The 72089-nt window shown below is 40.8% G+C and overlaps 1 protein-coding gene across 1 annotated transcript; it reads left to right on the forward strand.

Annotated features, from left to right (window-relative positions):
- The first annotated feature begins 19948 nt into the window (after positions 1–19948).
- si:dkey-7k24.5 (somatomedin-B and thrombospondin type-1 domain-containing protein) lies at positions 19949–50594 on the forward strand. The gene is made up of 5 exons (XM_060836042.1): positions 19949–20565; positions 28974–29168; positions 31987–32065; positions 44361–44537; positions 49576–50594. Exons 1-5 carry the CDS (start codon positions 20343–20345, stop codon positions 49691–49693), a joined length of 792 nt encoding a protein of 263 aa, XP_060692025.1. The 5' UTR covers positions 19949–20342; the 3' UTR covers positions 49694–50594.
- Positions 50595–72089: the final 21495 nt, after the last annotated feature.

Consider the following 72089-nt stretch of genomic DNA (forward strand, 5'->3'; position numbering starts at 1 on the left):
TTATATCGCCACCCTTTGGCTGCGGTCATCACTAACGAGGTGAAATCTGGGAATTTTAGAATTGGTAGGGGTAGTCAATTTGGCTACCCCCTCTCACCATTATTGTTTATGTTGGTGATAGAGCCGCTGGCAGAGGCCATTCATCAGAATGTCCACATAACCGCTCTGGAAGTAGGATAGAGGGCACACAAGATTACACTGTACATGGATGATGTTCTTCTTGTATTTATCGAACCCGATGACCTCCGTACCCCATTTGATACAATGTATCAATTCATTTGGCGCTATCTCAGGTTATAAGATTAACTTTGCAAAATCGGAGACTATGCCTTTGGGAAACCTCATGGATATGCCAGAAGTTGAAGGTGGCCTAGGTTCCATTTTAAGTGGTCATGGGCAGGGTTCCGATACCTTGGCATTTTTATTACCCTCAAGTTTGATCTGTTATTTCCACTAACTTTGCTCACTTGCTCCACAATATCAGGCGGCATCTCCAGAGATGGGAAGCTCTTCCAATTTCATGGTTGGGCCGAATTTCTCTCATTAAGATGAATGTTCTTCCTCGTTTGATTTATCCCATGCGTATGCTCCATGTAATGTTTCCTAGGTCAATGCTGCAGAAACTTATGGGATGGTTTGTTTCCTTTGTCTAGCATCGTGGGCAGTCCTTCATCAAACTTACTAAATTGCAGTTGCCTCAAGGAGAGGGAGGAGTTGATTTCCCAGACATCAGGAGGTATCACCTGCTGACCTTGTCTGCGATTGGGTAGGTAACGATCCAAACTCAATATGGTTGGATATTGACCCCTCCAAGGTAAAGTGCCCTCTTGTAAACCTGTTGTTCATGGATAAGATGAGGCCATTATGGACTACTGCCAGAACCCCATTGTCATTAGTACAGTCAAGGCATGGAGGGCAATGTGTCAGAGTGAGGGTTGCTTATTCAAGACTTCACCACTTAAGCATATAGTTGGCATGCCAGGGTTCCTACCAGTGATGATGGACTCAGGGTTCAAACTATGAACAGTGTTTGAAGGGGAGGTTATGATGTCTTTTGAGCAACTGAACTACAAATACGGGTTGCCCAGCAGAGACCTTTTCCATTTTTTTTCAGGTTAGGGATTTCATCCAGAAAAAGCCTACGGTTCTCACTCAGCCCTATAAACCCGATACAGAGAGGTTGTTGCTAACATTCCACAAGCACCCTTTTGGTTAGTGCCCTCTATCGCCTGCTGGGTGGCAGGGCCTGGCAGGATATTAACCGATTATGTGAGGTCTGGGAGCAAGAGCTAAGAGTGGAGATCTCTTCTGAAATATGGGAGAACAAGTGGGAGAATGCTCGAAAGATCTCAATCTGTAATAGGACATGTGCTACGCAGTTAAAAGTTCTGCACAGGGTTCATCTGGCACTGGAGCATCTGGTGAAGTTTAAAAAAGGGGCATCTTCAGTGTGCCCCAAATGTAAAATAAGTGTAGGTACTCTTACCCATTGCTTCTGGTCATGCCGCAGGCTTTGTGTTTATTGGAGAGCTGTGGCGGAAGAGATAGGGAGGATATTGAGGACTGAAGTCAAAGTAGACCCGATATCTCCCCTCTTAGGTCTACCAAATTTATCATCTTTAGATGGGCATGGGAAGTAATTATTTAATAATCTTGCATACTGTACACGGAAGAATATTCTGATGAATTGGGTGTCTGATAACCCACTGGGCTTGCTGGGATGGCAGCAACTAATTATGGAGCATATTCCCTTGGACCGTTTACAAACATGGTGTACCACACAACAGACCGTTTTTATAAGACATGGTAGCCCTACTTGAGTTGTTTGGATATAGATTCGTCAGCTATCTTAACTAGGGTGTTTATTTAACCAGGATGGTTCGGTTTGTCAAGCCCTGGGCTTGCTGGGATGGCAGCAACTAATTATGGAGCACATTCCCTTGGACCGTTTACAAACATGGTGTACCACACAACAGACCGTTTTTATAAGACATGGTAGCCCTACTTGAGTTGTTTGGATATAGATTCGTCAGCTATCTTAACTAGGGTGTTTATTTAACCAGAATGGTTCGGTTTGTCAAGCCCTGGGCCCTGGAGGGGGTCTCCTGAGTTAATACGGGTATATATACAATGCCTCTGTTCCTTTGTTTAGGAGCTTGGCGCCGAGCATAGCTATTCTGTATTCTGTGTTTTTTATTTGTTTTTTTAAATTTTCTTTCTTCTTTGATCTATTAGTTATTTACTTATTTATTGGTGTTGCTTTGCACAGTGTTAGGGTTTGCTATGTATTATAGGGTAGGTTAGTAGTTAGTAGACAGTAGTTGTATTGTAATTTGTGGGTTTTTTTCTTTTTTATTATACTGATTTTGGTATTGATTGTATTTTTTAACAATTTTCTATGTTTGTAAAATTAAAAAAAAGCTAATAATTATATTTACAAAAAAAAGCGACACCTTGAAAAAGAGGAAGACAGATAAAGGCATGACCACATGGTCAGTGAAGAAACCTATACTACTGTCTGATACAGCAGTGAATCTGCACAGCTACTGTCTTTGATGTTTGAGTTCAAATATCTCTGGACATTGGAGTGTGCCTAAGAAAAATTAACGAACAGTGAAATTCACAGCTGACCCTGAAGGAATCTGTGTGGGAGAGGTCACAGCATAGGAACAGATAAGTGCATAGTTTTTAAGTGTAGCCTTTCTGTTTTTTAGTAAATTTACAATTGTGAGTAGAGTGGGTTCTTTTTGATTGTATGTTTTATTGAGATCTGTCTCTTGATTAAATTTTAAAAATATAAAACATAAGTACTAAGTTAGCCTGGAGCAGTATTTTTTACAGCAGTAAGACGGTACTATTTTCTGGGTCTGTACATTATTAAGGGACAAAGATATCCTTTAGTAGAGTGATGGGCTCTTCCTGTCGGATGAGGGAGATTAGGGACAGTTTCCGTGTTACTAATGATTATATCTGCAGGAAATGTCTTTGGTAGCCAGTCCTATCAGATCGCATGGATCAATTAGAGCTGCAGTTTGAGGCAAAGGGGAATCTACAAGAGCTAGAGGGTGTGATGGATGGCAGTTATAAGAAGGGAGAAAACTGCAGATACAGTCAGGTAAATGGGTTAACTTCAGGAAAGGTAGGAGAGGGAGACAGGGAGTGCAGTGGTCTTCTGTTGCTATCACCATCTCAAACAAGTATGTTATTTTGGAAAATGTAGGGGGGAAGGTAGCATGAACAGCCAAATTTCTGGTACCAAGGATGGCTGTAATGTACTGAGGGCTACTTCAGGTTCCAAGCGATCAATTGTGTTAGGAGAGTCTCTAGTCAGAAGCACAGACAGACATTTCTGCAGCTGGCAGCGAGAAATCAGAATGGTGTGTAACTGCCCTGGTGCCAGGATCAAGGACATCTTGGAGAGATTGCAGAATGTTCTCAAAGGACAGAGGGACCAGCAGGAGGTTGTTGTGCATATTGGCACTAATGACATAGGAAAAGAAAAGGATGTGATTCTGAAGGGAGGATCTAGAAAGTTAGGTAGCAATTTATAAAGAAGGTCCTTGAGAATAGTAATATCTGGATTATTCCTGGTGCTATGAGCTAGTGAGGGTAGGAATAGGAGGATAAAGCAGATGAATTTATGACTGAGGGACTGGTGCAGGGGAGATGGGTTCACATTTTTGGATCATTGGAATCTCTTCTGGGGACCAGCACAAGAAGGATGGATTGCTCCTGATTGGAAGGGGACTAATATACTGTCAGGGAGATTTACTAGAGCTGCTTGGGAGGATTTAAACCAGTCAGTTTGGGGGTAGGGGTTAGGGAAGGTGAGACCCAGGGAGATTGTGAGGGAAGCGATCAGTCTGAGACTGGTGCAGTTGGGAAAAGGAGCAAGTCAAACAGCCGGGGCTGGCAGGAACAAAGCAGAAAATGGGATAGGACTGGTCATTTCAATGCTAGAGGCCCAACAGGGAAGGTTGATGAGCTCAGGGCATGGCTATGAACATATAACTGTGATATAGCAATTATAGAGACATGCTCAAGGATGGATAGGACCGGCAGCTTAATGCTCAGGATACAAATGCCAAAGGAAGGATAGAAAGGTGGGGCAAGAGAGGAAAGGGCAGGGCGTTATTGATAAGGGACAGCATTACAGCTGTACTGAGAGCGGAGATTATTTGGGTGGAACTGAAAAATAAGAAAGAGATGATTATCTTATTGAGATTGTATTGTAGACCTCCAGTAGTCAGCAGGAAATTGAGAAACAAATTTGGAAGGAGATCTCAGTTATCTGTTAGAATAATAGGGGGGTTATGGAGAGGATTTTAACTTTCCAAACATAGACTGGGACTGCCATAATGTGAAGAGTGTAGATGGAGAGGAGTTTGTTAAGGGTGTATAAGAAAATTTTCTGATTTAGGAAGTGGATGTACCGACTAGAGAAGGTGCAAAGCTTGACCGACTCTTGGGAAAAATGGCAGGGCAGATGAGTGAGATGTCACTTTGGGGACAGTGACCATAATTCTATTAGTTTTTAAATAGTGATGGAAAAGGATAGACCAGATCTAAAAGTTGAAGTTCTAAATTGGGGAAAGGTCAATTTGATGGTATTGGGCAAGAATTTTCAAAACCTGATTGAGGGCTGATGTTCACAAGTATAGGGATGGCTGGAAAATGGAAAGCCTTCAAAAATGAGATTACACGAGTCCAGCCACAATATGTTCCTGTTAGGGTGAAAGGTAAGGCTGATAGGTGTAGGGAATACTGGATGACTAGACAATGTGAGGTTTAGTCAAGAAAAAGAAGGAATCATATTGTCAGGTATAGACAGCAGAGGTCGAATGAATCCTTAGAAGATTATAAAGGCAGTAGGAGTATACTTAAGAGGAAAATCAGGAGGGCAAAAAGGGGACATGAGATAGTTTTGGCAAATAGGGTAAGGAGAATCCAAAGGATTTTATTAATAGATTAAGGACAAAGGGTAACTAGGGAGACAATAGAGCCACTCAAAGATAAACAAGACAGCCTATGTGTAGAATCGCAGGAGATGGGGAAGATACTAAACAAGTATGTTGCATCAATATTTACTGTGGAGAAGGACATGGAAGATATAGAATATGGGGAAATAGATGGTGACATCTTGAAAAATGTCCATATTACAGAGGAGGAGACACTGGATGGCTTAAACCGCATAAAAGTGAATAAATCCCCAGGACCTGATCAGGCGTACACTGGAACTCTGTGGGAAGCTAGGGAAGTGATTGCTGGGCCCGTCGCTGAGATATTTGTATCATTGATAGTCACAGATGAGGTACTGGAAGACTGGAGGTTGGCTAACGTGGTGCCTCTATTTAAGAAAGGTGGTAAAGTAAACCCAGGGGAACTATAGACCAGTGAGTCTGACATTGGTGGTGGGCAAGTTGTTGGAAGGAATCCTGAGGGACAGAATTTACATGCATTTGGAAAGGCAAAGATTGATTAGAGATAGTTAACATGGCTTTGTTCATGGGAAATCATGTCTCATAAACTTGATTGAATTTTTTGAAGGAGGAATGAAGAGGATTGTTGCGGTCAAAGCGGTGGACATGATATGTATGGACCTTCATAAGGCGTTCAACAAGGTTCTTCATGGTAGACTGGTTAGCAAGGTTAGATCTCATGGAATTCAGGGAGAACTAACTATTTGGATACAGAACTGGCTCAAAGGTAGAAGCCAGAGGGTGGTGGTGAGGGGTTGTTTTTCAGACTGGAGGCCTGTGACCTATGGAGTGCCACAAGGATCGGTGCTGGACCCGGTACTTTTAATGATTTATATAAATGATTTGGATGTGAACACAAGAGGTACAGTTAGTAAACAGATGACACCAAAATTGAAGGTGTAGTGTACAGGAAAGAAGATTACATGAGGGTACAATTGAATCTTTATTGGATGAGCCAATGGGCTGGGAGTGGCAGACGGAATTTAATTTAGACAAATGTGAGGTGCTGCATTTTGGAAAAGCAAATCAGGGCAGGGTTTATAGAGTCATAGAGTCATAGAGATGTGCAGCATGTAAACAGACCCTTCAGTCCAACCCGTCCATGCCGACCAGATATCCCAAACCAATCTAGTCCCACCTACCAGCACCCAGCCCATATCCCTCCAAACCCTTCCTATTCATATAGCCATCCAAATGCCTCTTAAATGTTGCAATTGTACTAGCCTCCACCACTTCCTCTGGCAGCTCATTCCAAACCCATACCACCCTCTGTGTGATAAGGTGGCCTGTAGCTCTCTTTTATATCTTTTCCCTCTCACCCTAAACCTATGCCCTCTAGTTCTGGACTCCCCAATCCCAGGGAAAAGACTTTGCCTCTTTACCCTATCCATGCCCCTCATAATTTTGTAAACTTCTATAGGGTCACCCCTCAGCCTCCGATGCTCCAGGGAAAACAGCCCCAGCCTGTTCAGCCTCTCCCTCTAGCTCAAACTCTCCAACCCTGGCAACATCCTTATAAATCTTTTCTGAACCCTTTCAAATTTCACAACATTCTTTTGATAGGAGGGAGACCAGAATTGTGCACAGTATTCCAAAAGTGGCCTAACCAATGTCCTGTACAGCTACAACATGACCTCCCAACTCCTGAACTCAGTACACTGACCAATAAAGGAAAGCACACCAAACACCTTCTTCACTATCCTATCTACCTGCGACTCCACTTTCAAGGAATTATGAACCTACACTTCAAATCCCTTTGTTCGTCGATACTCCCCAGGACCTTACCATTATGTGAATAGGCTGGGGATGTTATCCCTTGTGTGTTAAAGGCTGAGGGGTAACCTTATAAAGGTTTATAAAATCATGTGGGGCATGGATCAGGTGAATAGACAAGGTCTTTTCCTGGGATGAGGAATCCAGAACTGGTGGGTAAAGGTTTAGTGTGAGAGGGGAAAGATTTAAAAGGGGTCTAAGGGAGAGCTTCTTCACTCAGATGGTGGTACATGTATGGAGTAAGCTGCCAGAGAAAGTAGAGGCTTGTACAATCACAACATTTAAAGAGCATCGGGGATGGGTATATGAATAGGAGGAGTTTAGATTAGATTAGATTACTTACAGTGTGGAAACAGGCCCTTCGGCCCAACAAGTCCACGCCGACCCGCCGAAGCGCAACCCACCCATACCCTTACATTTACCCCTTACCTAACACTACGGGCAATTTAGCATGGCCAATTCACCTGACCCACACATCTTTGGACTGTGGGAGGAAACCGGAGCACCCGGAGGAAACCCACGCAGACACGGGGAGAACGTGCAAACTCCACACAGTCAGTCGCCTGAGTCGGGAATTGAACCCGGGTCTCAGGCGCTGTGAGACAGCAGTGCTAACCACTGTGCCACCGTGCCGCCCATAAAGAGGGACATGGACCAAGTGTTGGCAAATGAGACTAGATTAGGTTAGGATATCTGCTCGGCAAGGACGAGTTGGACCAAAGAGTCTGTTTCCATGCTGTACAGCTCCATGACTTTATGACATTGTATCTAATGGACAAAGCTGACTGATAAAGATGTTTCAATAGCATTTCTGTTGTAATACATAGACATAGAATATGACTTTAAAGGTGTAGTTTTCAGCATAACCTTGAGCTCTTATATAAATCTACACACTATTCTACAGAAGCCTCCTTCTGTTTGTCTCTCGAGAGGCATATCTAAGTCTGAAGTATAGCCTGATCTTCGCGTCAGTGTTTGTGATAAGAACAGACCTTTAGACTTTGCGTTTCCACTTTTCTCAACTCTGCCCACAGCACTCCTACATTTTGTCCTTGAGGGTAGGTATAGATTTGCTTTACTTTGATAACTTTGTTTCCTTTGTATTTGTCACATTCAGGGCATGACTGATGTTTTCAATTTGCAAATGTGTGCTTATTCACCTGCCATTTTCACAATGCCTGTCAAATTTATTTTGTGACTTAAAATTTTATTAAGATAAGATAATGTGTTTATAAAAATGGTGTAATAGATGGTTTATATTTGTAATACATTTCAGGTCTGAAAGATATGATTCAGCCTTGTTGAGGAACTTCCAACCATTAAGTGTAGACATTGGAAATAAATAGATTGTAAAAAGCCAAAATGATTCTTTTATGTTTTCTTTTAAATGTCAAATGCACCTATAAAATATAAAATATGTGCTTCTTTCAAATTATTGATAATATGTGTTTGCGAGCTCTGCTGTGTAGAAATTGAATGAGTTTGTTTTGTTGTCTACGTTACTTTTGTCAAAATTCTGAATTGAAAAATACATTAAAAATCCATTTTTTTATGGCTATGAACATTTCTCAGATCTCCCTGAAATTTCAATATATTATCAGGGAAAAATTACACTGTTAAAACATAGACCTATTTCAACATATGCACTGCTACGGTTCTCCCTGTGAGCACACGCTAAAGATCATTAAAATAAAACATTGTATTAATAAGACAAAGTTAATCATCAAGGAATCAGTTCTTTAAAAGAATAATTTGCTTTTAAAATCAGAAAGATTTGTCTTCCAGTCTATGGGGGTTAGTTGTGTGAATAACAGAATTCAAACTTTTAGATTACATTTCATTGGCAAAGCACAGTGAAACGTATCGGTGCATTTTTCGGTATCCCCTTTCACTATGGCAAAGAAGTAACGAAATTATGATCTCTGTGCTCCAAGGGCAACACTTGCCAAAATATTTTCCACTTGGGTGCCTTGCATGAAAGAACATTTCCCCCTTTTTTTAAATACAGTGAATTCCAGGAGTTGATCCTCAGACTAGAACCTAGTATTTCTGAGAATGCTTCTTAATCTTTATTTTTCTAAAAAGCCAGCCAATTATTGCCTATCCCTAAAAATCTGTTTATGTTTGTTAACATGGAGAATGAGAATCTGAAACAGAATCAGAGGTAAGAATCAATCTCCTGTGTTCTGATATTTCCAAAGCTGACAGGAGTGTAATACTTGAAGATATTATGATTTCCTAAGGAAATTCTTCAGAATATGTATACATATTGATACATTACTTGATACATTGATCTGAGACCTGAGATCTATCCCTGTGTCTCAAAAATCCAACTATTCTTACAGATGATGTGAAGGTCCCAATAGCCTTTAATTTTGAAGCATCTTAAACTTTCAGACTGCAAGTACAGACATGAGCAACATGTTCATATCAGCAGAACAAAGATGTAAAGGAGCATTAAAGGTATGTAAAAAATAAATATATGAATGGATTTGAGGGCTGGGGGCTTCACCAAAGAGCTTTCCTGAGGCAGAGTTGAACCAATTGAACCAATTTTTTAAAAATTCCTTTTTGTTGCAGCTTCTCTGTTATGAATGTCAATGTCACCTTATGATTTGGAGATGCCAGTGTTAGACCGGGGTGGACAAAGTTAAAAATCAGGTAGGTAAAAACAATGATTGCAGATGCTGGAAACCAGAGTCTAGATTACAGTGGTGCTGGAAAAGCACAGCAATTCAGGCAGCATCCGAGGAGCAGGAAAAGAGACGTTTCTAGCAAAAGCCCTTCATCAGGAATACAGCGCAGTAAAATCGATGTTTCGGGCAAAAGCCCTTCATCAGGAATATAGCCACACAACACTAGGTTGTAGTCCATCAGGTTTATTTGAAAGCACGAGCATTCAGAGATCTGCTCCTTCATCAGGTGGTTGTGGTCATCAGATGTTGTCTTAATCTAAATTTGTCAATATATCATTACAGCTCCATGGCACTATAATCCTTTTGCTATAAATTCTGATGAAGGAGCAGCGCTTTGAAACATAGTCTTCCAAACCTGTTTGACTATAATCTGGTGTTGTGTAATTTTTAACAAAGTCACCTTAGATTATCTCAGGACTGTTTTGAGTCTCACATTCATTTTTTGGGATCCTGCCTGTACATAAAATTGGTTGTGAAGAGATCAAGGATACATTGTTCTTTCTTTGTGCTCTTGACCAATCTCTCGTGAATATTCAATGTGTGTTTAACATTCAGAATAGAAATTAAATAATTTCAAAAGTCAGGATTCTAGAAAAACTCCTTTCCTTGGTGGAAGTGGTGAAAAATCTACCAGTGGATCAGTTAGCCAAAATCCTAACCCCAAAATTCCTATTAGAATTTTCTTCTTTAAAAGGAATGTCTACTTTCAACAGTGTTACTGACTCCCTGAGTGCTTAGCATTCTAGGAGATGGGAGATTGTGGAAATTTCCATAATATTTTAAGTGTATTGAAGAACCAGAGGAAAAATATAATATTTACTCCTTTTTATTTTTATTGGGAGGTTAAGGATCTCTAAATTGTATTGAACCACAGGAAAGACCAATTAGTAATTGTATATGATACAATGGATTTCTCATGTGAAATATTTTATTTTTTCATTTTGTGATTTCCTCCTATTCAATTTCAACATGAGTAATTGAAAGTTGGGAATACTGCCATTTGTTAACAATCTACTTGGATTTTAGGTGGTACTCTGAAAGACTATGTAGAAAAACTATTTCAAAGTTGTGGTCTATTTTACACAAGTCAATTAATTTAAGTTCACAAAAACTGTCGAACTCTGCTTTAGATTTTATTTGAGATAAATACATCCTAAATTATCCATCAAAATGACTGGTAGTTTATGCATCGAGCTCTGGCTTTTCCAGTTACAAACTGTAGCTATAGATAGGTATATAGATAGATAGTTGCTACAGTTATGTAGATATGATTATATGCAGCCTGTTGGAATCCAGATAAAAGATCACCAACTTGAAAAGTTAATACTGTCCATTTCTCCACACATCCTGCCTCACTGTCTGAGTATTGTCAGATCTTCTGTTTTCATTTCTTTAGGATTATTATTGACCTTCCTGGTATTTGTGGACCTGAAAATGTCTTACAACTCTCACTGTCAAAAAAGGATAACTGCCAACTTAAAGCTATGCCTTTAAATAACTAATTTGAAATTTTTGTCTATTATTGAACAAATAATCTGTGTTATTAACTGTACTAATTTTGTTTTTTCTTTTTCACAAGTTTTGCTTAATATTCCAAATTAACAGGAAATATTTTAACTTTCCAATCGATAGAAGCAACCATCATGGATTTAAAAGAGGGATAATTTTGCTTGACAAACCTCAGAGTTCTTAGAGGAAGTAACAGATGCATATAATAATTGCAGGAAACATAGGGAATTTGAAAATAGATGTGATGTAAATTAGGTTAGCTTTTGACAAGTTACCATATGTAGATCACTAGAGAAGATTAAGAGGGTATGTCCAGTAACAAATAACCTCACTCTTACATTAACTCAGGAAAGCTTAGTTGAATTGATTATTTTTAGGAACATAAATTCATTTATTGGAGAAAGGGATACTTGTTAATTAACCTTGTTGACACCAATTGAAAAGACACGTGAACGAAGCAGGGGAGCCAGTTTATCCCTCCTCACCCTGCAGCTTGATAATTTGGGCTATTCTTTCTGGAGGTATAACAAATTAGGAAACCTCGCCTGGAAACTGGCCATAACAAATGCCACCAACATGAAGACTGGCTGAAAATGCATTCTTTATACTTAGAAAAAACATTTTTTTAAATGGAATGAGTAAATTGAAGCAATGGTAGAACAGTTAAGAGCAACAGATCATTATTGCAAGATTACATGAAAGAACATTGGAAGTGGGGACTAACTGCCAAAGGCTACTAAACTATATACGGCCTTGGAATTAATTTCAAGGGAAATGGCTGAGGCAGAAACTATGGCAACATTTAAACTTAGATTAGATAGGTGGATGAAATAATGTGAGAACAGGGTGCATAAGTCTGATTCAAACTATTTGCTTGCACTAAATAAATACTCAAACAGACTAGTCTGGCCAAATAATCTGTTACTGTGTTTGTGATTTCTATGTATTCTAATTGACCCTATCTTTACCTAAAGAAGAAACTCTATGCTGTTAATTATTGAAACTATGTCAAGTAAATGATGTTTTTAGAAGCTATGTGTTAGTATGCATACACCAAGCTTATATTTTATTTCATTCATTTACAGGTTTTGGGTGATGCTGGCAAGAGCACCATTTATTGTTTTCTATCTTGGATTGACTTTAATAAGGTTTTAACATTTTTGGCTGACCATATCAGAGGGCAGTTCAGAGTCAAACACATTGCTATGGATTTCTGTCTTATGTAAACCAGACCAGATAAGGATGTTAAATTTCCTTCCCTAAAGGATATCAGTGAACCAGATGAGATTTTAATTTCAATGTAGTTGCTTGGTGGTTACCAATATTGATTTTAGCTTTTCTTTCCTCCAGAAATACATAATTAATTAAATGTAAATTTCTCAGATGCTGCAGTGGGATCTCTAACTTATTAATCAAGGCCTCGTGATTGGGCATAGTAACAGTAGTGACAATAATGTGCAAATAATCCAGTAACCTCAACAAATACTGGGGAGGTATGAGGTCAAACACTCTCACAGCAGTTAGTAGAAACTTAATTTGCTTACTGAATCTGGAATAAAAGAAGCTATTTCCAGTAAATTAACTGCAGAATAATGACCTGAATTTATGGCAAGAAACAATGAATCAACAACTATTCCAGCATAGAAATTTCAGAAATCCATTGTTTTTGCTGCAAAATAAATTTCTGGGATCTTTGAGTCATTCTGTAAAAAATAAGTAAAGATAATTACCATTGCTCTGCCCACCACAGTAAGCAATATCAATCAAATACTTTCTGGATTTATTCACTTTTCCTCAATGAGATATAATGGTGTGGGTGAGGTGACTTGGTATTGATGTAATCTGTGAGGGAGAATACATGCGACATGAGTCAACACAACAAGAGAATGCAGTGAACTCATTACTACCTCCCTCACTGGACACTGTACATCATTCGAGACATTATGAAAAGTTGTGATGTTAGTAGAGGCCAGTAACATGTTAATTTTTGTTATAATCTGAAAACCTAGGAATTTACTACAAGAATCAAGCCACAATGTTCAGAATATAAATCAAAAGACTTTTATTGCATAAAAATCAAATGGAAGCTTGTCATGATTGCCAGCAAGTCTCAGTCACATCAAGAGGGATAGCCATTGGTCAGGTGGTCCTGGCATAGTAAGGTAAGCGTAACCTCTGATACCAGCCAACGGCCTGGTCAGGGCAGTTAGAGTTAGGATCTTCTCCACAAAACAGGGTGAAGAACGGAATGTCAGGCAGCCCACCATCCATTTAGACTTTTTCTGCCCACTGGAGGTCTGTATTCCTCCTGGAATGAGAGGGAAGCTGGTATTAAGGGAGATGAATGCAGTTAGTATAGCTGTTTCTGTTTGTGCTGGCTGCTGGAACAAGTAGGCACTGCAGAGGGCGTGCAGGGTTAGTGGTGTAAGGGGTTGGGATAGGTGACGCTGAGTGCAGGAAAATATTGCAGGCAATAGTGGGAGAGGTGGAACTTTGGCGAGAGGTGGATACATTTGCAGAGATAGAATGAGTGTGAGGTATTGATTTTAAAAAATGATGGAAAAGGATAGACCAGATCTAAACGTTGAAGTTCTAAGTTGGAGAAAGGCCAATGTTGACGGTATTAGGCAAGAACTTTCAATAGTAAAAAGTGAGGTCTGCAGATGCTGGAGATCACAGTTGAAAATGTGTTGCTGGTTAAAGCACAGCAGGTCAGGCAGCATCCAAGGAATAGGAAATTCGACGTTTCGGGCATAAGCCCTTCATCAGGAATGAGAAGAGGGTGCCAGGCAGGCTAAGATAAAAGGTAGGGAGGAGGGACTTGGGGGAGGGGCGATGGAGATGTGATAGATGGAAGGAGGTCAAGGTGAGGGTGATAGGCCGGAGTGGGGTGGGGGCGGAGAGGTTAGGAAGAAGATTGCAGGTTAGGAGGGCGGTGCAGAGTTGAGGGAACCGACTGAGACAAGGTGGGGGGAGGGGAAATGAGGAAACTGGAGAAATCTGAGTTCATCCCTTGTGGTTGGAGGGTTCCCAGGCGGAAGATGAGGCGTTCTTCCTCCAACCGTCGTGTTGTTATGTTTTGCCGGTGGAGGAGTCCAAGGACCTGCATGTCCTCGGTGGAGTGGGAGGGAGAGTTAAAGTGTTATAGAGTTGCCATGGTTGGAGGATTTGAGCTATAGGGAGAGGCTGAACAGGCTGGGGCTGTTTTCCCTGGAACATTGAAGGCTGAGGGGTAACCTTATAGAGGTTTACAAAATTATGAGAGGCATGGATAGGATAAATAGAAGTCTTTTCCCTGGGGTGGGGGAGTCCAGAACTAGAGGGCATAGGTTTAGGCTGAGAGGGGAAAGATATAAAAGAGACCTAAGGGACAACCTTTTCACACAGAAGGTGGTACGGGTGTGGAATGAGCTGCCAGAGGATGTGGTGGAGGCTGGTACAATTGCAACATTTAAGAGGCGTTTGGATGGGTATATGAATAGGAAGGGTTTGGAGGGATATAGGCCGGGAGCTGGCAGATGGGACGAGATTTGGTTGGGATATCTGGTCGGCATGGACGGGTTGGACCGAAGGGTCTGTTTCCATGCTGTATACCTCTATGACTCTATAGAGAGAAGTTGGTGGCTCTTATGCTGGCAGAATGGAGAAGCTCATTAACTTTCTTGCTAGATTGCCATGCATTCCTCTAGATGGCTGAGATGATATTGACCTGGATGGCAACCTCAGACCTGACTGGCATGGTCTGGTGTCAAGGCCTTGGGGACGAGGAAGTTCTGCCTCTGCATCACCCCATCCAGGAGGATCTGCAGGATCTGCCAGCAAAGCAAAGCTGACTTCCCCCATATCCAGCGCCAATGTTATGGCATTGCCCACCTCACAGCATTTGTCCTGCTGTACAACAACTTTTCAAATGCCAGGAATGCTGGTAAATTCTGGGATATCCACTGAGTGGTGATGTATTCCAGAAACAACTGGTAGTAATTGGTGGTAAGATAGGACCAGAATGAGATGTTAGGGACATTGCAGGGCCAGGGGAGGTTGTCAATATGTCAGTTTGGTAAGACATGGTGAGAGAATTCACTAAGTCTTAATGGAAAAAAACTGGACTCAAATTGGACTTAGTCAAAAAGGTTTAAGATTCAACCTAATAACCCTTTTCCACTATTGTTTATCTCACAGGCAACCTGGTGACATGATTATTGGAAGTCAGGTGCTTTAACAGAAATCATATCCTTGAGAAACCTTGTTCTTAAAGGGACAATTATCCAAAAGCAAAACATAACCCCACCCCTCCCTGGGGGGCTCACATGGAAGTGACCTGTAAGTGTAGATTGTGTCTCATTAACAAATCAAAAAGGCCATGCAGTAAAATGCCAAAGGAGGACCCAAAGACCTGAATCACCTCCTCAATGGGCCTTGATAGTGAAAATGAAGATGGGCAATAACCCTTCACCTCCACAACTCCCCTTTATGTCATTCACAAGATCTGCGAGAATCCTCATTCAACAGGTGACAGACAGCGTTTCTGACTGTATTAAATATGGCTGATAAAGTGTGAAGGGGAATGTTTATATAAATTAAAAAACAAATCATGGAGCCACACTTTTCCCCCAGGTGATGAAATGTTTTTGATGTTTCTATTGCATTTCTGCACCATCCTGGCTTGGCATTTCAATAAGGTTCCTTCAGTGTGGCTAAGTCAAATGCTGGGACTCTTTCACTCACAGCACTGTAGATATATCTACACTGCAGGGAGTGTGATGCTTACCATTGCTTTTGCAAGGCTAATTCAGAATGGGAGAAAGTGAGGACTGCAGATGCTGGAGATCAGAGCTGAAAAATGTGTTGCTGGAAAAGCGCAGCAGTGGCGTAATGAATGCTAGCCTCACCAATGATTCTTAGGGGTCATAAATGATTTTTTTAAATGAACAATTTGTAGAACTCTAAACAAGGTATTTTGAAAAAGAATGTTTATATAATGGCTACAATGTGAAAAGACTTATATATTTATTAGAATTTAAATGAAAAACCTTTAGACTAATTTGTAAACTGCTATAATTCTTGCTTTACATTCTCAGCAGCAATTGAAGTAACATTTACCCTCCTTTTCCATGTTAGCACATTGTTCTGTGCAAATAAGAGTGAAGGCTTTGTGGAGAACAATACCTTCACATCTGCTCTCTAGACAAGACAAACAGTCGCTTCCAAACTGGGATCTAACCAGGTTTGACTTTAGCCTGTGCAAGCTGAAAATGCAAAACTCTGTCTATAATATTGTGGGTAATGATAACAAGGTGGAGGATTTGCACTGAACAGGGATCCTAATGCACAGATGTCCCGTTCTTGTTGATCCTCATTCAACTTGTTGGGCATACTAATTCAACATTCAGTCTTATAAATGCAACTTTTTTCTGATGTTAACATGTTATGTGCAAACTCAGGGCATGGTTACCCAAGCTATAATACCACAAGTCATTGGCTGGCTTCTTGTACTTTAGTTGCAATGCAGCAGTGATGAGTGCATATTTCTTTGTCTATCATTGACCCTTACAATGCAATAGTGTTTCAACTTAGGCAGCATCCAAGGAACAGGAGATTTGACGTTTCGGGCATAAGCCCTTCTTCAGGAATCATTCCTGAAGAAGGGCTTATGCCCGAAATGTCAAATCTCCTGTTCCTTGGATGCTGCCTGACCTGCTGTGCTTTCCCAGCAACACATTTTCAGCTCTGATCTCCACCATCTGCAGTCCTCACTTTCTCCTCGAAGTGTTTCAACTTAGACTAGGTTAAAAATCACACATCATTGGGTTATAGTCCAACAGGTTTATTTGGAAGCACTAGCTTTCGGAGTGCTGCTCCTTCATTAGGTAGCTGTGGAGCAGGATCGTAAGACATAGAACCTACAACAAAGATTACAGTGTCATGCAACTGAAATGATTTATTGAAGAAACCTAAATTGCTGTTAAGTCTTTCATCTTTTAGATTGGGTTGCAGGTTTCAGTTCATTAATATGTAAATCCCAGAACTTCTTTAAAATCACATTCTCGAGATAACTTAAGGTCTATTAAAAAAGGCAACATCTCAGCTCAGACAATACATTAAAGGTGTGAGGTTAGAGTCTGTTTGTATTCCAATCTTGAGTCAGACTGGTTCTATTTCCAAAGTGGAATTTATAAAATATTACAGGGATTGGCTGCCTGCAGATTGTGCACTTTTTGAGCGAAATAGAATGTATCTGCAAATATAATTCTGCAAATGCAAATTCGCCCCATAGGCATTTATGTATGTGTGCATTCATGTGAGAGAGAGAGAGAGAGAGAGAGTGAATGTCTGCATGTGAGTGTGTGCACGTGAGCATGAGTGCACATGAGAGAATGTGTGTTTGTATGTCTGCATGCTTGGTAAAGTTGCATGTGAGTGTGATGGAGTATAAGCCTGTGAGAGGGTTTGTGTGGGTGTGACTGTGGGTGCTGTATGTATGTTATACTGGAGAGAGAGCGTGTGTATGAGAGATGGTCTGCACGGTGGAGAGTACGTGAGAGAGTGTGTATATGTGTGCTTGTGTGCATGAGAGAGAGTGTATAGCGTAGTGGCATCACCTGCAGTGTGACATGAATCCTAGGACACCAGTTGAGGCCATCCTCACAGTTACCAAACCTGACTATCAGCCTCTGCTCAGCCACTCTGCATTGTTGCCTGTCCCGAAGTTTGCCTTGGAGGATGGTCACCCGAAGATCTGAGGCTGAATGTCCCTGACTGCTGAAGTGTTCCCTGACTGAGAGGGAACATCCCTGTCTGGCGATTGTTGTGTAGTGTCCATTCATCCGTTATCGTAGTGTCTGCTTGGTCTCGCCAATGTGCCATGCCTCGAGGCATCCTTGCCTGCAGCATATGAGATAGACAATGTTGGCCGAGTCACATGAGTACCTGCCATGTACATGGTGGGTGGTGTTCCCACATGTAATGGTGGTATCCATGTCGACATTCTGACACGTCTTTTAGTGAGTGCCATGACAGGATTGTACAGTGTTGTGGACGTTGTTGTCCTGAAGGCTGGACAGTTTGCTGTGAACAATGGTTTGTTTTAAGGTTTGGCGGTTTTTTTTAAAGGCATGAAGTGGAGGCATAGGGAAGATACTGGCGAAGTGCTCATTCTCATCGATAATGTGTTGCAGGCTGTGAAGAACATGGCATAGTTTCTCTGTTCCTGAGAGGTACCGGACAACGAAGGGTATCCTATTGGTTGCATTCTGTGCCTGTTTCCTGAGGAGGTCATTTTGGTTTCTCGCTGTGACACATCAAAACTGGTGATTGATGAGTTGAGCATCGTATCCTGTTTTATGAGGGCATCCCTGAGTATCTTCAGGTGTCCGTCACGTTCCTCCTCACCTGAACAGATCATGTGTATGCGTAGGGCTTGTCCGTAGGGAATAGCTGTTTTGATATATTTAGTGTGGAAGCTAGAGCAGTGTGACTCAAAATTGGGATACATACAGACTCTAAACTCACACCTTTAATGCATTGTCTGAGCTGTCACCTTTTTAAAAATAAAACCTTAAGTTATCTCGAGAATGTGCCTTAAAAGGAGTTCTGGGATTCACATATTAATGAACCAAAACCTGCAAACCATTCTAAAAGATGAAAGAAAACCAGCAATCTAGGATTGTTCAATATACCACTTCAGTTGCATGACACTATAATCTTTTGCTGTAAATTCTGTGTCTTATGGTCCTGCATCACAGCTACCTGATGAAGGAGCCGTGCTCTGAAAACTAGTGCTTCCAAATAGACCTGTTGGACTATCACCTGGAGTTGTGTGATTTTTAACTTTGTCCACCCCAGTCCAACACTGGCTCCTCCACAACTTAGACTAGTGCACACAAGGGGCACATACTCTAACCTCAGCTTTACTGCCATTTCTTCTTTGTCTGGTTTCTCTCCTTGTGTATTCTTGAAAGGGGAAGAAACAAGACAGGTATCTCATCCAGGCTGTCTCACCCCCACTCATAATCACCGTCTCAGATATCTCTCAGAAGTTTTCAATTCAATTTGCAGTACATTTCTGCCCTTTTTGATTGATAAATTGCCCTGATTGATAAATTCTTGATGTCACAAGGAATTAAGAGCTACGGGGAGAATGCTGGTAAGTGGTGTTGAAATGCCCATCAGCCATGATTGAATGGCGGAGTGGACTCGATGGGCCGAATGGTCTTACTTCCACTCCTATGTCTAATGGTCTTATGGTCTTTTAACTCCATCACTTTGAAGTTTCCTTGACACATGTCGGCTGTCACATCCTTGGATCTCTCCCTCTCTCTCTAGACAGTATTGGATTTATACAGGCTGTCATCTTCTGACCCACGGCTTTAAAACAAAAACATGTAAGTACTTTAGAGTTCCTCCATCGTTATGACATGAACAACAAGTGTGGTCTGTCTCTATATTAGTCGCGTTGCAATCCTTTTAAAAAAATGATAATTCCGCTGACAATTTAGGGTTGAGTTGGTATTGGATTTGAGCTGGACTGAAGGATACAGCTACCTCTACCTGTGAATAAACAGTAATTTCCGCGGGCGGGATCATTTGTTGAATTAAAACCTAATGTGACGTTAAGAAAGGACCTCAACGCACCTTAACTAAATCAAGAAGTCACTGGGGGGATTATGTAGAATGAAGTTTCGGGGTCTCTGATATGCGAATTCAGTATTAATGCCATCAGACAGGTATGACCTTAAATCGCTGGAAATTCCGTCTGGATTGACAGCGGAATCCCAAATGTTTCAGACTCATTAAGAAAGATCTAATTTTCAAAACAAAAACATAAAGTGGCTGGCAAAGTTCCCAAGGACTTAGAGCCAAGGGTCAATGAATAATGTGTTTTTTTAAAAAAATGTTTAACTATTTCTGGTGTACAAAGTAAATCGTCTCCCACGAAACTCGCGGATCGAACTGAATCCCGAACAACCGCGAACCATTTGAGCTTCTTTCAACTTTGTTTTTCATTTCTTTAAAAGATCGACGGCCGCTTGGTCGTTACCTCAGCCTGGTTCGGATTGAGTTGGGAAGGATTTTCTCCCAGTCACAATGAGCTGAATAATACCTCATCAGTGAGCAGCCCATGTTTGTTGAGATTGTGTCGGTTTCACTCTGTAACACGGCAGATTGATGGCTCCAAAGTGGAGGCTAAAGGTCAGGGAGGCTGAAACTGATTGGGAAACGAGAGCGGCCGTGCAGTTGACAATGTCCCCGCCGCCGATTTACTGCTGAGGAGGGAGCCTGACCGCCTGAGACTGGAAAGGGGTGGGGGGCGGGAGCGTGAGGCTGGGAAACCATTTCAAAGCAGACAGCACCAGGAGAGACCCACTGATGGTCTGGATCGGGTGAAATGGAGTTGAGAAGCGTGTTGTGGGTTGTTGCATTGGGGCTGGTTTTGTTGGAAGCGGCTGCTGAAGGTGGTTGTTTGCAGCTGGGCCGGTGTTGTAACGGGAGAGAACCTGCATGTCACAGCACCGGCTGGCGCCCCGATCGCTCCCACGGAACCTGTTACTGTGACCAGGCTTGTACACACACTCTGGATTGCTGCCATGATTACCAACTCGCCTGCCCAGGTAAGCGAGCTCCTCTCTACCTAAACACCTGCTTTCTATTTCAAAAAAACCGGAAATCTGGGATGTTGCTGCGTGTTCTGTTTCGACTGGGTGAGAAATCCATCCTCACACCTTAAACCAAATCATCAGATCGGCGCCAGTCTAAGCAGTAAATAATTAGTCACAAATAGAGACGGTTGCAGTGAGGCTAGACTGTGGGTTAACGATGTTTATCAAAATAGCGGTATTTATAGTGGCAGGTGTTAGGGAATACACTGGACCCAATAGGTCATATGAATTCACTAGAAATGCCAATGAAAAAGATGCCGGCATTAAATGCCAGCGTTAATCAGAGCGGCGCGGTGTTAAAGTTACCCAAAAACATTTTCCCACTCCGAGGAAAGAAGCAGAAAGCGCCTGGCAGATTGATGTGCCTAAAAGGGGAACCTCGGTTCAGAGGAAGGGGGAGGCGGTAAACGAACAGCCAGCAAACTATAAATTGTCAGTCAATCCATAACCTGATGGGATAAAACGTTTATCTTTGTCACAGAACCAGATATTGGCGGAGAAGCGTTGGCAGCGTCTCAAACGTTAACCCTGCTTTCTCTGCACAGATGCTGCCAGACCTGCTGAGCTTCTCCAGCAATTTGTTTTTGTTTCAGATTTTCAGCATCCGCAATTCCTTGTTCCATGTTATGCTTTACGTCAGTCTGGTATTAGTATTTGAGATTTAGTATTTGAGATTAGTCGAGAGTGTGGTGCTGGTAAAGCACAGCAGGTCAGGCAGCATCCCCGACCAGGAGAATCGATGTTTCGTGCATAAGCCCTTCATCAGGAATCTTTGAACATACAGCTGGGACTAATTGTGGAAAGACCACAATTAGTGGCAGTTGCTCGGTTTTGCTGTTGGGTTGGGGTGGAATGTATTAGTTATTTAGCAATTCACATGGGGACAGGAGCCAACATACAAGAAAGAATCGCCCTGTTCATTACTCAGCCAAAGATAAATATGATGAAATCATTTAAACTTATCTGACAAACGGATTCAGGTAACTGAGGTCAGCATGACTGGTAAGTTAATCACAATATTGCTATGAGAAATAATACTAATTAGCAGCCCTGTTGGAAATGCAAGTATAATATCCATTTTGTTCAGTGCAGATCCTCTTTCATTGATGTTAGAAGTAATTAGTTGATACCTTAAAGGTATTTCAGAAGAGGGAAAAATGAAAAGAAGGGATCAGAAACTGTATATAGAAAATATGGAGATCAGTATAAAAACATAAAGAATAAGAGGGTCAACGGTAAAATAACAGATTAGCAGCTGTCAAACTCAGCTTTTAAGAAACTATAGTTAAAGAAAAGATAGGGCAAAAAAATGACTAAAAAGAGATTTCCACCTGAAGGCTGAGGAGTAACTGCACATTTGCATCTCTGTTAATGATGGAAGGGATTGCTGCAAACCTGAGTATGTGAGAGGGCAGTCATTATATTCCTGAAATAATACACACAGAAGGTGAGTATTCAGGACACTATTCCTGTCCTGTCTTATTGAAAAGGTAGTTGTACTTAGACCCACATGCCTGATTATTACATACAGCTCTGCAAGCTCGTTAGCCTGAAATATCAGCCACTTTGATACTTATCTTTACAACCAACTTCCATCCCAACTTCAGGCAGAATATTCTATCTCTGAGTGGAACAATTTTCCTCATTTGCCCTCTGGAGATTTTAACTAATGGTTTGGTACCTATGACCTCTACCAATTGATCACTTGCCAGAGGAAATAATATTTCTCTCTATCAAAATCTCTTATCAACTGTAAACTTTTATTTGGTCACTTGTTAACTTGCTCTGTGTCAAGAAGAACAATTGGAGCTTTTTCAATCCCTCCTCATAACTCAGGCCCTTCATCTCTGTCATCATTGCAAAAATTTCCTCTGCACTTTTCTTAACGTCATGACTACCAATCATAACACTGTATCACCTATGGACATATCAGACTATGAAATTCTAATATGTCTTTTTCACATGAGGACTAATAAAGGACAAAATGACTGCAGATGTAAATTCAGTGGCTAGCTGAACAGAAGTTCTGGAATGTCACACCTTCAGATGTCAAAAAGGCTTCAATGGGAGAAGTACACTACAAGCTGAACTGTAATCCTTGTATATATCTCAGATTATGAACATGCTGATAAAGAACATAGCCATCTGGGCATAGTAATGTTTTCCCCCTTTAAGAATAAACAGGGATAGGGATTAAAAGTGAGCTTCAATCTTGATTTGGGTGTCTTGCTGGTTTGACATCCTTGCATATGAACCAGTGCATTGTGAAAGTCACAGTTATGAGACCAATCATCAAACTGCATGCCTCCTGCTTGCCTCCAGCCAGCTTCCATCAAAAGGAGCCAGAATAAAGGAATTTCAATCAACCTACCAAGCAAAGAATCTCTAAATCAACTGTTCACTATCAATGGCAAATGCTGCCAGTAATATCCACTGTAATGGCCACAACATTTGATTTTCTATTCATCATGAATAAACTGTACAAATTGGTCTCTATCTTTTATCTGTTCCCATTTGACTTAAAGGAAAAAGAACAAGAGGGCATAGATTTAAAATGATCTGCAAATGAAGTAAGACAGTAAAGGGGATGAAAGATTTTCACATAGTGAATAATTAGGGTATGGAAAGCAATGCCTGAAAATGAAGTGGAGGCTGGTTCAATTCAGGCATTCAAGAAGGCAGTGGATGATATTTTGGTTAAAAACAATGCACATGGGTATGGGGAAAAGCAGGAGATTTTGTCACAAAGCTGGTTCCTTTTTATTTAAAGCTGTTCCTTTTTTTTCAAGGATACTGTGTCCTTGGCTTTTTTCGCAGAGGTTGTAAGCCAGCTCCTGGTTCCAATTAGACTGGTTTGGTACAGAGATTAAAGGGTATTGTTTCAACAGATGAGACTTCAGGCCAAAGTAGTCATGTTTTAGAAGTGACCTGTATAATGAAAGGAGAGTGGTCAGCTCTCTAGCTGAAAAGTTCAGTCCAGGACTAGTTGGGAGTTCCACAGTGGACTGTGTGAACAGGCTCTCTATCTTTCTGCCCTTTTAACTTCAACCTGTAAGCATTTGTTCCCTTTGGACTGTGTTTTAAAGGGGGTTTGTTTATTGGGACTGTTGTATATTTTCGGGACAGCATAATTAAGTCTAGTTTGGATCTACTGAATTCTGTAGGGGTTCTTTATTCTGTTCTTTGTGTTTCATTGTGTAATTTTGTTGACAAATTTTTGTCTGTTTTAAAAGCTGGTAGTCAACCTCGCTTACTTACTCTGAGTAATTTTCACTGTACACTTACTGAAACAAATTCCAAAGTTATGGTCTGGGCTACCTGCTTAAGAATGTTTGAGTGGTCTGGCCTAGTCCATAACAATTGGTACTAGATAATGATGGTCTTTTCATGGGCTCGTGTGGGCAGATTGGGCCAAATGGCCTCCTCCTGCATATAACACTTCTGTGATTCTGTGAACTTTTATTTAGAGTCAAAAAATCATAGAGTTGTACAGCAGGGAATCAAATCCTTAATTACAACTCATCCATGCTGAAAGGTATCCTAAATTAATGTAGTCACATTTGATAGTACTTGATCCATATCCCTCTAAACCCTTCTTATTCATATATCCATTCAGATGCCTTTTCTTTTGGAATCAACTCTTATTTTTAATCAATGTGTATGTGTTTATTGCATTCTTACTTCTTCCTGAGTTCAGTAGCTGATGGACTCACTCTTTTGTCAACTCAAAAATAGCTGTTTAAATTGACTCCTTTTAAACCATAAATTAATTTGATCTGGGAGAAAGGTATCCGTGAGAGAAGGTAAAATCCTTTGTAACTTAATCTTGTTGCCAATGACCAATAATGAATAAAAAAGAAGAGACTCTTCAACACTTTTCACCTGGGCACTTGACAACTTCTAGTATCCCGTCTGGAATTATAATAACTTGTAGAACCTTATCCGTGATCTGGTCATAACGCGAGAAACGTCAAAATTTTCAGAAGTGTGATGGTGAGAATTGCCCTTAGTAGTTAAGCTGAGGCTCAGCCAATGATTGTTGAACATGATCTCTGCTGTTATTTTCTGTTCCCCAATATAAAAACCCAATTCACTCATATGCTTTTCCACTGACTTAGGTTGGCAGAACTAAAGATACTACATTTGAGTATTAGTGTTTTGGATTTATGTCCTGAAATGTTACAACATTTTGACTGAGTGGGGAGATTAGTAATAACTGAGTAGAAGATTAAAGAATTATACAAAATAGGAGCATGAGTACATTATTCTGTCCTAAGTGCCTGTTCTGCCATTCTGTATTGATGTGGCTGATCTGATGGCAGTCTTAACTCCACATTCATACCTGTTGCCAGCACCCTCAACTTGTTTGTCAATCAATAATCTGTTTAACTCAGTCTTGAATATATTCCATGACCCATTCTCTATGCTGTCTGTGAAATAGAATGTCAAAAAATAATAACCTATGAGTGATGGAAATAATTCTTTATATCTTCATCCTAATTATAAGACTCCTTATATTAAACTGGTTTGTAATTGGTTTATGAGATGTGGGCTGAAAATGTGTTGCTGGAAAAGTGCAGCAGGTCAGGCAGCATCCAAGGAACAGGAGATTTAATGTTTTGGGCATAAGCCCTTCTTCAGGAATGTGGCCAGGCCAGCATTTAGATTAGACTTACAGTGTGGAAACAGGCCCCTCGGCCCAACAAGTCCACACCGACCCGCCGAAGCGCAACCCACCCACACCCCTACATTACCCCTTACCTAACACTACGGGCAATTTTTTTTTTTAGCTTGGCCAATTCACCTGACCCGCACATCTTTGTGACTGTGGGAGGAAACCGGAGCACCCGGAGGAAACCCACGCAGACACGGGGAGAACGTGCAAACTCCACACAGTCAGTCGCCTGAGTCGGGAATTGAACCCGGGTCTACAGGCGCTGTGAGGCAGCAGTGCTAACCACTGTGCCACCGTGATGTGGCCAGGCCAGCATTTATGAGATGTGGCCAGGCCAGCATTTATTGTCCATCTTTAATTGCCCTGGAGAAATTGGCTGTCCTCTTGAATCACTGAGTCCTTGGAGTATAAGGACACCCATAATGCTTTTAGGAAGGGAGTTCAAGGACTTTGACACAATGACAGTGAAGAAACAGTGAAATAATTCCAAGTCAGGATAGTGCATGACCTGAATAAAGATGGTGTTCCCATGCAGTTGTGTCCTTGTTCTCCTAGATGGTGAAAGTTTTGGGTTTGGGAAGTTCCGTCAGAGGAGCTGTGATATGTTACTGCAGCACATCTTGTGGATGGGATGTGTTACTACCAACATGTGAGTGGTGAAAGGAATGAATGCTGAAGGTGGTGAGTGGGGTGCCAGTCAAATAAATCCCTTCATTCTAAATGGTGTCAAGGCTTTTGAATGTCGTTTGAAGTGCATCCATCCAGCCAAATGGAGGATATTCTTTCACACTCCCGACTTGTATCTTGTATATGGTGACAGGCATTGGGGAGACAAAGAATGAGTTACCATTCTGAGCCTGTGATCTGCTCTTGTAGTCTCTATATTTACGTGATTGATCCAGTCAGTTTCTGGTCAATGGTAACCCACAGGTTATTGATAGTGGGAATTCAGATATGGTAAAGATATTGGCATTATATCAACGGCAATGATGAGATTTTGTCTTGTTGAAGAAAGTCATTACTTGATACCTGTGTGGCACAAATGTTACTTGCCACTTATCATCAAAAGCCTAAATTTTGTCAAGGTCTTGCTGCATAGTAACATAAACTTTAGTATCTGAGAAGTCACAAATAGTGCTGAACATTGATCCCCCGATTTCTGGATGATCCCTTGAAAGGAAGCATCCTCACTGCATCTATCTGTCAATTGCCCTTCGAAATTAAGTTTCAAATAGATCAGGGAAAACTTTAAAAGGCACCTAAGGGGCAACCTTTTCGTGCAAAGGGTGGTGTTTATATGGAATGAGCTGCCAGAAGACGTGGTGGAGGCTAGTACAATTACAACATTTAAAAGGCAATTGGATGGGTATATGAGTAGGAAGGGTTTAGAGGGATATGAACTAAGTGCTGGCAAATGGGATTAGATTTATTTAGGATATCTGGTTGGCATGGACGAGTTGGACCGAAGGGTCTGTTTCCGTGCTGTATATCTCTATGATTCTATGACTCTATTTCTCTTTCTTCTACGGTCTAACAAATATAAGCACAACCTACTCAACCTTTCTTCATAAAACCATGTCCTCATTTGGAACCATGTCTTTTTTCTGGAATTTGCCCCTTGAATCTTCGCTAAATTACATCCAGTGCAAGAATATCGCTCCTTAAGTACTGTGACCAAAACTAGATCTCACCAGTGCCCTGTAAAGATGTGGCAAGATTATCTAATCTTATACTTCATCTGCCTTGCAATAAATTCCAACATTCCATTTGCCTTCCTAATTGCTTGTTGCACCTGCATTTTTGTTTTTAATTCATGGATCAGGATGCCCAGTTCAATCTGTACTGCAGCACTTTGCAGTGTCTCTCCGTTTCAATAATACTTTCCTATTCTTCTTGCCAATATAGATAAGCTCACATTTTCCCATGTTATACTCCTAACTCCCAAATCTTTGCCCACTTTCTTAATCTATCTGTATCTATTTATAGATTCTGTAACCTCCTGATGAATTGCTTCCCCATTTTTGTATCAGCCACAGTTTACAGTTGCATTGAGGTAAAACCCATAGTTTCACTTTTGCTAATGCAGAAATCTAAGCATTTCCACATTTGTTATTTTTCTAATGTGAATATTGGACAAAGAGTTGCTCTCAACCAATGGAATTTGAAATGTTCATATTTTGATACGTTCAGAATGATTTTGCAAGTTTTCATAGAAGCATAAAAAAGAGGAGCCTGCTCCACCAATTTATTAGGAATGGCTGATCATCCAACTTCTCCCATCTCCTTTGATCCTTTTAACCCAAGTGCTATATCCAACTCTTTTCTTGCAATTACACAATGTTTTCGCCTTTACTGCTTTCTGTGCTAACGAATTCCAAAAGCTCACCACTGTCTGGGTATAGTAATTTTTCCTCAGCTCAGTACTAAATGGTTTAACCCATATATCCTTAGACTGTGACACCTGATTCTGGACTCTCCCATCATTGGGAACATTCTTCCTGCATCCATCCTGTGTAGACCTATTAGAATTTTATAGTTTTCTATGAGATCCTTCCTCATTCTTCAGGACTCTAGCGAATATAATTCTAACCAATTTAGCCTCTCCTCATATGTCAGCTCTGCCATCCCAGGAATCAGTCTGATTCATCTTCACTGTACTTTTTCTACAGCCAGAATATTCTTCCTCAATATAAGAATACTAAACTGCACACAATATTCTTGGTGTGGTCTCAGCAAAGCCTTGTATAATTCAGCAAGACATGCCTGCTCCTGTGCTCCAATCCTTTCACTACAAAGGCTAACAAACTACATTGCTTCCTTGACTGCCTCCTGCACCTGCATGCATATCTTCAGTGACAATATAAAGCCATTCAGATCTTACTGCACATTTCTCCTCTCAATTTATAGCCATTCAGATAACAATCCACCTTCCTGTTTTGCTCCCAAAGTTGATAACCTCACATTTATCAACATTATATTGCATCTACCATGCATTTGACCTCGTGTTCAACTTGTCCAAATCATACTGAAGCATCTTTGCTTCCTTCTCACAATTCACTCACCCACCCAACTTTGTGTCATGTGTAAATTTGGAGATATCACATTAGTTTTCTTATCTAATTCATTATTATATATTGTGAATAGCTGGGGTTCTAGCACTGATCCCTGTGGTATCCCACTAGCCTGACATTGGGAAAAAAGACCTGTTTATTTCTGCTCTTCTTTTCTTGTCTGCTAACAAGTTTTCTGTCAATTTTAATACACCACCCCAATCTCACGTGCTTTAATTTTACACACTAATCCTCTATGTGGAAAGCCTTTTGAAAGACAAAATAAACCACATTTACTGCTCCCCCTTATCAATTCTACGAGTTACATCATCAAAGAATTCCAGTAGATTCACTAAGAATGATTTCCCTTTTGTACATTCATGCTGACTGTAGCTAATAATTGTTAGTATCCATTGCCCAGTTTCAAGGAGGTGGCGTAATCTCCAAAAGTGATGTACTCGAATATTCTCAATGGCTTTGAGTGCATGCCCTAATATGAATGCAAAACACCAAAACAAATTAACTTTCAAGATGAAAATGATTGGAATGCTATGCTTTGGGTTATTTTAAAAGAAGTGCTTGAATCTTTCCCACATCTGTAGTATGTGCTATTAATCTTTCTCTTGATTTATTAGCTGTTTCTTGCAAAGTGACTGAGTGGAGTTTCTGGAGTGGCTGTGCTGAACAATGCAAACATACTTATCGTGTTCGTCAACGATACATCACACAAGAGCCACGAAATGGTGGAAAGCCGTGCCCTCCCTTGGAAGAAAGGGCAGGCTGTGTGGAATATCATAGTGATGAGGATACAATGTGCAGGCAATCCTTGGGTAAGTAAATTAAATTTATTGGTGGGATCTGTTTACACTACTGTTCATAAGTGAAGAATATTGACACTGTAAACACTTAACTTTCAGCGATAGCTGAATGCTTATTTAACTAAAGGGACTTAGCCCTTTGGACTGAGGATAATTAACCTTGACTGAGTGAACCTTTTATGATTTTGTGATGTGATGTTTAATGTATCCAAATACATTTACACTATGTGAGTAAGGTAGGAGTTTCTATTTGTTTCGAAAGATATTTTTATTGAAAAGTTCACTTAAGACACAATTTGTGTATCAGAATTTAATCAAACAAGTTCACAGACAATTATTATGTCAATTTTAGGATTCATTTTTGAAGAAAATTAGCAAGGTTATAAACATGAGTAAGTTTCAACCCAGAGCAGGAGGCAAAATTCATTGTAGGAGGCTTAATTTCAAGATAGTGGTTACTCACCATTGGTCTAAGATTCGAGGTAAATTTAATTTGTAAGTTTACCCTGTTCACATCTATTGTGCACGACATACATGCTCAGAACCTTCTGATTTTTAGACTGTACAGTGTCTACAGTAAATATGTTGAGAACAAGCAAGTCCCTACAGAGCCAACCAAATCGTAGCAGAAAATATAATGTTTAAGCTTTGTTTGTGTGTGTGTATATAGCATACAAAAGTTAAATTTTTGAGATAATCTTTCATGCAAACATTTAAGAGTTGACTTGTACATACACAATACGTTCAAGGGATTTCCAGTGTGCTTGATTTGGGTCCACATAGCATCCTGTACATAGATTGGGAATCACAATGAGTCCACTGATTGGTCAGTGTCAGAGGTTCTGTAGGCTCTGAGAGCTGCCTCTGAGGGAGCTGGATCAGTGTCAAGGACACTCCATGTGTAAATAACATGTGACTTTGTGATGGGATACCAGTCTCTGTGGAATTACTTCACTCTGGGTTACTATTTTATGGTGAGCATGTGGAAGGGAGGGGAATGGGTCTGCAGATAATTCTTTCATCTTTGAAAAACAAAAATTAACTTTCACATGAAAAGCATGAAAGATAACAATCTTTGAACCTAGTGAACAAAAAACCTGACCAATACAGCCGTGAATGTATTCAATGACACAATCTCCACTGCTCTCCATAGAAGAGAAGCCCAAAGATTGACACCGTTCTGAGAGAAGAAACTCCTCCTGATCTCTGTCTTAAATTTGAGACTCCTTATTTTGAAACTATGCTCCCAGTTCTAAACTCCCCCATGAGGGGGAGAAAAAATATCTGTATCAGCATTTACCCTGTCAGGCAGCTTCAGAATCTTAATGTGTTTCAATAATATCAGCTATCATTCTTCTGAAGTCCAAAGACCTGCTTAACCTTTTCTCATAAGACAATCCCCCTTCATCCCAGAATTCAGCTTAGTGAACCTCATGGATGTGTTTATAATATAAGTATGTCTCTCCCTAAGTCAATGGATGAAAATAGTACATAGTACCTGAGTTATTGTCTCCCCATGCCCTGTATAGTGATGAGAATCTGCATGCTAAATGTTCATGAATCATTTGCAAGGACATCCAGATACATTTGTCTCACAGATTGTACTTTTTCATCTTTTAAAGAACATTTTGTTTTTCTATTCTTCCTGCCAAAGTGGCTAACCTCACATTTTATCACATAATACAACTTCTATGATACAAAATCCAGCCCACTATGTATCAAACATTTCTACATGCTTAGATGAAAAATTCTTGGGGATCCATTGCTTTTCAGGCATCACATTTTAACCTGCACAACAATTTCTATAAACAAAAACACCAAAGAACTGTGGATGCTGGAAATCAAAAACAAAATCAGAAGTTGCTGGAAAAAAAACACGGTAGGTCTGGCAGCATCTGTGAAGAGTTAATGTTTTGGGTCCAGTGACCCATTTTCCATTCTAAAAGCCAGCACAGAAGCCCACGGGAAGTCTGTGGGAAAGTGCGAGTATAATGAACAACTAATGCTGGTGATCCAGCACTCAGTGTAAAAACTGGGCCATGAACATCCTGATACAATTCAGACCTTTGTCTCATATCCTTACAGCAAAAGTGCACTTAACCATAAATCTCTGATAAACCTAAATCCATGCTCTTGTATGGTTTGTGAATTAGATCCATGTATAGATCTGACACATCTGATTTGCCTTGTCTGATTGTGAAGCCAGCTATGTGTACTTTTCAGTGATGTGTGCCCAGAGGCACAACTGACCTTTGCTGATTTATACATCATGTTTACTCTGTCTGGCATTTATCTTATAAAGCTTTTTATATATATATATATATATATATATATCCCTATTCTTTTGGATTACTATCCTTATGAAACAGTGTGTCTTTCAAGTTGCAATGAGCAGTGGCATGAGATTTTCTACATGAAAAATAAGACAAAATATAACAACTTACGTATTGAATCCATTATAGTATTTACCAAGGAGCATTTTCATTGACACTTTCCTCTCACTGTAGGATTTTTATTTATATGAATATTGAATCACAAGTAAAGAATTTTAGTTAAATCATGATTTACTTTGCCACCTAATCGTAAGAAAAATCGCATGGGAAGTTTGCATCCTTTACAATGCTAAGTGCATTCATACTTGACCATATAAATAAATAGAAAGTTGATGAATAGTACACTTCTAATATCATTCATGATATACATTTAATTTTTCATCACTGGTAATCTTTGTGTGTGTTGCTAGGTTGTACAAACCTTTATTTGTAGTCTTGCTAGCATCTGCCTAGCGTTGTCACTCATGATTTACATCTTTGTATTTTAATTTGCACAGTCCCTGCCTTGATTACCACAGGGGGATATGGAAAAGCCAGGAGAAAACGAAATGTATTCATTGAATCTGAGGCACCAACGTAAGTAAAAAGTCACATAATGTCTGCCACAGTATGTTGAAATGGATTTAGTTATGCGTAATTACAGTTTAGATCTAAAACAATAAAAAGAGACATATTAATAAACGTGTTTTCTCAAACATATCTAGTTGGATCATCATTATATAACTTGACCATTCATATTCTGGTTGTCAAAGGAGTTCAAAATGAAATGTGTTTGCAACTGTTAGTTCAAAGCAGGAAGGAAGGAAGGAAGGATGTCTGCCCAGTGGCTAATCCTTGTTGTATTCGGCCGGCTAGGAGTGCTTGGTGTAGATTGGAGAATTGGAAAAATGTTTTATTACCAACTTCAGCTGCTCACTACCTCAAACAACATTCTCAAAAGTAAAACATGTCCTGTATGAAGCAATATGATGTATGAATTCTCTATTGTATAATCTTTACAGTAAGTGCACTTATTTTGAATGAAGTATATGTAAACTGCAATTATCGAGTTATCTTCAATTAATTCCACACTAAATGCAAATGTAATGCGATAAATTCAGTAACCCTGTTCTCCCAGTGAGACCTGCATTCAAAAGGGAATAGAGGTTAGACAATCATTGTACTCTTTTAGCTCTATCCTTTGACCAAAACTTCCTATATGTCCGAAATCATACTATGAACATGGTGACATTGGAATTGCCCCAATATTTTCTAAAGGAGAATTAAGAATAATAGAAATTAATGACATAATAGCAATGTGTGCTACAAATTCGAACAAAAGTAACAATGTACAAGTTAGACCTTGCATTGCCATAGAACCAGTATTTGTTAAAAGGCAAATGTTCCTTTGTGGAGAAGCAGTACTGCTTCATTGTAGCTTTCTCAGCACTTGTTCCTGACTAACCTAAAAGGCACAAATGAAATTGCTATATAGACTTAAATGACAATTCGTTGATCCTGATTTAGTGATATTCTGTTGGATTTATGTGATATACGTTGGTCAAGTCATTTGCCAAACTCTCCTAAATATAATTCTTTTTATGTTCCAAAGTTTTATAATTTATGTCTGAGCAGGATAAGGCCATTGTTAAAGAAACAGTTCTACTTAGACAGCCATAGTTATGTAAGACAAATGATTAAATATTGAAACTAATTTCATGATGGAAAACTATTGTTGAAGTGAACAGAATGTGAAAGCATGTTATTAGATCGACAGAGCGCATGCAGATTTATAATATTCCAAATATTAGAATTTGAAGTATAAGAGTAAATTGATATATTCTTCTAATCAAGTAGGAAGTTGTGCTTAAAGGCCTTAATGTTGTGTGTGAAGCTCTAACATTGTAGCCTAATTCTTTAACCTGTAACCTCTTTGACTAAAACTGACAACTGAATTTATTTTTGCCCAACGTGATCAGCTTTCTATGTTTGTTAAAGATACTGGACTCTATCTTTCAACCACATAAATGATTTTCCTACCCAATCTGTGTCTTGTCTATCATGAAGTTTTGGATGAACATAACTTCCTTTGGCCATCTTTCATGGAAATCACCACAAACTCCACTCCCACACTCTTAAATCTAGCTCCATACTTTGAAACTACCAAGGCTGAAAGACCATCCAGAATCTTGAGTTATTTGATCCTAAGGTGAGCTTCACCCTAATTTCTAACACATTTCAACCGCTATATTCTCTCCACCAAGTCAACATATCTCAAATTCACTGCCCACCTTAGTTCCTCCAAACTGAAAATCTTAACAATTTATTTATCACCTTCAGATCTGATCACTCTAATTCTGTACTCACAGGCCATCCTTTGACCACCATCTATAAATTCCAACTTCTCAAAAATGGCTGCTTATTCCTGTCCCACAACGTGCCCTTCTTTTTCATCCGCTTTTTTCTTGCAGACATACAGTGTCTTCCCATTGCTAATATATTAAAATTAATACCTTATTCACATCTCTCCAAAGACTTTGCACCATCTCTGCAACCTCTTCAGATTTTTTCCTCTCTGCTGTTTTTAGTTTGTAATTGCTCACTCTTGGGCATCCTGTCGTCCTCTGTTTCACTATATTTCTTTGGCCCTTTGAAATTCTTCTTAAACACTTCTTTTCATTTAAATGTTCATCCTAAATGCTCCCCATTAATTCAGTGTCCCATATTACCTACTATATTCCTTACAGTAGTAAATTGGCCATATTGTAAATGCATGGTACCACTATTCTTTAAACTCTGTCACAAATTTTGAACAATACAACTATGATGACAGGAAACCTTCTAGCACTGCTTCCCAAGCTTTGGTTCACAACCCTCATTGGGGGTCACAAAAACAATAGATGTATTGTGAACCCTTCCTTCTCTGAGAATTCGCTCTGCATCAGCCCTTAGGCCCAGGCAGTGTCCTGTTCTGTTTTGCCCTGCTCCTTTCTCAATCTTTATCCAAGGGATGTCAGAGGAGTTTAATGAGCCTTGTGGGTGGGTGCATGTGTATGTGACTTCATAAACGTCTTGTGTAGGTTGCAGACATTAAATAAGAAGGTACAGGTCCTGCAGTTGCGTCTAGTGGGGTTTTCCTACTGACAATCACAGGTTGCACCTTTACAGTGCTGCAACCTGTAGGACACATATGCAGCAAGGAAATACAATTGGACCTTCATTCTGTTTTCCATTACTGGGGAATATGGACAGCATGACTGAAACCTCCGAAGACATGGAATCATATTTTTAAGAAGTAGATTAGAAAACAGATTTTCATGTTACCATGATGCATGATATATTGATCCATTATATACAATTTTAATTATTGAAATTTGACTGTTACCACAATGTTTTGTTTTTATTTTGTTGGCATTTGGAGTCATGTTAATTTTGAACAGTAAAGATGGGATCATCTTGGGGATAAATAGTTTAGGTATCACTGCTGTATCGGGTACTGTTTTATTTTGAAAACAGGAATCCTTTTGGGCATTCAACCTTTGCTGGAGAAAGAGTAATAACTGATGGAAAAGCTCCATGGAGCTACAGTAACCCCATAGAGTTATAACTGCTGAGAAATCACAAAGGAAGAAGCATAAAGCTTGCAGACATCCTACCTCACTTAATATAGGAGAAGTGCATAATGAAGTTTTACTTCTCTAAGGAGCCTGTTGGTCTTGGTGGTGGTAGAAGAGGTTGTAATAAATATTTTCAAAAAGACATTACATGGATGCATATAAATGAGGAACCTGCAGCGGAAATCGAAACACAGCTGTTCTTTCAGAGTCAGTATTGGAACAGCTGGCTGAATGGTCTCCTGTGTTATAAGTTTCTACAGTTAAAGCTCCATGTTATCTTCTGCAGTTCACAGTTGCAACTGGCATTGCATTTATTGACTCTTGTAGTCTTATTGCTTCAACATCTTTGTCTCTGACTCCGTCCCAAGTGCAATCAGGATATGTCCAAGATATGACAGTCTGTAGTTCAAGTTTGCAGCAACTAGGAGATAGTGAGGTTTGCAGATTCTGGAGAGTCAGAGTCAAGAGGATTCTGGGTAATCCAAGATGGAGGATAAGAAAAATTTCTGGCTGTAAAAGCTACTCCTTTTTGAAATATTTTGGGTGTTGGAGGTAATTTCCTTGAATTCCAGGAGCAGCAATTACTGGTTTATATGCTGTTGCATTGTTTTGGAACTTTGGAGAAAAAAAAGTCAAAACAACAGCACTTTTAAAAGGGAGAGGAACAGACAAAGGAAGCACATGGTGAGGTCAGTGCAGGAGAGAGAGAGAAAGAAACCCACTTTGCTAATTGATCCAACAGTGAACCTACACAGTTACTACCTTTGCTGTTTGAATTCATGTATTGCTGGACATCAGAGTGCGTCTGAGAAAATTAACAAACAGTGAAATTTGCAACTAATCTTGGAGGAACCTGTTTGGGAGAGGTCACAGCACAGAGCCAAATAAGTGGATATTTTAAATGTGGCCTTACAGTGAGTCTGCAATAGTGAGTAGAGTGGGCTCTTTCTTGATTATATGTTTTATTGAGATCTGTCTCTTGATTAAACTTAAAATATAAGCCATAAGTATTTACTTAGCCTGGAGCAGTGTTTTGTAAAGGAATAAAGCAGTGCTATTTTCTGGGTCTGTAGATTGAAAGAAGCAAAAATGGCCTTTAGTAGAGTGATATGCTCTTCTTGTCGGATGTGGGAGTTTAGGGAGAGTTTATGGGTTACTGAGGATTATATCTGTAATAAATGCCATTGGTTGCAAATCCTATCAGATCGGTTGGAGAGACAGTTAGAGGCAATGAGGAATTTACAAGAGCAAGGGGATGTGATGGATGGCAGTTATAGGAAGGGGGAAAAGTTGCAGATACAGTCACATAGATGGGTTAACTCCAGGAAAGGTAAGAGAGGTAGGCAGCTAGTGCAGGAGTCTTCTGTGGCTGTCCCCATTTCAAACAAGTATGCTGTTTTGGAAAATGTAGAGGGTGATGGATTCACAGGGGAACGTAGCACGAATAGAAAAGTTTCTGGTATTGAGACCGGCTCTAATGCAATGAGGGGTACGTCGGGTTAGAAGAGATTGATTCTGTTAGGGGACTCTCTAGTCCAAGGTTCAGACAGACGTTTCTGTGGCCAGCAGCGAAAAATCAAAATGGTGTGTTGCTTCCCTGGTGACAGGATCAAGGATATGTCAGAGAAGTTGCACAATGTTCTTAAGGAGGAGAGAGGCCAGCAGGAGGTCATTGTACACATTGGAACCAACGACATAGGAAGGGAAAAGGTTGAGATTCTTAAGGGAGATTACAGAGAGTAACGCAAGAATTTAAAAAGGAGGTTCTTGAGAGTCGTAATATCTGGATTACTCCCGGTGCTACGAGCTAGTGGGGGCATGAATATGAAGATAGAGCAGATTAGATTAGATTTAGTGTGGAAGTAGGCCCTTCAGCCCAACTGGTCCACACCGACCACTAAAGAGTAACCCACCCAGACCCCTTCCCCCTAACTAACGCACTTAAATCTACAGGCAATTTAGCATGACCAATTCACCTAACCTGCACATCTTTCGACTGTGGGAGGAAACCAGAGCACCCGGAGGAAACCCATGCAGACACAGGGAGAATGTGCAAACTCTACACAGACAGTCGCCTGAGGCTGGAATTGAATTTGCGTCTCTGGCACTGTGAGGCAGCAGTGCTAACCACTGAGCCACCGTGCTGTGGTGTGTGGGAGAAGGATTCACCTTTTTGGATCATTGTAAGCTGTTTTTGGGGTAGAAGTGACCTGTACTAGAAGCACGGATTGCACCTAAATTGTAGGGGGACTAATATACTGGCAAGCAGGTTTGCTAGAGCTGCTTGGGAGCATTTAAACTGGTAAGGTGGGTGAGGTGGATGGGGTGGGGAGGGGTGGTGGAGAGTGGCAGGGAGATAGTGAGGAAAGATTTCAATCTGAAACTGGTACAGTTGAGAACAAAGGCGAGTCAAACAGTCAGGGCAGGCAGGGACAAGGTAGAAAACAAAGTAGGACTGATAAATTAAACTGCATTTATTGCAATGCAAGAGGCCTAACAGGGAAGGCAGATGAACTCAGGGCATGGTTAGGAACATGGGACTGGGATATCAGAGCAATTACAGAAACATGGCTCAGGGATGGACAGGACTGACAGCTTAATATTCCTACAGGAAGGAGAGAAAGGGAGGCAAGTGAGGAGGGGGAATGGCGTTTTGATAAGGGATAACATTACAGCTGTACATAGGGAGGATATTCCCAGAAATATATTCAGGGAAATTATTTGGGTGGAACTGAAAAATAAGAAAGAGATGATCACCTTATTGTAGACCCCCGAATAGTCAGGGGGAAATTGAGAAACAAATTTGTAAGGAGATCTGTTATCTGTAAGAATAATAGGGTGGTTATGGTCAGGGATTTTAACTTATCAAACATAGACTGGAACTGCCATAGTGTTAAGGGTTTAGATGATGAGGAATTTGTCAAGTGTGAACAAGAAAATTTTCTGATTCAGTATGTGGATGTACCGACTAGAGAAGGTGCAAAACGTGCCCTACTCTTGGGAAATAAGGCAGGGCAGATGACTGAGGTGTCAGTGGGGGAGCACTTTGGGGCCAGCAACCATAATTCTATTAGTTTTAAAATGGTGATGGAAAAGGATAGACCAGATCTAAAAGTTGAAGTTCTAATTTGGACAAAGGCCAATTTTGATGATATTAGGCAGGAGCTTTCAAAAGCTGACTGGGGGTAGATGTTTGCAGGTAAAATGGGAAGTCTTCAGAAATGAGATAACAAGAGTCCAGAGACAGTATATTCCTGTTCGGGTGAAAGGAAAGGCTGGTAGGTAAAGGTAATGCTGGATGACTAAAGAAATTGAGGGTTGGTTAAGAAGAAGAAAGAAGCATATGTCAGGGATAAACAGGATGGATCGAGTACATTTTTAGAATTGTATGATGGCAGTAGAGAAATCAGGAAGGCAAAAATGGAACATGAGATAGCTTTAGGAGTTAAGGAGAATCCAAAAAGTTTTTACAAATACATTAAGAACAAAAAGGGCAACTAGAGAGAGAATAGGGCCCCTCAAAGATCAGCAAGGTTGCTATGGAGCCATAGAAGTTGGGGGAGATACCAAACAAGTATTTTGCATCAGTATTTACTGTGGAAAAGGACATGGAAGATATAGAATATTGCAAAATAGATGGTGACATCTTTAAAAATGTCCATGTTACAGAGGAAGAAGTGCTGGATTTCTTGAAATGCATAAAAGTAGATAAATACCCAGGACATGATTGGGGGGGTGTACCTGCGAACTCTGTGGGAAGCTAGGGAAGTGATTGCTGGGCCTCTTATGGAGATATTTGTATCATTGATAGTCACAGGTGGGGTGCCGGAAGACTAGAGGTTGGCTAATGTGATGCCACTGTTTAAGAAAGGTGGTAAGGACAAACCAGGGAACTATAGACCAGTGAGCCTGACATTGGTGGTAGGCAAGTTGTTGGAGGGAATCCTGAGGGACAGGATGTACATGTATTTGGAAAGACAAGGACTGATTACGGATAGTCAACATGGCTTTGTGTGTGGGAAATCATGTCTCACAAACTTGATTGAGTTTTTTGAAGGAGTAACAAAGAGGATTGATGAGAGCAGAGCGGTAGATGTGATCTATATGGACTACAGTAAGACATTCAACAAGGTTCCCCATGGGAGACTGGTTAGCAAGGTCAGATCTCATGGAATACATGGAGAACTAGCCATTTGGATACAGAACTGGTTCAAAGGTAGAAGTCAGAGGGTGGTGGTGGAGGGTTGTTTTTCTGACTGGAGGCCTGTGACCAGTGGAGTGCCACAAGGATCGGTGCTGGGTCAACTACTTTTTATCATTGGTATAAATGATTTTGATGAGAGCATAAGAGGTACAGTTAGTAAGTTTGCAGATGACACCAACATTGGGGGTGTAGTGGACAGCGAAGAAGGTTACCTCAGATTGCATTGGAATCTTGATCAGATGGGCCATTGGGCTGAGAAGTGGCAGATGGAGTTTAATTTAGATTAATGTGAGGTGCTGCATTTGGGAAAGCAAATCTTAGGAGGACTTATACACATAATGGTAAGGTCCTATGGCGTGTTGCTGAACAAAGAGAGTGCAGGTTCATAGCTCCTTGAAAGTGGAGTCGCAGGTAGATAGGATAGTGAAGAAGGCGTTTGGTATGCTTTCCTTTATTGTTCAGAGTATTGAGTACAGGAGTTGGAAGGTCATGTTGCGGCTGTACAGGACATTGGTTAGACCTTTGTTGGAATATTGCGTGCAGTTTTGATCTTCTTCCTATCAGAAAGATGTTGTGAAACTTGAAAGGTTTCAGAAAAGATTTACAAGGATGTTGCCAGGGTTGGAGGTTTGAGCTATAGGGAAAGGTTGAATAGGTTAAGGCAGTTTTCCCTGGAATGTTGGAGGGTGAGTGGTAACCTTATAGAGGTTTATAAAATCATGAGGAGCATGGATAGGATCAGTAGACAAAGTATTTTCTCTGGGTTGGGATAATCCAGAACTAGAGGACATAGGTTTAGGGTGAGAGGTGAAAGACATAAAAGCGACCTAAGGGGCGACGTTTTCACACAGAGGGTGGTATGCGTATGGAATGAACTGCCAGAAGATGTGGTGGAGGCTGGTACAATTGCAACATTTAAGAGGTATATGAATAGGAAGGGTTTGGATGGATTTGGATCGGGTGCTGGCAGGTGGGACTATTGTGTTGGGATAACTGGTCGGCATGGACGGGTTGGACTGAAGGGTCTGTTTCCGTGCTGTATATCTCTATGATTCTATGACTGTATAATAAAGTGTGGCACTGGGAAAAGCACAGAAGGTCAGATTGCAGCTGAGGAGCAGGAGAACTGACATTTCAGGCTGGACCCTTCATCAGTTCATGCTTACATTACACAACTGTCTGATGCCATGTTAATACATTCAAATTATTTAATCCCCATGGACACTCAGAAAAGCAGGATACAGCTGTGGGATTCTTGCAGATGCAGAGTTAAGATGTCCTAAGCACCTAATCTATGGTCCCACAGGCTATCGCAGACAAGCTCATTGATCTTGTGAATCATAAGGGTTTCCATTCTATCGATGTGTATGTGCTATATGGCCTGTGGCAGTGAATTAGATGGATCTATGCTTATTTTTGAGGTAGCTGCTCTCTATCTTGTGTTCATCTTCCATTCTCTTGCTCTTTGTCCTGTTGTGTTTGGATAGTATCCTGTGTTTTGAGCCAATCTCATACTACCTGTTAGTTCACTACAAACTGAACAGTGTGATCCAGAAACACAATGCCTTCACCAAATTTAGGGAGATTCTGCCCAGTTGCTGCTTGAATACATTAGCACATCAGAACCAGCAGCAGGAATAGGCCATCTGGCCCTTTGAGCCTGCTCTGCCATTCAATAAAATTATGGCTAATCCTTTTGTGGTCTCAGCTCTACTTATCCCTCCTCTCACAGTAACCCTAAATTCCTTTATTGTTCAAAACTTATTTATATTATCCTTAAAATCATTTACTAAAGTAGTGTCAACCACTTACTGGGCTGGAATTTCCATAGATTCACAAGCCTCTGGGTGAAGAAGTTCCTTCACAGTTCAGTCCTGAATCTGCTCCCCTAATTTTGAGGCTATTCCCACTGGTCCTAATTTCACTTGCCAGTTGAAACACCCTCTCTACGTCTATCTTATCTATCCTTCATAATTTAATATGTTTCTATAAGACTGTCCCCTGATTCTTCTAAATTCCAATGCTGGGACGGCACGGTGGCTCGGTGGTTAGCACTGCTGCCTCACAGCATGAGGGTTCCAGGTTCATTTTCAGCCTCAGGTGCACGTTCTCCCTGTGCCTGCATGGGTTTCCTCCAGGTGCTCCGGTTTCCTTCCACAGTCCAAAGATGTGCAGGTCAGGTGAATTGGCCATGTTAAATTGCCCATAGTGTTGGGCCGAAGGGCCTGTTTCCACACTGTAGGGAATCTAATAATCTCATTCTCTCCTCGTAAGACAACCCTCTCAACTCCAGAATTGACCTAGCAAACCTCCTCTGCACCCCCTGTAGTGCCAGCACATCCTTTCTCAAGTAAGGAGACCAAAACTGCGAAGTACCCCAGGTATGGCCTCACCAGCACCCGATACAGCTACAACATGATCTCCCTGCTTTTCAACTCAATCCCTTTAGCAATGAAGGACAAAATTCCCTTTGCCGTCCTAATTACTTGCTGTACCTGCAGACTAATCTTCTGTGATTCATGCACAAGGACAACCAGGTTTCTCTGCACAGCAGTATGCTGCAACCTTTTACCATTCAAGTAACAGTCCTTTTTACTTTTATTCCTAACAAAATGGATGACTACAAATTTATTAACATTGTGTTCCATCTGCCAGATCTTTGCCCAATTGCTTAAAGTATCTACATTCCCCAGCAAAGTTTCACAGTCCCTTACTCTGCCACTCATCTTAGTGTCATCTGCAAACTTTGGTATACTACATGTTGTTACCAACTCCAAATGATCTATGCACAGAGGAGCTGTGATTATCTGAATGAGACGGGCGGGGACTATTTCGTTCAGAGAATTGATTATTCGGTTAATTGATTCAATGCCTTTCCTCTGGGGCTCCGAGTTTTTTGTTAAGTCTGCTCCCTGTTCAGGATACTAGGCAGCAGCTCAGCGTGTGCAAGCCCCACCCCCGTCCAATCCCGCCCCTGTCCGCACCCCCCCCCCCTCCCCCGCCCCCCCCATCCGCCCTCCAATGTTGTATGTTTCTATTGGGACCTTGAGATCTTCTTCGGATAATCCAAAATTCAGATAATTGATGTTCGGATAATTGAGGTTCCTCTCTAAATTGTGAATAATCGTGGTCCCAACACCGATCCTCAGGCACACCACTAGTTATAGATTGCCAGCCAGAACAGCACTTACTTATCCTCACGGTTTGCTTTCTCTTAGTCAACCAATCCTCTGTCCATGCTAATACATTGCCCATAGCATCTTTATATTATGCAGCAGCCTTTTGTTTGGCACCTTGTCGAAAGCCTTTTGGAAATCCAGGTACACACATCTACTGAGTCCCCATTGTCAACTGTGTCCATAATTTTAGTTTAGGATGACCTGCCCTTCATGAACCCATGAATACAGAGATCCTCAATTGCAAAACATCACTTTGCTGCCACTTACTATGATTCAGCTGACCCTCAATAGTAAATAAATCACGAGACTTCATGTACTCTCTTCCACTGACTTAATGCTGAAGATAGAATTAGCCTAAGTTCCTTTTAGTATTGTTCTGGCTACTCACAGCATGAGATTCTGAGTTTGATTCTGAACTTTAAAGTAACTAACACCCTGTTCTCATCCCACTGTCCTCTGCCTTTAAAATATGCACAATAAGTGTATTTGCAACACTGGGTTAAACAGCATGCAGAAAGCTGCATGTGAGATCTACTGGGGGGTTACCACTTCTGTGGTATTTCTATTCCTGGCACCATTTAGTATTTGCCACCTCCCACTAGTGTGTGGAAGGGGTTTTGAGATAGTTTTTGGCCACCACCCCTCCTGTGGCTTTGCATTGTCTCGGGTCTATCTGGTGATTAATGATGGAGGATACACCACCATACAGTCCTCAAAAGAGGAACAATTCTCAGATAATAAGAAGGTTTATTGATTAATGGCAATAAGTCCCAACTATGTTTGGTCAGGCATCACTACTAGGACCTTAGGGAGTTGTTACTAATACATCTGCTCCCTATGAAAGCTAGGGGTGAAATCCATGTCTGAGTGTGTCATCTATTGCATAGCTGGAGCCAAGGTAACTTTAACATTAATGTCTTCAGAATCATTACTATATACAACAACTTCCTCTCTGAGATACATCTGAAACTGTCATCTAAGAAATTATCTCCATGATCCACTGTTTGCCATTTATTTTGCATTGTTAAATTAAGACAAGTCAATTTTCCCATTGATAAATTATAATAATTTTGTGTAAACTTACGTCTAGCTTGTTGCATTTAGTTACAGACGCAAATTAATATTGACAACAAAAACAGGCTTTTTAATATTGGGTTCATCTAACCTTGAGGCTGAAATTTAAAATTGGTGCACTTTTCTGGATCTGCCTAACTGCATTATTTTTCCACAGTAATACTTTAGCTGTAATCTGTAACCAATAAATTAGCTCATAAAGTAAGAAATCCTCCATTGATTGGCACTCATTCCTTTTATCGTTTCACGTTTGTTGCTGTGAAGAGAGGTTGCAACAATAACCACATCTTCTAACCCTACAAGCCTGTGAGTGATGTTAACAACAATTCTATCTTAGCAGCTAACCATCATGAGCAGGAGCCAAATGACAGGTGATTCCACATCAATGCGATGCAGATTATTTTGTTTTATCGCTGGTCATTGCTACAGCTATTTCACAAAATAATTAACAATGCACAGTATTTTAGAAACGGCTGAAAAGGAAGTCATTCAGTGCAAGTTCCTAGCTGGAAATGTCTACTTTAGTCAATTCAATTTACATATTCTTACCCTGTATGTTTTTTATAGTGTTCTTTTTCAAAATACTCAATCAATTCCCTTTTAATGGTTGTAGTCTGTGCCTCAGTTACAACATAGTAAATCAAGCCATGCTACTAATACAAAAAGAATTGTTCAAACCTTCTCCTTCATTCTCATTCTTAGAAATATCCATTGTACTTTGTATTAATTGGTGGCGGTTGTATTTACTGGTGCCTTTTATATTTACTGGTGTACTTTTCCAGAAATTAGATTTTGTGTCTCTCTCCTTTGCCCCATAGGTATTGTGTAGAATTTAAAGTGAAATCATTGACTCAGCATTGCTTGCTGGAAAACCGTCCACACACTCGGTGGATGCAGTATCTGCGAGAAGGATTCACTGTTTGTGTAGAATGCCAGCCTCCTGCTCTGAACTCGAAGTTCCAAAGATGTTATGGTGATGGCTCTGAAGCTGAAAGGCAAGCAATTACTTTTTTCAAATGTTTTTCCCAACAAAGGTAGTTTCTTGCTTACTAGAGTTGTGTGTCTTAGAGATGACAGAATTCATTATTCCTAAAGGTGTTGGGTATGTTTTGTCATAAAGCTAAACTGTTAAATGTTATCCAGTTAGTTAAGTCATATTTCATTTGTAGCCAGTATCAGCATAGAGAGCTCACGAAGATTTACATCATAGAGGTAATCTTGGATCGTATGCAACAGTGTAAGATGGACCTAATTAATTCAGTTGAAAATGTGTTGCTGGTTAAAGCACAGCAGGTCAGGCAGCATCCAAGGAATAGGAAATTCGACGTTTCGGGCATAAGCCCTTCATCAGGAATGAGGAGAGAGTGCCAGGCAGGCTAAGATAAAAGGTAGGGAGGAGGGACTTGGGGGAGGGGCGATGGAGATTTGATAGGTGGAAGGAGGTCAAGGTGAGGGTGATAGGTTGGAGTGGGGTGGGGGCGGAGAGGTTAGGAAGAAGATTGCAGGTTGGGAGGGCGGTGCTGAGTTGAGGGAACCGACTGAGACAAGGTGGGGGGAGGGGAAATGAGGAAACTGGAGAAATCCGAGTTCATCCCTTGTGGTTGGAGGGTTCCCAGGCGGAAGATGAGGCGTTCTTCCTCCAACCGTCGTGTTGTTATGTTTTGCCGGTGGAGTGGGAGGGAGAGTTAAAGTGTTGAGCCACTGGGTGGTTGGGTTGGTTGGTCTGGGCGTCCCTGAGGTGTTCTCTGAAGCGTTCCGCAAGTAAGCGGCCCGTCTCCCCAATGTAGAGGAGGCCACATCGGGTGCAGCGGATGCAATAGATGATGTGTGTGGAGGTACAGGTGAACTTGTGGCAGATCCACCGAGGACATGCAGGTCCTTGGACTCCTCCACCGGCAAACCCTCAACTCAGCACCGCCCTCCCAACCTGCAATCTTCTTCCTAACCTCTCCGCCCCCACCCCACTCCGGCCTATCACCCTCACCTTGACCTCCTTCCACCTATCACATCTCCATCGCCCCTCCCCCAAGTCCCTCCTCCCTACCTTTTATCTTAGCCTGCCTGGCACTCTCTCCTCATTCCTGATGAAGGGCTTATGCCTGAAACGTCGAATTTCCTATTCCTTGGATGCTGCCTGACCTGCTGTGCTTTAACCAGCAACACATTTTCAACTGTGATCTCCAGCATCTGCAGACCTCATTTTTTACCCTAATTAATTCAGTTGTCTGTTATAATGACAGCTGAATCCTATCATGTGAGTCTGCTAGTTTTGCGAGGTAAAATTAATATGGGACTTGCTAGACCATAGTTTGCATCAAGGCAAACCCTTTGCAACGTTGTCTATCTGATCCACTGTCAGTTAAGTCCTTTCTGCTTGATGCTTCCAACATTACACCACTCTACCACAATGAAGATGATGGTCCCCGCTCAATGTTTCCATCATCCTCCTCAGAAGACTGCACCCACTGTCCCAGTTCTTCTCTGTCCATTATGTCCTCTCTTTGCCTGCTCCCATTATGCAGAGCATGACATGAAATGATTGTGGTGTACCACAAGGCTCTCCTGACTGCTCCAAGTGTCAGAATGTTGTACTCAGGATGCCGAGGTTCTGCTCGACATTGGCCCTGGTGAGAGAATGGGTTGTGTTGTAACTAGATTCCCCCTCAGTCATGGTGTTCTGTAATGGAGTCAGCAGCCATAGTTGCAGACTGGTGCCCTTGTCTCCCAGTAATTATCTTTGTAAGGCATCCAACCTTTATATTGAAGCAGGAACATGAAAGTTCTCAAGCTTACAGGCGTCATGGCAGTTCCGACGGTACCTAATGCAGATTTCTAAGAGGTGGTACTGATGATCACAGATGACTTGTATGTGGATGGAATGGAACCTTTTTCTATTGATGAAATGAGTTGCATTATGATGTGTTACTCTCACCATGATGTATGTACAGTCTTTAGCACCTGAATGTGGGCAAGTCAGCGATGTGGGCAAAGCTTGCTGCCTGAACTGCAGCATTGACCTAGTCAGAGGGAAATGAGATGAAGTGGTGTGATCTGGTACAGATTGTAATGGGAACAGCTTTTGATAGATTTATAGATTGAGGATCCTGCACAGGTCCCCAGTGGATACTTGGAAGCAGTTGGTTGCATAAAAATTGAGTGCAGCTATCACCTGGATGACTTCTGGGATAGGATCACCCACTCATCCCTACAGGTTGCCAATCCCATTTCAGTAGATGATGTAGTTCTGTGACAGTTCCGTAGAACATCCTCAGTCAGTGCTGGCAATGTACCTCGCTCTTCTGAAGGAAAGGAGATCGGGAGCAATAAAAGATTAGTCAAAGCACATTTCCCAACCACCCTGATGACAGCCTTGACTGATGAGTGACCAGTTTCCTAACTGATCTCTGTGAAGGTCCCCAAATGACTTACCGCTAATCTCTGAAGTGGTTGCAATGGAGCTGGAGGCCTGAAGGTAGCTCAGTGTCCAGACAGCAACAAGTGACTGACTGACTGTATATAAGTCTCTAGACTGTTATAAGACATAATTATGACTGATTGTGGTGGGAGCCCCTGATTGATGACAGGCCCCTTTGACTTTTCAGAAGACTGTTCCCATTGTATTTTGAGAGGTGGCCAATTGTTTGAAGCACATTCAGTGTGAATGCTGTGATCACGTCTTATACATGCTGTGGGTGTGACACTTATTTAGCGTGGTGCCATCCAACAACATGTTTACCCCCTTGACAGATCACTGCCGACAACGCTAACAAACTGCCTGGCTTTGTGTTTGCGCTAAAAGGCAGGAGAAGGCAGAAGTCCTGTGAGCTTGTAAGCTATGCATGAGGCTGCAAAATACAAAAACATAAGTCAAGGCAGTACAGAGATACTGAGAGCATTCATATAGTTGCAAAGTGAGTGAGTGGTATGAAAGCAGCCAAAGAGCTCAGAGATACACTCTGCTTCCATGCATGAGGTGGGTGCCTGTCCCTGAATGCAAGTTAATTTGGCAACAGCATTAAACTGAAAGGTGCCCTGTGTGCTTCAAAGTGCTGTGTTGACATAGAGAACTCTATTCTAAGCGAGGAGGAAGTAGGGGCTACAGATGCTGGAGATCAGAGTGTGGTGCTGAAAAAGCACAGCAGGTCAGGCAGCATCCAAGGAACAGGAGAATCGATGTTTCGGGCAAGAGCCCCTATCATCAGGAATGAATCAAAGATGTGACATGATGATATAGTGAGGCTCGCGCATGTTCAATACTCACCTCCCTGGATGGCTGGCTGCAGGTGGCCACTTCCATGGACCATGCCCTGAGATCCTGTTGAGAAGGTGAAGACCCAGAGAAGCTATTGGTGAGCCCCCAAGGTACTTGCTCTGTTTTTCATGTCAGGAATTGTCACCATCTTGTTTTGATCATTCGGGAGAATAGCAAACTGCAGATAGATAAGGTGAGAACAGGTAATAAAAAAATGTTAAAGCAAGCAAATAAGCCTCTCAGTGCTCACCAGTGAGATTTTCATTTTGCCATTTCAACCTTGCCTACAAAATTAGACTTCTTTCAAAGTCAAGAATCTCATTTTTCTGATCGCGCCATATTTTCCCAACTGACTGCCACTGACCAAATTTTTCAGGGGCTGAAGAATCTTTCAGTTCTTCTAAATAGTAATCTTGAAGTAAGTTATTGTATTCACTCCCTGAATCTGACATTGATGAGATGAAAATGAGTCAGTTTCTATAAGGTTTAGGTGGGTCTGAATTTTACCAGTTCCCCCATGAACATATGAAGCTTCACAAATTGGTGATGGATGTTGTTGTGAGAGCAAGCTGACCTGTTGTCATCGCCATGGGATATTGTCAATGGCTGTCCACTGACCTGAGGCAGGTGGCTAGTTAGTGATTACTTCTCAGCCCATGAGCACTTTAATCCATGTTCAGCCAGCCCCCTTGCATGGGGAGACTGCGGGTGGATACTGGTAGGTTCCCAGTGGAGTTCCTGGGGCTGTGGGCCATTCACTGATGACCACTTCTCCATGGTGCGTGGAGACCCCCACAACGGTAACCCTCCGCCCCGGCGCTGTCACTTTCCAGTTTCTGGGACCTGCCTGTCCAGCCTCCGAATTTAAAAAAAAACTTTCCTGGTCTTTCTGGTTGCTTCAATCTGGAGATACCAAGTCCCACTTCCTGTAGCCTTAGTCCGTTCTGCAGCTACATCTATTGATAACACTGCTGGGGCCTGTGAGCTGACAGCCATTGATGGAGTTGGCAACTCTGAAAGGCAAGGCTTAATTGGACAATTGCCTCAATAGGTTGCTCTTAATAGATCTGCTGTTGGTTCCAGGGACAGGACTACTTGTTGGAAAAATCTATTGCAGCAGATTAAAATCCAGGAACAGCAGTGAACATTTTGCATTTCCATGTGGTGTTATTCCACGTTACTGATATTTTCCTATATTACAACTATGATTATACTTAATATGCCTTTAAAGCACTTGGAAACATCCATAGTTTATGAAAGGTGCTATATTAATAGAATTCCTTCTTTTTTCTTAAACAACTCTCTAACACGTGGTGAATGCTCATGTTTATTGTAAATCCAAAAATGAATTCAGGTTTGTGTATTTAAATGAATAGTTATAATGTTTCCACTAAATGAAGTTTGTACATTTCACAAGTTTTGCCAAGTGTAGAACCACCATGCTGCATACAGCAAATCTCTTTAAGTCAAGTCAGGAATTCCTGATGAAGGGCTTTTGCCTGAAACGTCGATTTTCCTGCTGCTTGGATGCTGCCTGACCTGCTGTGCTTTTCCAGCACTACACTAATCTTGACTGTGATTCCCAGCATCTGCAGTCCTCACTTTCGCCGAAATCTCTTTAAGTAACCATTCTGTGAATTTGCTTTAAGTACTGTTTGAGACTGATAACGCTGTAGAAGATAGCTTATGAGGAAAGACAAGATAGCAAAACTAATTCTGAAGTTCAGTGAATGCTAAATGTTATTCACATGGAATCGTTAAAGTCTCTCTCTCTCTCACAGGAATCAGATTCTGCAGTGGCATGCAATCGGTAACCCTCAGTGCAGAGGAACATGGAAGTGGATTCGACAGATTGAATCATGTTCTTGTCCTTCAGTTCATAGTTTTTTATTCATTTGAAGCCAACCTATCCCATCCATGGAGAACATCCATTTTATTAATACTTGCTAAGCACTTATACTACAGACACCAGTCACCTGGAATCTAATTGAAACAATACTAAGACTAAGCATATGATATATTCTGAAGTCTGCAAAATATTGTGTATATACATATGGTGAAGTGGCTGAACTGTTATTTTCTCTAAACTGTTTTATTTATCAGCATTTTCAATACATTGTATCCCATCGCAGTATGTGAGACAGGAAACTATTTTTAACCTTTCATGAAAAGCAATAAATCAAATGAAGAGTTAGATTTTAAGCTGAATTTCCCAAAGAACATTTAAGACTTTCAAAAGTAAAAATAACAAGCCAAATGTTACAAAATAAGTTTGGTGATTGGTTACAGGAGTTGCTTTACATGTCAGAAAGCCTCAGTTACTACTGAGTGATTGTTTGACATCCGTAATGTTCCCGGTATAGTCTGACATTTATTATTCATAAATATTTAATTGGCAAATCTAGTGCATTGTAACATGTAGCTAGCTGAAGAAACACAGAGCATTCATTTCCATAGTCTTGGTGAAAATCTAGTTGTGGCTGGGAAGCATCATAATTCATGTCAGTGAAAGAACAGATAACTGTTCATTCCAGCAGACCTTTCTCTCACTACTGAGCAATTTTCATTTCTCATTACGGTTTACTCATGGGTAACGATGTAACAACTCTGTGACTTACTAGGAGAAATCAAAATTTCAATGTGAAATCCTGGCAAGAATGTAAACAAATGAGAGACTTGACGGGAACACTGTGCAGAGGATCGATGGTATATTCCAATTATATATTTGCCTATGAAGTGGAGAATCTGTAGGTGAAACTGCCATTTTAAAAATAAACTGGTTAACACTTTTGCAATAAAATAGTTTGGTACATTCTTACCTTCATACTAATGTTCTGCCTGTGTAAAAAGACCACCTAGTTGTAAACCTGTATTATTGCTTGTCTTCATTCTTCAGCCACTCAAATGTCCCTGAAACTTTATTTCATGCCATTGTAACCTTCAAACCCAACTTGTTCTGAATTTTACACTCGATAAAGTTTGGCTCATTGTGCATTCTGTGAAATATATCACAGCCTGTTCACTTCATATTACCATTGATTTCCACAAGCTACCTGTTCCTCAATGTAATGGCTTCAAAAGCTTTATCTTTGACTACAAATATCTCTATACCACTTCAGGACATCATGAGCAATGATATACTTTTTGAAGAGTAACCTCTGCTGAGGGAAATGCATCTGCTCATTTACAAGGTAAAAACAATGGAAACCAGAGTTTAGATTAGAGTGGTGCTGGAAAACCGATGTTTCGGGCAAAAGCCCTTCATCAGGAATACATCTGCTGATTTACAGATAACTTCATTTAGCTGCAAAGAGTCTTCTAGTTCAGTCTTCCTCCATTCTGCCAAGAGAACAGAACAACATGCAAGTGTACTTTGCAGCCCAGGGTTGGCAGCAGCTTCCTAAACTCAGACTCCAATTCAACAGCCTCTCACACTGTGCCTGTCCCTATAACATCGATACAGGAGGCCAAAGACTGAGTAATCACTCAATTACTCCAAGTCTTACTTTATCCCAAAACGTGTGTACCCTCAAGGGTATTACCATACTATGTCAATTCATGCAATGTCACAAGTTGTACAGCAACAGTGAGGCCAGGAAGCTGATACATGGAGACTGTCCTCACCCCTAACCACGAGGGCTTAGTTTCAGATTGCAGAGATAGAGAATGCCTGGGAGATTTCCATTGAAAATGTTTCCATGTCAGAAGAGGTTAAATGACCCTTAATAGTCTGGTAATGTGATTGAGCCTTCCTAATATTCAGTGTTACCCTCTTGATGCAACATGCAAAGCATCTGCAGAGAACAGATGCTGCTCCTCAATCTTGCAAGTCACTGACACAATGCTCAGTGCTCATGGATAAGCCTGCTGAAGATGAAATGCTGCTCCAGAACAATTGGACGAGGTTTCCTTCTCCATGTAGCACTGCCTTATCTTCTATTTCATGTTGTCTTTGCAGGAGAAACAGATGCAAATACCCATGAAAGTGAGGAAACTGAGATGGGACACCTCATCTGAGGTGACCAAAGAAAGGGTCACGAGAATTCTCAATGCCCCATTGCACCAGTGAGGTGGTTGTGTAGTGATAATTCCTTGGGGGCCCAGGTCTAATTTCCATCATGGCAGCTTGTGGAATTTGAGTTCAATTAATAAATCTGAAATTAGTAGCTAGTCTAAAGATGACCATGAAACTATTATTCATTGCCATAAAAATCCTCAAGATTGCCAATTGTCATAAAAACCCATCTGGTTCACTGATGTCCTTTGGGGAATGGCATTTGCCATCGTGACCTGGTCTACAATTGACTCCAGCTCTACAGCAGTGTGTTTGAGTCGTAAATGTTCATTGAGGTGACCTGGGAAGCCTTTCAATTGTATCAAACTGCTACCAAGTCTAAAAGGAATGGAAGCTCTCTACCTGTCAGCACTATGGGTGTGCATAAACTATATGGATTGCACTGGCACAAGAAAACAGATCACCAACATTTTCTCAAGGGACAATTATGGAGGGGAATAAATGCTGACCTGCCCATCAATGTGCACATCCTCTAAACTCATGAAGAACAAAATTAATTAGGTAACTTACAGTGTGGAAACAGGCCCTTCGGCCAAACAAGTCCACACCCACCCGACGAAGCGCAACCCACCCATTCCCCTACATTTACCCCTTTACCTAACACTACGGGCAATTTAGGATGGACAATTCACCTGACCTGCACATCTTTGGACCGTGGGAGGAAACCAGAGCACCCGGAGGAAACCCACGCAGACACGGGGAGAATGTGCAAACTCCACACAGTCAGTCGCCTGAGTTGGGAATTGAACCCAGGTCTCTGGCACTGTGAGGCAGCAGTGTCAACAACTGTACCACCGTATTGAGCATAGGCAATCTGCTAAATCCCCTATTCTATGGTGTATGGCCACTGAAGCGACATCTGCAGGAAACATTCAATCTTCAACAGTGTAACACTACCTTAGTGTTGCACTGGAGTGTCAGTCTAAACTTGTTGCTCAGTTCTCTACAATAGTGCTTGAACACATCTGATTGTCTTACAGGTAACAGTAGCAGAAACAGAGCTATTGCTGACAGTCTCAACAATAATTAGATTGAATGACAGGACAGACTTGACAGATGGTATGGTCTACTTTTGTTCCTATGCTTTCACTATATGTGACAGTTTGCTAACATTGTTCCTCTAAGGATTCTATCGATCAACCACCAGAGAACTTTCAGAAAATCAAGGGGAATATTCTTTTTTTAATGTTACTAAATTTTCAACAGAAAGCTGCCAACCTTGCCAGCTTATGTGATTTTTTGCACAAAGACCTTGCCCATGATAGTGTATACTTCCCTTAACTAAGATTGGACATGTAATTAGAAGAATTTTCCAGAATCTTACCAGTACCATTGAAACACTAACCCCTGCAAAATATTTGTGTAATCTAAAAGAGTAGTAGAAAGTAAGGACTACAGTTCTGGAGATCAGAGTCGAGAATGGGGTGCTGGAAAAGCACAGCAGGTCAGGCAGCATCTGAGGAGCAGGAAAATCAATGTTTCGGGCATAAGCCCTTCATCAGAATTGAGACTTGTGAGCCAAGGGGGCTGAGATATAAATGGGAGGGGGTGGAGAAGGCAGGAAGGTAGCTGATAATGCACTAGGTAGATGAAGATGAGGGAGAAGATGATAGGTCAGAGAGGAGGGTGGAGTGGATAGATGGGAAAGGTGATTGTCAGGTCAGGAGGGTGTTGCAGAGTTGGAGGCTTGGGGCTAGGATAATCTGGGTGGAGGAGAAATTAGGAAACTGTTGAAATCCACATTGATCCTCTGTGGTTGTGCAGGGTCCCAAGGCAGAATATGAGGCATTCTTCCTCCAGATGACATGTGGTTGGTGTTTGGCGATGGGGGATGCCCAGGCCCTTCATGTTCTTGGTGCAGTGGGAGGGGGAGTTGAAATGTTCATCCACAGGGCGGTAGGGTTGGTTGGCCCAGGTGTCCTAGAGATGTTCTCTGAAACGATCCACAAGTTGGTATCCTATCTCCCGATGTAGAGGACACAACATCGGGTGCAACGGATACAGTGGCTGTTATAGGTGGAGGTACAGGTAGATTTCTGTCGAATGTGGAAGGCTCTTTTGGGGCCTTGGACGGAAGTGAGGGGAGTGGTGTGGGTGCAGGTTTTGCACTTCCTGTGGTGGCAGGGGAAGGTGCTGGGAGTGGGGTGCGAGCTGGTGGGGTGAATGGACCTAACGAGGGAGTCGCGGAGGGAATGGTCTCCCGGAACGCCGATAGGGTGGGGAGGGAAATATATCTTTCGTGGTGGGGTCTGTTTGTAGGTGGTGGAAGTGGCAGAGGATGATGTGATGTATGTGGATTTTGGTGGGGTGGAAGGTGAGGACCGGGGGGGTTCTGTCCTTGATGCGTTGGGAGGGGTGGGGTTTTAAGAGCGGTGGTGCATGAAGTGGAGGAGATGTGCTGGAGGACGTTGTTAACCACATGGGAAGGGAAATTGCGATCTTGAGAGAAGGAGGTCATCTGGGATTTTCTAACATGGATTTGGTCATCCTGGGGACAGAGGAATTGGGAATAAGGGATGGCAGTTTTACAGGAGGTAGGGTGGGAGGTCGTATAGTCTAGGTAGCTGTGGGAGTCAGTGGGCTTGTAGTAGATGTCTGTGGTTAGTCGGTTGCCAGAGATGGAGATGGAAAGGTCCAGGAAGGGGAGGGAGGTTTCCGAGATTGTCCAGGTGGAGGAAGAACACCTCATATTCCATCTTGGGACCCTGCAACCACACAGGATCAATGTGGATTTCAACACTTTCCTCATTTCCACACCCCCCACATTATCCCAGTCCCAAGCCTCCAACTTGGCACTGCCCTCCTGACCTGTCCATCACCTTTCCCACCTATCAGCTCCACCATCTTCTCTGACCTATCACCTTCTCCCTCACCTTCATCTACCTATTGCATTCGCAGTAATCTGAGAGAGGCAAGGAGAAAATAAACGATAAACAAATACTGTTTTATGGAGTTTTGATTTGAATTTTACATCTATCTTTGAAAGTGTAACATAGAGATGCACTAACTGATGTGTTATTGAAGCCACATAAAGCCATCAATGCTTAGGGTGCCTGGAGATAGTAGGAAATGGCAAGTGGGCAATGTCTTCAGAGCAGAAGAATAAAAGAGATATGTCACATTTAGCTGCTGGGCTCCAGCAAGAACTTTCAGCCATTGGAGACAGTGTTGCAGAGGATAACTAAAGGGGATACCTAGCATAAGACTTCTGAAATGAAGGTGAAGTATAGTAAAAGCAAATGATTGCTTATTCCTCAGAAGAGAAAATATTCTTAGTCTCACTCTGTCTTTATGCCTTATCACTTTAGGTTATGTAAGGTGAAAGATGGCATCATTATTCCCATGAGCTTGTAAATAAAATTTCAAAGGAACAATTTGTTTCTAGCTTGTGATCTATTAATATTTCATGAATCAAATTTAGTGGGCGAATAAATACAGCAAGCTTTGTGCTGCCTGATGTTGCTGCCCCCTGTAGTGAACTGCTGCCAGTGTAAAGACTAACCTGTCTGAAACGTAATGATGTGTCTTCTTGACTAAAGGAGTGGTAGAGTTCCTCAAATTATCAAGCTGTTAGATAACTTTTGCAAACATGTGCAGGAGATGTCTGTAGTTGATGGGTCATATCACACATGTATCGATCAGAATTGTGGCAGAAATTGTCATAAGATTCCAACTCACTTCTACATCTGGCTGCTACAAGTCACACCTTGTTTGCTTGACCTTGCCAGCTGAGTTAAAATTGCATTTCTGATAACTTTTGCCGTTGAATTTTGTTGACAGAGAAATATCTTTGCTACTTGAGTTTATTGTGTTCTTTTATAAATGCAGCTCATGTTGCTGTGCAGAGGTTTTGCGTCATTCGTCTCATTATTTATTGGTGTCTTTAAGGATTCCGCAAATCATAGAGTTCCTACAGTGCAAATAGGAGCTATTCAGCCCATTGGGTCTGTTATGACCCTCTGAAGTACATAACATCCAGACTCACCCCTCCACCCTAGCTCTGTATCTGTAACATTTTTTTTTAACAATTTGTTCAGAAGTGTTGTGACACACCATTGGAGCAGGTAGGACTTGAATTTTACCTTCTGGCTCAAAGTTAGGACATGATCACTTTGCCACAAGAGCAGGTATGTTTACAACCAGGTACACAGGGTGGTGATCAAGAGTGGGAACACTGGTCAACTTTCCTCTCCTAGACCTAGGTTGCAAGTGCCACTTATAGACAGAGATGAAGGGAGAGCGTGATAACAATGACCAGGGGGAAAAAAATCAGTTAATTTGGTGCAAGTCATTTTTCAGATTGAGGAAATTTTTGTCTCACCCTAGTTGGTGCTTAATTTCACTTCTGGCTTGAATTTTCTCCTTGTTTATTTGTGTATTCCAAACCATTAGAATATCTGCTACTGGCACAAATTTCAGAAATAGCATTTACCTTGTAATGAAGCCCCAAGATGTGTGGAAGGGAATTCGCTTGAGACATAAGTCAGGCACTGCATGCATTGATTGTAGCTAAAGAAGGTACCAGCAGAGGGCAGAGCATGTTCAAGAAGCACATTACACTAGGAAGAGATTTGATTTAGAAGTTACATCACTCTACAAATTCATGGTCTTTTAAACGTTAAAAAATATAATGTGTTTGATAAGGTATAAACTTGCTATTCTGAATAAATATCAGCTGTCAGCTTAATGGTTTCCCTCACAATGCAACAATTCTAGTTTCTCCCACCAATGCCAGCTAGAAATTGATGGGCCAATTAATTTAAATATCAATTGGACTGACCTTATCCATGGCGGACATTTTTTTTGTTTTGACGTGACTGCAGTAAACCCCAAATAAGTGAGCTTATTGCTCATTCTTGGGAAATCATGCGAATATGTATTCTGCATGGAGTTTAACAATATGAATATACACTAAAATATCACTTCGCATATTCAAGTAAAATAGTGTTAGCAAATCGACAGTCAGATTTACAGTGAAGTTAGTGGGCATGAATGTAAGACAGAAAGTAAAACAGATTGCTGATTCTCATACACCAGTTTTGTATTACTGTCTAGGATAATTTTCAACCATTTCTTTCTTTATGCTATGTCGACCCAGAAACAGAGAGGGTTCCCTCAATGCAAAGATAATGTCCCTGGCTCTGGGCCAGATGGTGCAGGTTCAAGCCCTATCTGTCCCAAACATGTCACCATGCATCTGAACAAGTTGATTAAAAACTTTGCAGGAACAGACAGGTTCCATAATACCCCATAGCTAATTTGAAGTCTATTAAATAAAGCCAGATTTTTAATCTGAGTCTTGAGAGAATTGGCTCTAGCATTCATTTCAGGAAACATCAATAATTAAAAGTTTAGTCCTTGACTTACTTTATGATGGCTGTACCGCATTCATCTGTGTGCAATAAACACAGTTTATAAGTAGTCTACATGTATATGGTATGCATTCAGGAGAGTATATCTTAAATGGTGAGTTAGAAATTTCTTAAGAAATTGGGATAATTACAAGATTCGTTACCAGCCATCAGAATTGGCAATGATACTGGGGAGAGTGACAGGAAATTATATTGATGTAAAAGTCACTCTGGACAATGGAGCTGGAGTTTAGTGCTGAAGCACTGAGGTAGGATTGTGATCAAGGATTCGTGGAAGACGGCTTCTGGAATTTGAGGCATTGCAAGTGGTGGTTATCATGTCTAAAAGCATTGGGTGGTCCTATAATCTATAAAACAATGAGCAAACATTGAGGACAATGCTGAAGTTTCTTAGCACTTAGGGGAGACTGGAAGGTCTGAGATAGTGGGGGTAGGGTTACAGCAGTGTGGAAGTAAGGAATAAATAAATTTGAATCTTATTGTAGTCACTAAAATGGCTTGATTATTTAAAGACATGCATGAAAAGAAATAGTTTAAAGTAATTCCAGAGGTGAATTCAAGCTTGACTATCATTTGATGAGGCAACATGGCAGATTGCCAAGCACTTGTCAAATTCTTAAAGTCAATCAGCCAAAAGAATGCTTGCTTTCTCATATTATTATTATTCCTTGGATTTTTACTTATAGTAAGAACTCTAAAATCATTTTGATTTGGTGGATAATAACTGCTGTTGATGACTAACTGACAAACTCTGTGTTGAATATCTGTGAATGACACTCTGCCTTTACCCATTCCAGTTAGATTTCTTCATTAAGCACTCCATAGTGATAAAAGCTGCCAGTGTAAGCATGGCTGCATGCTCATACTATTCTTGAAATATAGGTGGCACGGTACAGATCGGTGCATTATCAATGCTGCATTTGATTGCTTTACCAGGCCACTGTCATGGCAACATGTCTGGCAAAAACTGTTAAATTTATGTCACCTAAATCATTAGTGAATTGATCCAATTAGTGCTTTTAACAGTTTCTCATGCCGTTTGCTTGAAAATCAAAGGCTGGGAAATGTCAAAAATTCAATGTATCCAATTGTAGAACAAATAGAGTTTAAGACACACTCTTGAGGCAGATAAAGACTGATGAAGCCTTGCAAGTTGACACCAAACCAGCTACTTGTTGCAATGTTACATATCAGTCCACATAGACAATGAACTTTTCGACAATTACGTGATGCAATGTTCTGGTTTTAAAGTGCTTGCTTCACCTTTGGTTAAGTTCTCAATGCACGCCAGCAAAATCATCATGTGGTTTTCTGTACCATGATGATTGAAGCCACCAATAGGGTCAGTAAAACATCCAAATCCTGCATGGGGGCTTGTGCTATCCACAAAAGTGTTCAGCCTTTGTGATACAGAGGGACAAGGTGGCTCAATGGTCAGCACTACTGCCTCACAGCACCAGAGGCCTGGGTTCGATTCCACTCTCATGCAACTGTCTGTGTGGAGGTTGCACAGTCTCCTGTGTCTGCGTGGACTTCCTTCAGGTCCTTCAGTTTCCTCCTACAGTCCAGAGATGTACAGGTTAAGTGGATTGGCTAATTGCTAACTTGAAAAATGTGTTGCTGGAAAAGCGCAGCAGGTCAGGCAGCATCTAAGGAACAGGAGATTCGACGTTTCGGGCATAAGCCCTTCTTCAGGAATCTAATTGCTAACTTGCCCATAGTGTCCAGTGATGAGCAGGTAGGTGGATTTTCCATGGAAAATGTAGGGTTACAGGGATAAGGTAGTGGGGTGGGTAAGAGTGCGGTGCTCTTTGAAAGCTAGGTGTGGATTCAATGGGCCAAATGGCCTGCTTCCACACTGAAGGGATTCCATGATACTATGATAAATGCAAGCTATGTTCTACAAGAACAAATTGGACTAAAATGTCCAAGAAATTCAACTGCCATAGAAATCCAAAGTGCAAAATAACAAACAGGACGCGCAAAAGAATTAATCAAGGAGCAATATTAAAAATGTTTCCAACTGACTATCCATGGAAAGCAAGCACATCAACAAACTCCAAGATATATTTCCTATGTCACAGCATACTGACTGCAATCAGTACATTTGGTAAACTTGACACACTGCTTGAGTACCATCAGAAAAGCTAAACTTTGACTTTTGACCCCCGCCAAAGGAACATGCACTAAATGCAAAATATAACATTGGTTCAACTGCAAATATCATCCTTTTAAGCAACTTACAATTGACGTTCTCAGGAAACCTGAACAAAGCGGTAATTTAACTGTTTAGTATTGATCTAACATCCATCATTGCAATTGTCTGTCTTCAGTGCAGTGGTGATGGACTCATGAAATTTATAATGTTGTTGGTACAGCAGGACCTTCTGTGACTGGTCTATCAGCAAGCACTGATCTACATATAATTGTGATCCATCAGGTAATAAATCCATCAGCTTTTAAAAGTCTTTGATGGATTCGGGCATTGCTGGCAAGGCCAGTGTTTGTTGCCCATCCCTACATGCTCTTGAACTGAGTGGTTTGCTGGGCCTTTTCAGAGGGTAGTTAAAAGTCAATCATATTGATGTGGGTCTAAAGTCATGTGTAGGCTAGACCAGATGAAGATGAACGTGAGATGAGAATTTATCTTCACAGATGATGTCTGACCCGCTGAAATTCTTGAGCAATTTCTTTTTTGTTTGTTTGAGGATGGTTGAGTTTTCTTTTCCCTAAAGGGCAATAGTGACCCAAGATGGAGAAGGGCCATTGAACTGAAATGTTAACTCTGATTTCTCTCCACAGATGCTGCCAGACCTGCTGAGCTTTTCCAGCAATCTCAATTTTTGTTTCTGATTTCCAGCGTACACAGTTCTTTCAATTTTTATTTGGGTAGTGGGATGAATTGATGGTCATGGACTTGCCAGTATGTGAGAGAACAATTGTGTTAATGTACAATGTGAAAAAAGGAAAGGGAGAGGTAAATGATATTTGGAGTAGGACGAAAAGATGCCCTGGTGTACCCTTGTGTATAGTGAGGGAGGGGTCAGACTTATTGGTAGTGGTGGGGGAGGAAGTGAGAGTAGTGCTGTGGAGAGGAGAGCTGTAATCCTGCTTGATGCTCTGTCGGTAACTGAACTTTGTGCTATAATGAACTTAGTTTCTGGCCATTATGTTGATGGTAATGAGCCTGTTAATCACTTCTGTTCAAACTGAATTCATCTTCACTTTGGACAAAACTTTGTGGTTTTTTTTTCAGGAGACCTACTCCCTTCTATTCCTCATGTTTTCCACTGAACCTTTAGGAAGCATTCATGAAGTGGTGGCTGGCTCTTACACACATCAGTTTTCAAAAGATAATCTGGAGAAGTGATTCAAGAAAACGTGGGTGGCACGGTGGCACAGTGGTTAGCACTGCTGCTTCACAGCGCCAGAGACCCGAGTTCAATTCCCGACTCAGGTGACTGACTGTGTGGAGTTTGCACATTCTCCCCGTGTCTGCGTGGGTTTCCTCCGGGTGCTCCGGTTTCCTCCCACAGTCCAAAGATGTGCGGGTCAGGTGAATTGGCCATGCTAAATTGTCCGTAGTGTTAGGTACGTGTGAATGCAGGGGTATGGGTGGGTTTCGCTTCAGCCCGTCGGTGTGGACTTGTTGGGCCGAAGGGCCTGTTTCCACACTGTAAGTAATCTAATCTAATCTCAAAACGTGTAAACAGTGAATCAATCTCAATTTACAAAGGCTTGGGTAGTCACCAAGAAAAACCTGCCCATTACAATTCCTAATTTATGACCTGTAAATAATAACGCTTAGTCCTTAGGAACAAGATGTAATTGTAGCAAGGTAAGTACTTAGTTACTGATCATTGCTGAAGTTTGCTCTCATCTTACAACTCAGTAGAACTGTAACTGCTATGACATATCATTTCAACAGAATTCTGTGAACTTTGTATTGGTTTAGTACTGGGGCTGAGGACATTGCTTAAAGGCATTAATAACTTTTCTATTAAAATATTTTTGGATGTTAATCATCAGAACAGCCCATATTAAATATTAGTTTTAGACCCTTCGTATTCGTTTTTGGAAGTTTGTAACATTCTGTACTTTTGATTTGTTGCAATGCTCAAGAAGTTTTTAATCTGGGTGTTGGTCAAGTGCAGTTTAATCTTTATTTTACTGCAAAACATTGGATTATAATGATGCTCAGTGTTATGAAACTGGTTTATAATGATGGACAGTGTTATGCCTCACACCCTCTCATCCTCTGTGCATTCTTCAAGCCCTATCCATGCCTTATTTCCAACACCAGCTCCCACCCCTGCACCCCCCCCATCATCCTTGATGGCTCGTCATACTCCCCTCACTAAGTGTTTCCTGAACATCGCCCATGACCCTTCATAATCACTGTCACACTGTGTCCTCTGTGCACCCCTCATGGCCCCTCAAATTCTCCATGCTAGCAATTCCACATCCATTTTACGCATTGTGTGAAATCACAGAATGTTATAGTGACAAAAGGATGTTGGAAGAACAATGTATACTTTCTCTGAAATATGAGCTGGAAAATTGAAGTTTGGTCTGTGGTTCTACAGAAAAAGAACTTCCTTTTTATTGTCCAAAGTGAAAGTCACTTATTGGTTACACAAAAGTTTGAAGCTTTTGCCGAAACTGGATTTGATACTTTTGTGAGATAAATTGGCACCAGGTGTCCTTGGATTAATTTTAATCAGCAGTTTTCTAACAGAACTGACAGAAGGGAGAAAAAAAAGAGGAAGTGCTGGAGAATCTCTACAGGTCTGGCGCCAGCTGTGGAGTGATAAACAGCGTTAATGTTTCAAGTTACATATGGTTCTTCTTTGCTTTTATTTGAGAAAAGAGCTGTTGGACTTGGGTACCCAAAAGCTTGCACATAAGCCTGAGTCCCTCTCTCTCTCTCTCTCTCTGTCTGTCTCTTTCTCTCTCTCTCTCTCTCTCTATCTCCCTTGATGTGTGGAAAAGAAATACTACTTAAAGACTCTGCAAAGACAAAAACTACTCACTCAAGCCAAAACCTAGGTCAAACTGAGCAGCTACTAAATTCAGGATAACTGTGGTCAACTGTAATGTTATGTCATCACCAAGAATGAAATGAACTATGAGAAAATCACTTTCTTTCCCGAGTGGCTTGCATTCTTAATCCACAGACTTATTTTTTCCCCTATATTCTATGCCACAATATTCCTGTAAAACTGTTTATCTCATCTGTCTTGTCTGTCCTCTTTGTGAATAAATTTATGCATGTTCAGATTTTAAAAAGGGGCATAATTTAAGCTTAAATGTTAGCAATTACCACATGTTAGAGGATCACCTATTATAAAATGTTTATGTTTTCTTGCTCATTGAGAAATTTAGTGTGAGTTTCTTTTATCTTATCACAATCAGACAAATTAACAACCCGGTTAAACATCTTGAAGATGAACTCAAAATATTAACTGTGTTTCTCTTCAAATATGTTGCCAGACCTACTGAGTTTCTCCAGCATTTTATGTTTTTAATTCAGATCTATAGCATCTGCAGTATTTTGTTTTTATTGAACAGACTCATGGAGGTTTGGTGGAAAGAATGGCCCATTGTGGTAAGGGAAGGTATGAGGTAGGTGGAAAATAGAAGTTGATAGCCTTGTCTTTTTATAATTACTTGCCTCACAGTACTTGTGTGTAAATGATGAAATTCTGATGATCCATTTCTATATCTGCTTCCACTCTTCATTGCAGATTAATATCCATATTCTGTCAACATTTATATGGGTAGCTATTTTTTTTCAGATTATGGGAATGGCAACCCATTTACAAAAAGAAGAACTTGGTCCAAGGTCATCAATATTCATTTCACATAGGACCGTTTATAACCCAAGAACAGGGAAGCTATTACTTCAGGCATGATTCATTCCTGGGCTACAGATTTGAGAAACAATATTGCATAAGTCAATATGTAAAATATCAGGTCATCTTTCAATTATGTATCAGTTGTCAAGTTATAAATGATCTACTTGATTTGAAGTTGAATCTGAAATGATCATTTTTTAAAAAAGGCAAAGGAAAGAAATTGTTCAGAGCCCCAGAATAACGTTTGTTTCTATCAACTTAGTGGAAGTAGAATTTATATTCTTAACATTTCAACCTGCAATAGAACTCTGGTCACTATAAAACACAAATTGTTCCATTTTCTAGAAGAATTATTGAACCTTTGACCTTACCGTAGAACTAAAGTACTCAAACACTTTGCAATGCCAAAGGAACTTTCAATCCTTGACCTATTGTTTCCAAAGGCATGCTCTTTTTGTTTTTGCCTTCACCCGTTAATACACTCTGCTCATTGTATTCATAAGACTTGCTACTTGAATTTGATCCAAGTTTCCATTAAGAGCTAGTTTCACACGTCATTGTCTATTTTGGAAGATTCCCAACTAATAATCATTTACTTGATTCTCATTAACCAATTTGCAATTCTCAGTACCCAGCACCAGATAATGTTGCTGTGGAAAACAAAATGAGAAATTATAGAAGTTGCTGTAACAGCAGTGTTAGAGTAGCTCAACCTTCTCTAGGTTCCATTTGAAACTGCATGGAGTTTTGATTCCTTCATGACCCATTGCTTTCTCCACACTCATTTTTGAATTCTACTATATCACAGGACACAGTGGAAGTGCACCGAACGCAAAAATACAATTTGCCATGCTTGTCATTGGAACAGAACAAAAGGTCAGATGTAAGAGTGCACATATATATATGCAGTCAATTATAGTGGATAAAATTATTGACTATAAATAAAGTTTAGGTAATCTGTTAGCATAATCTTTTCAATTGATTTTTATCCAATGCTTACAATTCAGGGGAAGTGTAAGTAGCAATTTAGGATAAACATATTGATTGAAATGCAAGGCTAGACAAGACCAATGGTCAAGTCCTTTAATGAAGCTGGATTACCACAAATACCAGCTATCTCAGTTCAATTTTGTTTATTAAAATCTTTGCCTGGTTGTGCTGGAATGTAATGGTTTATGAAATTAAGATTGCTATGTAATGAAAATTTGAGGTATGTTTAAACATTCCACTGGATGTTTTAAATTGGATATAATAAACTTTAAGACTGAATCTTCTGCAAATTATAAGTTATCATGGATCAGTCTTGGGTGCCAAGTGTTGATAAATTACTGTTTTTCCGGCTCTTCCGTACTTGTAAAATTTAAAAAGTTCTTGGATTGTTACTGATTAACTGATTATTAATATGATGGTATCTGTACACTGATAATAATCACCAAGCATATAAATGCAGAACAATTGAAAATTAAGGTCAGCTACTCAATCTAAATTCAGGAATATGTATGTATGATAATCCAATATTGAGTACTCTAGATTTGAAAGACCTCTGAAATTGATCATTAGAATAAGTTTTCTTAATGGATAGTTTTAAATTTTGATGATTCCGTTTCTTGAGTCAGGAAAACATGTTTATAAAATTTCAGACTTCAGAAATTGTTGATCAGTTATTTTACATGTGAGCATGAAAGGTTTTGTTTTTAATATCAGGAGATTTATCGTCACCAGTCACTTTGTGATTGAGGTATTCAGCTATGAAACAGAGGAAACTTCAGCAGCACACAGTCAGTAGTCATGCTTTTTAGGAAGTCTGAATATCATCAGATTGGTCTTGATTGCAACCTCAATTGGGAAATAATCTACTCCCTAGTGCATAGAATTTTAGAATAGTACAACAATCAGTCCAAAGAACCATCAAATGCATCCTTTTCTTCTATCATGCCCTTTTTTCCTTCCCTTCCCTTCTCCAGTCTCTTTTCAACTACATCTGCAGCACCTCTGATGCCCTCTGTGATTTGAACTGTTTCCAGTGTCTTGACTCTGTTTCCTTAGATCATAAGTTCACCAGACTAGGAGCAGGAGGAGGTCATTCAGTTCTTTAAGCCTGCTTTGCCATTTAATAGTATCATGGCTGATCTATTTGTGGCCTTAGCTCGACATTGCTCCCTGCTCCCCAACCCTCATCATTTTCATACAGAACTCCAGTTCCTTTATATGTTAATCAGTCACTAGCATAGAGTGAGGTCTTTCTGCTTCTTTTTTGAATGGAGGCCTAATCAGTACCTGCCACCAACCTCCTCAATCTGACTCAATCTTATGTTAAACAACATCTGCTTTAACTTCACTTCCTTTCCTCAAATAAGTGGTGTTGGTATGCGCAGTTTTTGGGACACAGCATTTGGCCTTTTATATGAATACATGGAACATTTATTGTTCCAGATTCAGGATCTCTCATTCATCAATACATTGATAATAGTACCAGAGCCATTCCCTTAGTCTCACTCAGAACTGATAAAATAATCAATTTTGCTGCTGATTTTAGACCTCCTGTACCTTAATATGGCCCATTTTCTACTCTCCCCTTCCCAACTCCTCTCTCTTTATTTCTGTGAGTAAGGTGTCAGCTAGTATCCACTATAGGCTCAATGATTCCTGCAAATACCTTCAATATAATCAAGACCATAAGATATAGGAATGGAAGCAAGGCCTTTTGACCCATCAAGTCCACTCCGCCATTCAATCGTGGCTGAGGGGCATTTCAATTCCACTTACCCGCTTTCTCCCCATAGCCTTAATCCCTTACGAGATCAAGAATTTGTCAATCTCTGCTTTGAAGACACCCAATGGCCTGGCCTTCACTGTGCTCCATGGCAATGAATTCCACAGGCCCACCACTCTCTGGCTGAAGAAACGTCTCCTCATTTCTGTTCTAAATTGAACCTGTCTAATTCTAAATCTGTGCCCACGGGTCCAAGTCTCCCCGCCTATTGGAAACAACTTGGCATGCATTATCTTGTAAATTTCTATTAGATCTCCCCTTAACCTTCTAAATTCTAATGAATACAATCCCAGGATCGTCAGTCAATTATCGTATGTTAGGCCTACCATTCCAGGGATCATCCGTGTGAATCTCTGCTGGACACACTCCAGTGCCAGTATGTCCTTCCTGAGATGTGGGGCCCAAAATTGGACTACAGTATTCTAAATGGGGCCCAACTAAAGCTTTATAAAGTCTCAGAAGCACATTGCTGCTTTTATATTCCAACCCTCTTGAGATAAATGACAACATTATATTTGCTTTATTAATCCCGGACTCAACCTGCAAGTCAACCTTTAGGGAATCCTGGACTAGCACTCCCAGATCCCTTTCTACTTTGGCTTTAGGAATTTTCTCACTGTTTAAAATATAGTCCATGCCTGTATTCTTTTGTCCAAAGTGTAAGACCTTGCATTTACTCACATTGAATTTTATCAGCCGTTTCCTGGAACACTCTCCTAAACTGTCTAAGTCTTTCTGTAACCTCCCCATCTCCTCAGTACAACCTGTCTGTCTGTCTAACTTTGTAAGATTGGCGAACTTTGCCAGAATGTCCCCAGTCCCTTCATCTAAATCATTAATATATAAAGTGAACAGCTGCGGCCCCAACACTAAACCCTGCACGACCCCATTGTCACCAGCTGCCATTCTGAAAAGAACTTTTTATCCCAACTCTCTGCCTTCTGTCAGACAGCCAATCCCCAATCCATGCCAGTAGCTCACCTCGAATACTATGGGCCCTCACCTTACTCAACAACCTCCCGTGAGGCACCTTATCAAAGGCCTTTTGGAAGTTAGATAGATAACATCCACTGGGTTTTCCTGGTCTAACCTACTTGTTATCTCTTCAAAGAATTCTAACAGGTTTGTCAGGCATGACGTCCACGTACTAAATCCATGCTGACTTGTTCTATCCGTCCCTGCACTTCCAAGAATTTAGAAATCTCCTTAATGATGGATTCTAAAATTTTACCTATAATTGAGGTTAGGCTAATCAGCCTATCATTTTCCATCTTTTGTCTTGATGCTTTCTTGAACAAGGGGGTTATAACAAAGATTTTCCAGTAGTCTTGGACTTTCCCTGACTCCAGTGATTTTTGAAAGATCACAGTCAGCGCCTCTACTATTTCCTCAGCCACCTCCCTCAGAACTCTAGGATGTAGCCCATTGGGGTCAGGAGATTTATCAATTTTTAGACCTTTTAGCTTTTCTAGCACTTTCTCTTTTGTAGTGGCTACCATATTCAATTCTGCCCCCGACATTCCTTAATTGTTGGGATATTACTCATGTCTTCCACTGTGAAGGCTGGCACAAAGTATATATTAAGTTCTTCAGCTATTTCCTTATCTCCCAGCACTAGCCTTCCTGCATCAATTTGGAGGGGCCCAATTTCTACTTTTACCTCTCGTTTGTTTCTTATATATTGAAAGAAACTTTTCATTCCTTATTTCTCTCTTTGTTAGCCTCTGTTTGTTTTTGTAGTCTTCCTAATCTTCTGATTTCCCAGTGCTCTTGGCCACTTTATAAACTCTGTCTTTTTCTTTGATATATTTCCGACTTCCTTTGTCAGCCTTGGCTGTCTAACCCCTCCTCGGATAATCTTTCTTTTCTTTGGGATGAACCTCTGTACTGTGTCCTCAATTACACCCAGAAACTCCTGATATTGTTACCCTACTGTTTTCCCCACTAGGCTTGCTTCCAGTCAATTTTTGTCAGTTCCTCTCTCATGCCCCTGTAATTACCTTTTTTTAAATGTAACACCATTACATCCGATTTTGCCTTCTCTCTTTCAAACTACAGACTGAACTCTACCATATTATGATTGTTGCCTCCTAAGTGATACCCTACTTTAAGATATTTTTAAAAATCTGGCTCATTACATAGAACTAAGTCCAGAATAACCTGTTCCCTTGTGGGCTCCTTCACAAGCTGTTCCAAAAAGCCATCGTGTAAGCATTCCATGAATTCCCTTTCTTTGGATCCACCGGCAACAGTATTCACCCAATCCGTTTGCATATTGAAGTCCCCCATGATCACCGAGACCTTGTCTTTCTGACATGCCCTATCCATTTCCTGGTACATCTTGCATCCCTGGTCCTGACCACTGCTGGGAGGTCTGTACATAACTCCCATTATGGTTTTTCTGCCTGTGTGGTTCCTCTACTCCACCCACACAGACTCCACATCATCTGACCCTTTGTCATTCAATGCCATAGATCTAATCTCATTCTTAACTAACAAGGCAACCCTGCACCCTTTGCCTGTCTCCCTGTCTTTTTGATAAGTTGTAAATCCTAGGATGTTTAACTGCCTGTCCTGAACCCCCTGCAACCACATCTCAGTGATGCCTACCACATCATAATCATTCACGATGACATGTGCCGTTAATTCATCTGCTTTATTACGAATACTACGCGCATTTAGATAAAGTGCCTTAATGCTAATTTTCTTATCCTCATGATTTCCAACATCTCTCGTAATGTGTCTTAAGTTATCATTTCTTTTTGCTTGATTCCTAGTCTGCCTTGAACTGAAACCCTGCACACATGCTAACCTACTGCTTATCTTTCTACTTGATTCCACACTCCCTGTTGCTTTCCCTTTCCCTTCCCCCCGACTCACAGGTTTAAAGTCCTAGTGACCACCCTACTTATCCTTTTTATCCATTTCCTCCCACGCTGCTCTTTGTAGCAATTAATTCACTTACCCAGTTTCTCCATCTCTACCACACCTGTTCTGTTAATGTCACCTTCCATACCAGTGCTTGTGATATATTTCTCCTATTTCCCTAATCAAGTTTCTCCTTATCATGAAGCTCAATGTGTTTGTCCTATTGTTACCCTTTTTCCTTTACTCTTTTGCTTTCATGATTATTTCCTCTCCATCCACCCCATCAACCTCCACAATCGCATCATCCTCTGCTATTTTCACTACTCCTGACACAATGCTATTGATTATGAGTCTGAAATGGTTAATACTGAGTAATGCCATAAGCACCATGCACAGTGGTGCTTCCATTTGAACATGTGGCAAAACAGTTTAGGATCTCAACAGAGTGATACCTAATATCTGGTCCTCCTCAAAATCTTTGAAAGTATGTCTATTGCATCACTGAAATCTGCAATATGTTGCTAAAAAATTATTTCTTGATAATTTTAAGAGCCATCTCTAGTTAGACCAAGAAGTAGTTTTCTTCAATGACACAAGAGCAAGCAGGTTATGTAGCTTTCTAGACTTAAAGAGGATGATAACAGCAATCCTCAGCTCCAGAAGCAGTGTAGTGAACTGGAACAGTCATTCAACATTCGACATAGGCAGTAGTGAGTTTTTGATTTGACTGCTCAAACAGCACATGGTGAACAGCGATATGAGATCTTCATACACAGCTTGATGTTGCTGGCACAGTAGGGAACACACAGGGAAGACCTGAAACTTTAAGAATCCTCCAGAAGAAGCCCTTGTGGCAAACCTTAATAAGAAAGAATACACCAGTGAATGATAAAAAAACATTTCAGACCTGGCAGGAGATATGCCTCAACAGGAGAGTTAGCATCTCCCTAGAAAATGAGTATTAGTAACAATACTGCAGATACAGGTTGCACGATACGGTGGTGGCCTGTGGGACAGTTCCCAAGTTGAAATTTCAGGGTGAGTAAACGTCCATCAGAGTGAAGCTTAAAATCCAAAGTGGACTGGGTAAACTTTAAAAAAGTACAGAATTCCAGACTGGAAACGCAAGAAGTTAAAAAATATTCATAGACCAGATCTCATGTCACTGCCTTAAAGAGCTGACAACATAACATGTGGCCACACAGATGGAAATGCAGGATCACAAAATAAACAGTAACCCAAAGTGTCAAACATAGTGCCATTACAAAGCCAAAGTGATAATATTAGACACTTTATAAAGTCTAACACAGACAGAAAGTTTGAGAGACTTTATTCAGGCCATGGACAACTCTTCTAAGATGTGCCATAATAAAGACAGAAAGAATTTCTTTTAATGAGTTGCCTCCAACCTTTATCAGTGCAAGATGACTTTTTGAATTTAAGCGCAACCCAGGATCAATGTTCCCTCTAAGTTGTGCGGCTACCCAGTCAGGCAGCTGGTCAGAGGGTCAGCCATTGTCAATCTGTGTGAGGATGCAGCGGCTTCTGGTTCCTGAAGCCACTGCCACACATGGGCCTTGCAGGTTCACACAGTAGCTGGAAAAACTGGTAAAAAGAGAATGTAGCCTAGGATCTAGCCAGAAGAAAACATAGAATGAACAGTTTATGTTTGATGCTATATAAATCTGAAACCAATATATGTATATATGAATTATTCATTGTGTCCTCTACTCACCAAGTCTGAGCATGACACCTGAGACTGCACTTTGATCTGTAAAGCACAAGATCCTTTCCAGGCCGCTCCCTATCCTAACTTAGAAGTACATGGCTGTTCCTTTACTGTTGCTGGGTCAAAATCCTGGAATTCCCTCCTGAAGGGCTTTGTGAGTCTACCTCCAGCACATGGACTGCAGTGGTTCAAGAAAGCAGCTCACTATCACCTGCTCTAGAGCAACTAGGGATGGGCAATTAGAGCTGGCCAGGGAATGATACCCATGTCGCATGAGTAAATAAAAAAGGTCGGAGTGGGTATTTTCCTTTGCTTTCAAAAATCTTAAAATTGAAGTCCTTTGAGTTGACTTTAAACTCAATAATCTGGTGTCATTTGACTTCTGACCTCATTTTGTATTGTAATTATCTCCCTCTCAACTTCACTGCTTTGTAAATCAAGCACTGGATGGAATTTGGTAGCTAACCTGTCAATGCCATCTTGAATTTGATTTCAGATGAATATGAATACGTGTTCCATCACATCTAACTCTTGAAATTGTTTGCTGAATTCCTTTGCTAGCTTCCTCATGTGAGTACAGAGGTTTTCTGGGTGGAACCATTTATCTTTGTCTTTGAATTTTGTCCATCTTTTCTTCAGTCTTGAGTAATGTGGTTTGGTTATTTTTAATCAGGGAAGACCACACACCCAGTTTCAATTTGAATGCATTCACAACATTGATCACACGTGCTAAGTCTCTGTCCTTTATTTGCAGTTCACAGTGCAGCTTGATCAGTTTGGATTTTAAGTCTATAAGGAACCCAAATTTGGGCAACCTGACAGCTCACTGCATACTTTATTCCTTGATTAAAGAAAAGTGATGATTTCTGGCATAAGATCTAAACTTCTTTTCAGGACCTTCCCTTGACTTTACCATCTTACATCAGCATGTAGGATTAGCTCGCTATCGGCACCATTGAGATCATCAAGTAAGGTTTTAAACAAGTGATGCTGAGGCCATTTATTCAAATCAAATTTACAAGGTTAACATAACATAACGTTACTTGCTAATGCTTGCTGATAGATTATACAGTGTTAATTGACAAAAGAAGGGAAATCAGGATCATTTTGACAAAATGCAACAAGGTCTCTATTTGAACCACACGTGACTGGAGCATCATCAGTTGTGATGGAAGCCAGGTTTTTGATGGGAATGTTTTTCTCAAGTACATTTGTTTTGAATTTGATATCGTTATCTTTGTTCTCTCTTTTACAGGCAAAAGTGTGAGAAGATAACCTTTACTTGTTATGTCCTTAAAAACTATACACACAAAAACAGTCAGTTGGGCTGTGGTGATCATGTCAATAGATTCATTTCATTGCAGTGAGAAGCATTCATGATACTTCAAGTCCTGCTGTAGTTGCTGAAAGATATCTTCAGGCAATGATTCCATTCTTCCTGCTTCTGCTCTGGATTATTGTTATTATTTCTCCTTTACTCTTGAAATGTTTGAATAAAGAGGCAATATCACAAGCCATAGCTTTATACATTATTTTATTTTCTTAGAACGATTTCTTATGTTTTGCCAGAAGATGGCAAATATGAAATGATGCTTCAACACAGACCTTACCTTCAGCTAC

The sequence above is a fragment of the Hemiscyllium ocellatum genome, chromosome 15 (genome assembly GCF_020745735.1).
Source record: "Hemiscyllium ocellatum isolate sHemOce1 chromosome 15, sHemOce1.pat.X.cur, whole genome shotgun sequence".
NCBI classification, from domain to species: Eukaryota; Metazoa; Chordata; class Chondrichthyes; order Orectolobiformes; family Hemiscylliidae; genus Hemiscyllium; species Hemiscyllium ocellatum.

Excerpts from the sequence above, each read along its gene's own strand:
- si:dkey-7k24.5 (XM_060836042.1), top strand. The coding sequence starts at position 20,343 with ATGGAGTTGAGAAGCGTGTTGTGGGTTGTTGCATTGGGGCTGGTTTTG. Across the intron at positions 29,169-31,986 it reads AATGTGCAGGCAATCCTTGG|TCCCTGCCTTGATTACCACA; the intron begins GTAAGTAAATTA and ends TAATTTGCACAG. Across the intron at positions 44,538-49,575 it reads GATGGCTCTGAAGCTGAAAG|GAATCAGATTCTGCAGTGGC; the intron begins GCAAGCAATTAC and ends TCTCTCTCACAG.